The sequence below is a fragment of the Pelophylax lessonae genome (assembly GCF_965119305.1).
Source record: "Pelophylax lessonae genome assembly, chromosome: 11".
NCBI classification, from domain to species: Eukaryota; Metazoa; Chordata; class Amphibia; order Anura; family Ranidae; genus Pelophylax; species Pelophylax lessonae.
In genome coordinates, this window is record NC_138778.1 from 47,783,707 (window position 1) to 47,844,654 (window position 60,948).

The window sequence follows — 60,948 nt, forward strand, 5'->3', positions numbered from 1 at the left end:
AAGTGACGGCGGGGCCGGCGCAGTGCATCGTGGGACCGAAGAGGGCGGAGAAGAGGATCGCGCTGGCTTCAAGCTGCCCACACCTGAGATGGCAGCGCTGGAGAAGACATTTTCAAGGTAAGTATTTCTTCTTGCAGGTAAGTGCAACCCGGGACAGATCAGAGGCTATCCATTGTGGAATATACTAGCCCTGACTGTCCCGGGTTTTTTTTTTTTAGGTGGAACTCCGCTTTAAGGAGGAAAAGCTTCCGGTCCAGAAGTGGGTAAGCAACCTGGGCTTCCATAACACCTCAGCAGTGCCACAGGCTGATCGCCTCCATGCCATGCTGCATTAATGCAGTAATTCATGTGAAAGGAGTCCTGACCAAATATTGAATGCATACTATACTGTACATGGACAGACTTTTCAGTAAGCCAAGATTTCTGTATTAAAAATCCTTTTTATCGGTCTTATGTAAAATTCTATTTTTCTGAGATACTGAATTTGGGGTTTTCACTATCTGTAAGCCATAATCATCAGAATTAAAATAAAGAAATGGTTGAAATAAATCCCCCTGTGTGTAACACATCTATATAAGTTATGAGTTTCACTTCTTAAATTGAATTCCTGAAATAAATGAAGTTTTTGGTGATATTCTGATTGTATGAGATGCCCCTGTATGACTTTGTGGTCTCAGCCACGTTTCAGCAGCCATTGTGATGAATATTGGCCAGCCGGTGTCTGCACAGCTGCCAGCCTGGGTGCCCTGACCCAGCTCCATGGCACACATATGTCACTCCCCATTCAATCCTCCCTGCCCTGTGTGCACTCTCCTAAACGGAGTTTGTTTCCTGTCAGTAAATAGTCTCCACCCACCGCCCACGCAATTTTTCCAATCCCCGTCCTTGTTTTGCTCTTCTCCGTCCTCCCATTGGCTCAGATCGTCGCCACTCAAAGCGCCCCTTTCCCGCCCTCCTCGTTCGAACGTTCGCTCAGCCAATGGCTCGCATCTCGTATCGCCGTCAACCAATGGCGAACCGCCGGTGACGCGAGCCCCAGGTTTCGCGGCAAAAAAGGAATTGGCGCGTAAATGGGCGAGCGCTGGGGGATCCGGGGATCAGCTGGAGAGGGGAAAACAATAGCGATCCCGGGGTAGAAGTTCGGTCACCGGGCAGATCTTCCGTGACACAGACGGCGGGAGGGATTCCCACGTTGATTTTTGTATCCGGGAATCTTCCAGGAGCCTCATGGAATCTGGCCTAAAGTTGCTGTAACTTTTCTCAACAAATCCGGCTTGTGTCCATTTTAGCCAGCCGTCAGCGCACCCCCTCTGCAGGCTGACTCTGACTCTTAGCACTTACAGGTCTCAGAAGACTGGCATTTTATTGGACTGCCTCTGTACCTGGCATGCATGTTTATTGAGGGTCTCATGCCACCGGATCTGCAGCCCTGAAGGAATTTTCTATTCAATCATTGCAACTTTATTTCAAAGAGACATTTTAATTTTTGTGCATGCTTCTTATTCCTATTATTGCAAACTATTTTCTGCAGAGCAGTGCTTCCTTTTCATCAACAAGCAGCTGCAGCTTTAATTTTTTTTTTCTGTACCCCCTTATTTTTTTTGTTGTTGCAGATTTGCATTTTTTTTTCACGCATGCCGCATCAGTTTTAGACGTATGCCGCACCCCCATCGCATTGCACTTGAACCAGGACTGATTCACCTTTAGAACTCCCATCACAATTTGGGTGCAGCTTTGTTTTTGTTTCTGCAGCATTGCATTGTTTTTGGATTGATGTTGCATTGTTTTTGGATTTGGATGCATTCACCACCTTTGCATCATTTCAGATTTATACTGCAACCTTTTGGATTCTTGTGGCATCATCGCATTGCTGTGAATTAAAGCTTCATCCCATTTGGATTGGCCCTGCACCGTTGCATGGTTTTAAATTGATGCTGCAACGTTTTTGGAAGGACACTGTATAGTTGCGTTGTTTTGGATTGCTGCTGCACCTTTGCATCACTTCGGATGGACGTTGCATTCTTTTTGGATTGACGTTGCACAAGTGCATGTTTTTTTGAATTTATATTGCACCCCTGCAGTGTTTTTAGATTGCTGCTGCACTGGTTTTTGGATGGACGTTGCACCGTTGCATTTTTTTTTGATTTGGTGCTGCACCATTGCATTGTTTCAGATCTATGCTTCATTCTTTAGGATTGACACTTCACCATTGCATTGTTTTGAATAGGTGCTGCACCATTGCATTGTTTCAGATCTATGCTGCATCCTTTAGGATTGACACTTCACCATTGCATTGCATTATTTTGAATGGGTGCTGCACCATTGCATTGTTTCAGACCTATGCTGCATCCTTAAGGATTGATACTTCACCATTGCATTATTTTGAATGGGTGCTGCACCATTGCATTGTTTCAGATCTATGCTGCATCCTTTAGTATTGATACTTCACCATTGCATTGTTTTGAATAGGTGCTGCACCATTGCATGGTCTCTGATCTATGTTGCATCCTAATGGATTGACACTTCCCCATTGCATTGTTTTGAATAGGTGCTGCACCATTGAATTGTCTCAGATCTATGCTGCATCCTTTAGGATTGACACTTCACCATTGCATTGTTTTGAACGGGTGCTGCACCATTGCATTGTCTCAGATCTATGCTGCATCCTAATGGATTGACACTTCACCATTGCATTGTTTTGAACTAGTGCTGCACCATTGCATTGTCTCAGATCTATGCTGCATCCTAATGGATTGACCCTTCACCATTGCATTGTTTTGAATAGGTGCTGCACCATTGCATGGTCTCAGATCTATGCTGCATCCTAATGGATTGACGCTTCACCAGTGCATTTTTTTGCACCTCATCAGTTTTTCAGATTAACACTGCATAATTTTCTGGATGGACCATGCACAGTTGCTTTGTTTATCTATGCTGCATCCTTTTGGATTGACGCTGCACCATTTTTGGACCTATGCTGCACAATTGCACTGTTCTGGATTGATGCGCTATTTGTGGACTTACGCTGCATTGACCTGGATTGGTGCGGTCTGTTTTGGGATGTATGCTGCACATCGCTTTTGATTGACTCCCTGCACTCTTTTTTTGGACATCTGCCCCATTGCATTGTTTTGCCATCCTTTGCCTTGTATCCTTACCAAGACTGATGTACATTTAAAGGTCCCTTGCCCTCTGGAATATTTCAGCACTGGCTTGCACACACAGGACTGGATCCTATAGCTGATTTTATTGCTTGTTGTGCTGACAAAGTTTTACAGCATTGTGCACATTGTTTTGCACAGCATTGTCTCTACCAGACTAACGAGCAAACTTTTTAACGAGTGTACAGCCCCTTTCCTGCTCTCTGAGGTCGACTCTACTGACTTTTTAATGAATAGCTGAGCTCGTTTATTGGATCAGGTTTGAGTCCCAGTGTTTTTAAAGGGTTCCAAAGCTGTTTTTCTTTATTGCCTCCCCAAGTGTTCCTCCAACTTCCCCCCCCCCCCTTTTTTCTTTTCTTTTTTTTTTTTTTTACAATTGGCCCCCAGTTGCCTAAAACTTTGCTTTACCCAGCAAGTTCCAGTTTGGGATTCCAATGTAGGCTAAATTGATTTTCTAGTATTAGTGAGAACATGGCACCTGGATGAACTGCAAGGTTGAGGGAGTAACCCCTCTGATCATGTCCCAGGACTTTGGGGTGTCCTATGGCTGCTTGGAAGGTGAGCTAGGGACCGTCTGGGAAGCTGGCACCATTCATGTGGGTGAACAACAGATTGTCATCATATCCACTCCAGATGTTCCTGTAGACGGACCTTCGAACCCTGGCCTCAGTGAGGCTGAGTTGATGCTTTTTACTACACCCCAAGGGCCTAGCGCAGGATGTGCCGGACAGAAACCGACCCTTGGACGACCACCGGTAAAGTTATGGTTGCATATGCCTATAGAAGTAATGGCTGAACAAAATGGGCTGTTTACAATTGCACTTTTGAAGTAGATTTGAATTCTTCCACTGGGTTCACACTATTTGCAGAGTCGCTCGCAGCAGGGGGTCCAGGGGGACCCTATTCACCGTTTCAGGTGTTGGCTGAATTCGAACCTAAAACGGACCAGAAGACGCACAGGAATCTACTGCAAAATCACTTTGCAGCCGTCCCAGAGTTGTGTGAATCGGCTCCCTTGAGAGCCGGTTGCAGTCTTCTGACATGCGAATTGGATGCGAGAAACCCATATCCATTAAGCACCAGTGTGAACCCAGCCCTAAAGTAGAACTGCAAAACATTGTTCTTTCATTTTGGATCGAGTAAGGCTCCAGTCACACTTGTACGACTTGAAATGTTATCTTTGGCCATCAAAGTCGCATAAGGCGTTCCACATGTTTTCCAATGATACCCATTCATATATGTGCGACTTAAAGTTGCAGCAACTTCTCAAATTAGTTCATACACTACTTTGGACTGACTTTCATGCAACTCGAGCATCATAGACTTGATTGTTAACTCTCAAAAGGTGCAAAAAAAGTCATAACTGAATGCTATACAATGCAACAGTTGTCCATTATCTCTGGTTAAAACCAAAGACTTATCTACGTTGCACCCATCCAAAGACAGCGCAACTTTGGAGTCGTATAAGTGTGAATGGAGCCTTAGGGAGGGTTAAATCCCATTGGTTTATTTTTTGTCATCTGTGCTCTGCTGGGGAGATTCCTTCACTTCCTGTCCCTTAGCCAAAATGGGAAGTGAGTGGAAATCACTGCAAAATAAGGGAATTACTTGGGACCCCCCCCCCCCCCCCAGGCCATGAGAACTAGTGTCCTCATTGGAAGATTTCCCCTTTTATTACTTTTCTTGGGACAGCCCAAAATATGAGATTTCTTTGTTTCAATGCTAATGGTGAACAGGACAAATTAGAGAGGGTGAATCTCGCTAATGGGGGACAGGCAGCGATAAAAACTGACGATGTTCTAAGCGTCTTTTAAAAATCACTTGAGGTGTAACTAAACGATCACCTTGTAAAACAACCCATTCAGTTTAAAATAGAAATAAAAGGCAAAACATTTTGGTGTAGATATAAATAAAAAAAAAAAAAAAAAAAAAAAAAAAAAGAAATTACTTTTTTGTGATCACATTCCCTCTGTTCTCAGCTGCATAAGAGCTTGGGGGAAAGGGCAGCAGCACACTGAGCTTCCCAGTGAATAGCTGTGCTGCGGAGGGGTGTCAGGACAAGTCTGATCATTGGAGGAGAGCACACTGAGTTCCCAGCATAGCTAGAGAACTCACCACACTGTGCTCGCCTGCTTAGTGTGGTAAGTGTATTTATTTTTTTAATAGTTAGGAATAGACTCTGTCAGGAGCACCAGGAAGCAATACAAAGAGAATAGGATACTTTCTCATACAAGTTCATGGTACAGCAGATGCATATCAGGAATATGAAGTTGTTGGGGTAACAAACGCTTTAAGGGTTGGTTCACGCTGCTGCAACTGGGCCGGGTGACTTAATGAAGTCTCAAGCGGCAATGAACAAAAGTCAAGGCAAGTTGTGATGAAATTGTCTCAAAGTAGTGCAGGAACCTTTTTCTAAGTCGCTGCGAATTGAATCGCACCAATAGAATGGTTCCAATGCGGTCAATGAGGTGCGACTTGTCATGCAGCTTTGAACTCTCAAGTTGCGGCAGTGGGAAACGAGCCTTAAAGTGGAATTCCAGGTATGAATATTTTTACATAGTTAGATTGGTTCAGCTTGGACCAGTGTATCTAAGTATATATCTTACCTGGCAATGCCGATGCCCCTGGAAATCCCTGAAGTAGACACAGTCCTACTCCAGTATTCTCCACTTTCCGGGTCCCACACTGAGCAGGCAGCCCCCCACGTCTATTCAGAGAACAAATTACATTCATTCAGAAAATTCGAAGCTCTCTGAATGGAGCTAATGACCTGTGTTCATAATGCAGCAGGGCAGCCTCTCAGCACAGGTTCCCGGAAGCAAGTAGAGAATACGGGAGTAGCAGGGGCAACTTCAGTGATTCTAGTTTCAAGGGGCATTGGGCAGGAGGTTATATAGTATAATACTCGAGTATAAGCTGAGTTTTTCTCTGTGTGTGTGTGTTGTGTGTTTTTTTTTTTTTTTTTTTTTTTTGCTGAAAAAACCCCCTTGGCTTATACTCAAGTCACGGTCTCACTTTTTTAAAAATGGCGCCAACACCTCATCGCGTATGCGCAGTCTGCTCGGCATCAGCCCAACGTCACCGCATATGCGCGGTGACGTGTTGGCGTCGGGCGACGCCATTTTTAAATGTAAGGCACCTCATTGACAGGTAAGTGAGACTCCTCTGCAGCCCCTGCCTTTCCTCATGCAGTGCTGCGGGCATGGTACAGGAGAATGACCATGCCCGCAGCACTGCATCTCCTGTGCCATGCCCGCAGCCCCTGTTTTGTGTCTCGTGGTGATCCAGTATCTGCTGCATTTCCCACCCTAGGCTTTCGAGTCAGTAGGTTTTCCCACTTTTTTGTGGTAAAATTAGGTGCCTTGGCTTGCATTCGGGTCGGCTTGTACTACTCGAGTATATACGGTATGTGCTATGACCCACGATGGATTGGTGTGCCACTCCGGCACATTTTTTTACCATCTGTGGGTAATGTAGATAGCTCTGTATCCGCTGCTACGGGAGTCCGGACGAGGAAATGGAGCTCTTCCCAGCTTCTGTGGTCACCAGAGCAAAGAATCCATGGTGCCGCACATCCACAGGGTTTCGTGATGATGAGCGAGACCACCTACTGCAAAGCCGTGCCACCAAAGCGTTTTGCTCCACGGGGAGCGAAATGTGTTGGAGGCATGGCCTTGCAGGAGCCCAGGCTAAAGGTTTTCTCGCTCACCATCCCAAAACCCTGTGGATGTGCAGCACCAGGGATTTTATCCTTCTTCTTTCCTATAGTGTGTGTGTGATTTTTTATATATATATATATATATATATATATATATATATATATATATATATATATATATATATATCTCATTACATTGGTTCAAGCCGTGTACAAATGTAACAATGTAGAGAGATCCATTCCTGGGATTCATCTTTTTAACTGTAAGACATGGTTAATCTGTTGAAGAGACCCTGCCAGCCCCCCCTCCAATAAAAGGGTGTTCTATTCTCCACTGACACCTCATTTGTTGTCCCTTCCCTCCATTCCAGTGCTGCAACCAATATCATACTTTCACTTTCAGACTTTTTTTCACAACACTTATTAGCTGCAACCAATGTCCAACTCCTCAGCATTCCAGACTTCTGGGAGTGTTGGAGGGGTTTGTCTCTGACCTAGTGCTGTGGTTCCAACCTTTGCATCAATATAGGACTTCACAGTGACGTAGGGTTCGAAGGATGGATCCACAGCACGCAGTGGGAGGGAGGTACGGGGATCTGACACTCCCAGTGTTGTGTTGAGTATTTAAGGGTTCTGACGGAGATACTGGCTGCCAGAGCGCTTTCTGTATTATCTCATCTATTGCAGAGACTGCCGTTTTGGATTTTTTTTTTTTATTTGGAGCAGACAGGTATTCCTTTTAAAGGCTAAATTCACACCAGTGCAGTCAGTTCCTGTGCCTTGCAGTGCAGAAAAAAAAGTAGAACATGTTGCATTTTGTTCTGCACAGAACTGTATTGGAACATGACCATGCATTGCAACAAAACCAGGAAACTTTGAAAGTGGAAAAAATGTGCATGCAGCAACGCATCCAGACTGCATTTCTGTAGTGTGAACCAGTCATTGGAGATTAAAAACGTTTTAGTCTGTCTTGACATGTAAAAGCTTTTTGTGATTGGTTGTTATCTACTTTAAATTGTATGTATAACATGCATACACACGCTACATTTTTTTTATAGGGTAGGCAAGTGTTAACAGATTTAGCGGGGGTTTTATTTTGCTGTCTGTGCACCATTGAGGTAATTTCCCATCACTTCCTGTCCCTGGGATGCAACAGGAAGTTTGAAGAAAGTGTAATTAATACAGTAAAACCATGTCACCCCCCCCCAAAAAAAAAAAACTGGTTTCAAAAGCATCAGCTGGAGGTAGACTGCATTATGCAAAAATGATCCTGTCCACAGAACGCAACCATTTCTACTGAATAGGAACGTCCTGCATCTAAGCCTGGTACACACTATTTGTTTTTTTCTTTTCTATTCAACCCAGCGGCTTGAAGGGAAAAAAAACTGTCAGCTCTGATCGGAGCCGCTGTACTCGCCATGAGAAGTTAGTACAGTGATCTCTTTCCCCCGCTGTGCTGTTGTGTTCTGACAGGGGGACGCCCCCCCCACACCCGCTAGAACAGTGGTTCTCAACTCCGGTCCTCGGGACCCACTAACAGGCCAGATTTTAAGTATTACCTTGGGGGATGCAGACTAGAATACTGCAATCACTGAGAAGCAAATGAGATCACCTGTGATGTAATTTAGTTATCTTGCAAACCTGGCCTGTTGGTGGGTCCCGAGGCCTGGATTTGAGAACCACTGCGCTAGAACACTGCGATCAGCGAACTCAGCCGTTAGCTGAGAGCGCTGATCAGGAGTCAGTCAGCTGCTGGTTTTCCAGCATGCATGTCTGAAAGACTTCTTTTGGACAGACCGGCATACACACGGGCCAAATGTCGGCAGCTGTTTTTTATTTATTTATTTTTTTTTTTTTGAATCAGCAAATTTCTTCTGACATTCAGCCCATGTATACCCGGCTTTATGCTGTGTGAATGGAGCCATCTCTTTGCTGGCAATTGTATCCGCTGCTCCTGCAGCTGTCTGAATACACAAAGTTATTGCATTTGATTATGTTAACATAACATTTGACACCGTTACCCTTTTCTTCCCTTTTTCTTTCTTTCTTTCTTCCCTTTTTTTTTTTTTTTTTTCTTTCTTCCCTTCTTCCCTTTTTTTTTTTTCCTTTTTTCTTTTTCTTCCCCTTTTTTTTTTTTTTCTTTTCTTCCCTTCTTACACGGGATGTCACTATTGTAGGGTCCGTTCCGTATGTCCTTTTTTTTTTTCCTCCCATCTGTTTTGCGGATGAAAAACTGACAATGTATGTCTATGAGCTAGCAGATGTTAAGCGGATGAAATCTGCTGACATCCGTTTTTGCGTCCGTCACGGTTTTTTAAACTGAAGAAAAATAGGGTTCTCTTCCGTCTTAAAAAACGGAACTGAACGGAATGAACACAAAACTAATGTCAGCGGATTGTCATCCGCTAACGTCCACTAGCCCATAGACATACATTATGTCCATTTTTTCATCTGCAAACTGATGGGAGGAAAAACGGACATACGGACGACCGCCCGTGTGAAAGGACCCTAAATGTGCACACTCTCTGCTCCCCCAGCCTTCTATATTTTTGATGGTTGTTCTTTCGCACAGGTGATTCTTAATTCTACACCTTCAGCCCTGATTCACATTGTAAAACCGCATGTGATTTTGCATAGGAATCGCACCGCATTCCTGTGAAAATCACATGCAATTCTGTGCACCTCATCCCCACAAAGAAAGTGCAGCCACTTTTTTTTTTTTTGGCCACACTAGAATAGGATTGCAAGGGTGTTCATATCCATTCAATTCAAATGCACTGTGTTTTGCAACCTGCTTTTTGGGGTGTTTGTTAACATAACATTTGACACCTGCAGCCATTTGCATGAACACTGTGAGATTGCTATGCGGTGCAGGAAATGCCCAGGAATCGCTGCGTATCCAGCATTGCATCGGTTTGAACTGGGGCTCAATGAAGAATGTGTTGCCTGGTAAAGTTGAAGTGACCCATCATGTTTTAAAAATTACTTTTAAGTACTTTTCTAGAGGCTATTTTCCCTCCATTCCATTGTTGCAGCTTTGGCCAGACTTTTCCGCTTTTTGAAATGCAGGCGTTATGAGGTGAGGAAGCGCCATAACGCCTCGCTGCCGGTCAAATCCCCTCTGAAAAGCCCTGTACGTGGAAGGAGAGCCTGAGATGGGTACAGCGGGGATTTCTGCAGATCCTGACCTGGAGTGAAAGGTGCACGGCTCCTTGGGTTTGCACCATGCAGTTAGGCCCCTTTTCACACAACGGTCCGTTCAGTTCATCAGTTCAGTCACGTCAAAATGTATCAGTTTTTTACATCCTCTACCAATACAAAAACGGATGAAAAACGGACCATTTGTCCATTTACATCCGTTTTTCGTCTGATCCGTTTTTTTGGACGGATGAAAAATGGGGCATTCATCCAAAATACGGACATTGACGAAAGCTGATGAACGGATGTTAACGGATGATCATCCGTTGTCGTTTTGTTTTTACATAGAGATGCATTGATGTCCATTTTTCATCTGTCATAGATGACAAACGGACCGTATGTGTGAAAGGGGCCTTACGGACACAGGAAGAACTTGGTCAGATAGCAGAGTGACTGGAGAGCGTCGGGACATCTAGGCAACGTTCCACCACCAGACCCAAGCCTCCCTGTGTACCAATTGGTTCCTCAGACTCCCTCCTTCCAGTTCTTGCCGCTTTCCACACCGACCTCTCTTAGCGTTCCTCTCTAAACCTGTAAGCTGACCGGCTTAGACAGACATGGTGGCATCAAGGACAGGGATGGGGCCCTGAGGCCCCAACCTGCCCGAGATAATGCCATTGCTTTTCAGAGGGGCAACAAGGGCTGTTGCTTGTTTGAACAAGCCTTTAAAGCAGTAGTAAAGTTGTGATTAAAAAAAAAAAAAAAAAAAAAATGGGCCCCCTGCAGGTTTGTCATAATGTACTAGTACGGCATACTTGTACATTATGGCAAACTCGTCTATAATCTGTGCTGTCCAGCGCTGGGCTTTCACGGGTTCCCCTGGTCCCCGGCGCTTCCATCCCGGGTTTCCTTCCATGTTTCTTATCTTCGGCCGCTTGAATGGCTGGGCTGAGGTGACGTCATGTTGCCACGACACACAGAGCGGGCTGTAAATGCGGTCTGAGCTGCGCATGTGCAGCTCAGATCACATTACCGGCTAACAGGCAGGGGGAACATTTGTGACAGAAGAGGTATCTAGGGTCTCTCCTGATATTAAAACCCTGCCTGTCAGCGGTTTTTGTGATTTTGTTACTTTACTACCACTTTAATTGTTGTGCTTTTTCAGAAGAAAGAGATTCTCTTTAAAGGGACATTTCTGTACAAGCTCTGAGAAATATTTCAAAGCAACAGTGTTTCTGCAGAGAGCATCCCCTGACCCTCTTATACTGCCTTTCCTGTGCTTCCTTGCACCTGCTGCAGTGGCGAGAGAATACCTAGTACTTCCGGGTATGGAGGAACCATGTGGCCTGCCCCTTTTTGACAGTACAAGGCATAGCCGCCAGTCGCTAGACCTTAGCACTGTCCCATCACTGCTCCCCTGAGTCACCAAAACCTGATTTCAGCACCTACTGCAGAGAACAAAGGAGTTGTGAGGGGACCGAGGTAAGAAGAGTGTGGGGGTTTTGGATGCCCTTTTCAGAGGCACGATCACTTTGACTACAGTAATATCTCATGAGAATCCAAAAAAACTCTACAAAAAAAGTTTTTTATGCTTCTAGATGCTGAAGTTCAAAAAACGATAATTGCCGGTTCACACTAGCGAGATGCGGGATTCCAGTGCCGGTTCCTGCATCGCATAGGACTCGCAGGCAGTTCACACTGCCTTATGAAACCGCTGCAGGTGTCAATAGAACGTCAATGACCCCCCCCCCATATTGGTTCGCATATTGCAGTGCAAACTGTTAAATGGTGCAGGAATCGTATACAGTGTGGACCAAAAAAGGTTTTTGCACCATTTTAGTCCAAATGCAATGCAAATTCAGCCATACAATCTGTATGACTGAATTGGCATCGCACAGGCATCACATGTGATCCGCCCAGCAATGCGAATCAGATGCGATGTCTGGCATTGCTCAAGTGTGAACCGGAACTGATAGCCTAATGTAGTGTGCATGGACACAGGATAACTCTAGCATTTTTTCCTGCTCCTAGAAACTAAATAGTGTACATGCAGCCTGAAAGTATTAATGTCTAAACCAGTACCCTGAAAAATGTATCTCCTTTATCTGTAATTACTACTAAACTATCATTGAACTTCCTAGTATGTTAGGGAGCCTGGTCTCTCCTGTGCCTCCAGCCTCATATTGATGCATTGTCAGATCTATGCAGCTGCTGCCTCTGACTGCTATTCTCTGGGGATTTGGTGATGTCACTATTTCGCTGTTCTCCATACTGGAAGCTCTGAAATAAGAAAGCAAAGCCCTGCGTCTCCCAAGATGGCCTCCTCCACGCTGACACAAAGTGCAGAACAATGCATGGTACAGCAGTAAAGGGGAAAAGATCAGCTGCATGGAGACCACTTTTCCTTTGAGTGGGATGCCCCAGAGTTTGTAGATTGCCAAAAGAAATGCAGTTTGCTTTTAGCCCAGCTTCACACTGAATGTGGGTTTGAAATCGTGCGAGTTCAGCTGAACTCGCATGATTTCAAACCAGCATTGAATTCTGACTTCGGAGGTGATTTAAGAGACATCAGTGTGGGTTCAGGCACCATACTAACAATCTGAAAATCGGCAGATCGCTCGTCGGACTAAATTTTACTTCCAATTTTCGTATGGTGTGTACAGGCCTTTAGGCCCCTTTCACACAGGCGGACCGTTCAGATCCGCCTGTCAAAGTTTTTTTTTTTTTTTTTTTTTTTTTGGCGGATCTGAACGGTCACCCCCATGCATCTCTATGGGGCATTGGATGTCAGTGGAGACATGTCCTCTGACATCCGATCCATCAAAACTGGATGGAAACCCTATTTTCCATCCTTCCAGCGGATCGGATGAGAACGGACAGACGGGCGTTCCCATCCGATTTCACCATAGAGATGCATGGGGAACTGACAGTTGTGTCTCCACACACAGGACGGAGAACAGCTGTCATCCTCCTGATCGGCGGATCGATCCCCCCGCTGAGATAAAATGAGTCCGTTCCACTCTTAAACAGTGCAAATTTCTTTGGTTGCAGGAAAAATTCTCACGATTCCCCCATCAACACAGACCGTGCCGACAGGGGAATCCGCAACTGTCTTCACCCGGCGGAGGCGGGCAGGGGAAGCTGTTCTCACCGGGAGAAGAAAGTGATTATCGCTAGCGGCTATAGCAGCCACTTTTGGTAATCAAGTGCAAAATCTGGCAGTCCAGGGGTGTGTGTGTGGCTTTTTTGGGGAGCAGACCTTTTGGATTTTACGTCCAAGTCTGCTTACAAGTCAGTGTGGCTGTAACCTTGGTATGCACTGTAGTAAACTGTTGGCTATTGTGGTTTACTTTTAATTTTATTAATGGGCTCCGTTTTTTTTTTTTTTTTTTTTTTTTTTTTTTTTTTTATTGCAGTGGTAAAGCTAGACTGCAAGTTTATAGCAGTTCTGTTCTTATCTATCCACTCCAGCAAGTTCTTTTAATAACCTAAAGGACCCTTTTCTCTTTTGACAGTCAGTGCGACTCCCATTTTATGGAGGCGGACACCATGGGCGGCGGGCCTTATTTGTCAGTAGTTCTTGTTTATGAGAGTAAAGGAAGAATTTTTGTTTCCTATAGCAATCGGTTAGATTCTGTGCCAGAAAAGGCCATTTTTAATAGCAAGCAAGTCTTCTGATTTCCAGCGTTTGGTTTTGGTCTGCGTAGCGAGCACTTCTAATGGTTAAAGGGATGCATTGCTGATCTTCCAGCATGTTACATCAGCCTGATCCAGCCTTTGTTATCCAGATCAGACGTCAATCATCTCATGTCTATGGGTACCTTGGCACAGAGTTTTTCATGTTTGCAGCTTTAGGGCTCATTCTCATGGGTGCAGAGAGTCATACAACATTAAAAAAAAAAAATAAAAAAATTCTCTACATGCGGGATTGACAGGTGTTATGTTTTTTTTAACATGCCTGTTCAAACCAATGACAGGCTGCGGCTTTACACTGATAACCGCACATCCAAGCATTTGCTTGTGTATGGGATAGATGAGTGGCAGTGGAGGCAAATGGTCTGTGCCCAGTGCCCATTCCTATTCCTCATTGGTTTGTTGGATGTATGAAGTAGGGCTGCAACTAACGATTATTTTCATAATCGATCAGTTATCAGATCATAACCTTAAAGTGTGGTAAAGTTTTTAAAAATTTAAAGGCAATTTATTCTTTAAGAGTAACTCCACTTTTGTGGGGAAAAAAAAAAAAAACATCAGCAAATAAAGAAACAATATAGCGTATACAATTGTGACACAAATCCTATTGTGATTGAATGTTATTAGAGCTGCACGATCGTTAAAAAAAAAAAAAAAATCTTGCTCTCGATTCACCCCCCCCCCCCCCCCCCTCACAATTTTAAAACGGAATTTCCTACAGAGCTGTTCTCTGCTCACTCACAGCTGTCGGGCTGCATTCACATGTCAGCGTATGGATCACAGGCAGAATCGCCGCGATTCCGCCCACCTTCCGGAGATCATTGCAAATCGCGGGGCGCCTGTGCGTTGCCCGTGATTTGCAATAGCACCCCAAACGCTGAGCGATGTTGCCGCGATTTCCGCCTGCCGAATCGCGGTAACATCGCGCAAAAAAAAAAATCGCGGGACGTATTACGCCCAAAAAAGTATAAGAGCTTCTTTGGAGCGTATTGCGTCCAGCAATTTTTTTTTTTTTGCGCCATGTTACCGCGATTCGGCAGGCGGAAATCGCGGCAACATCGCTCAGCGTTTGGGGTGCTATTGCAAATCACGGGCAACGCATATGCGTCCCGCGATTTGCAATGATTTCCGGATCGTGGGCGGAATCGCGGCGATTCTGCCCGCGATCCATACACTGACATGTGAATGCAGCCTCAAAGAAAGAGCCTCCAGCAAATGTTTGTCAACATTGTTATGGCTGTGAGATAACTAGAAGGCCTCATGTACACTACAACTTGTAAACGGACGTTTAGACCCCGTTCACACTGGGGCGACGCTACTTCCCGGGGCGACCTGTGAAGTCGTGGTGCGCTGCTCGCACCGCGACCTCGGAGCAGCCGGCACGGACTTCATATCATTGAAGTCTATGCAGGTCGCTCCAGGTTGCCCCAAAGAAGCTCCGGACCCTTTTTCTAAGTCGGAGCGACTTGTGTCGCTCCTATTGGAACGGGTCCACAGCTTCTCTATGGAAGGCGACCTGTGCCTGACAGGTCGCCCCAGTGTGAACGGGCTCTTAGGAGCAGGTGGGCATTTTTTTTTTTTTTTTTTTTTTTTTTCAGAAGCCCCTGAACCCTCCTCTGTTATCTTATCTGTCCCATGTACATTGAGTCGTTTACAGTCATTTAGAGGCAGTTGAGTTTATTATTAGTTTATTATAAGCAATTATTTGCATTCAGGATGTTCAGAACGTGTGTTTACTGGCGTTTTCAAACGCAAAACTCAACCGAACGCGGTCACCCAGCGTTTAGCGATTTGCGTTTTTACTGTTTAAAGGGGAATGATTTTTTGACCTCTAAAAATGGATCTGAGCGCAAACCCCTGCTAAATGCCGCTAAATGCGGCATGCAAACGCGACCCAACGGACGTTTTAAACGTCCTTTTATATAGCTGTTAAATTCAAGTGTTCGAAGGACTTTCCGCCTAAACACAATACAATGTATCGTCTAGTTCTTTTATTTAGATCAAAGGCATCAACTTCCATCTGTAAGCGAGGTCCGTTTTAACCTCTTAAGCCTTTTTCTGACACTTGTTGCTTACAAGTTAAAATCAGTATTTTTTGCTTGGAATTTACTTTGCAATATTTTATGTCACTGTATTTGTGCAGCAGTCTTTCAAACACAATTTTTTGGGAAAAATACACTTCAATTAATTAAAAAAAAAAAAAAACTAAACCGTAAAGTTAGCCCTTTTTTTTTTTTTTTTTTTTTTTTTTTTTTTTTTTTTTTTTTTGTATAATATGAAAGATGTTACGCCGAGAATCGTGATCTTTATTCTAAGCAAAAAAAATGATTCTCATTTTTATCCAGAATAGTGAAGCATTAAATCATGGGTGTCCAACCTTTTGGCTTCTCGGGGCCACAATAAGTGTAGAGAAACTTTCTCGGGCCGCATGTAAAATATATACTATAGTTAAGGTATATGAGTAATATGAGTAAGGTATATGAGTAATAAAACGCCGCCACGCCCCCAATTTTAGGAGGAAAATTTTAGGAAAAAAGCTTAAATTGGAAATAGCCTTGAATTGAACTTTTTTTTATCCAATGCGGCCTCCCCAGCGCAGTGTCCAGCAATGCGGCCTCGCCTGCACCATTGCACAGAGCAGGGGCAGGCCAGGCTGAGGAGAAGAGAGGACGAGCGGCCGCTGTCATCTGACATCCCGGCACCTATGATAATATGTCGCACGTCCCGGCATTGGGCCACTTTGCTGTCTATCATAGGAGGCGGAACTTCCTTTGACAGCGACCGCTTGTCCTTCCTTCTGCCTGGTTTGCCCCCTCTCTGCCTCTCAGCACTGCCTGGCCTATATATATATATATATATATATATATATATATATATATATATATATATATATATATATATATATATATATATATATATATGCGTATAACACGCACTGCTGTTTTGCCCTCCATTTTTTAGGAGGCAAAAGTACGTGTTATACTCTTAAATACGGGGGTTTTTTTGGGGGGTTTATGGAATGCATTCAAGTAAACTGTTGGATTTTAGAACCACCTTAAGTGAAAAAGTGGTTATTTTCACTACTGCTACCTCTATACAGAATGGCACTGCTTAGTGTTATACTTCTACTATAAACTGATCAGTGCATTTCATTCATCAGTGATGCAGATCAGTGCTTTGCTCTCGATTTGTTAGACCACTGCAATCAGTGTGTGTGTCACATAATACATATGCGGTACAGTACAGCATGTGGAAATAGCCACGCAGGTCATGGTAACTGTGGGCACAGTGTATGAAAGCTGCTTAGTGTTGCAACCTTTTGTTTTCATAATCGGAAACCTCACTGCAATAGGCATAAATGAAGTTGTCAGATACTTAAAGGAAACCTGTACTGCCAGATATATGTAGCCTTCCATTGCTGATATTCTTTTGAAAATTATAGTTGCCTGGCTGTCCACATATTTTGAGACCCTGATCGGCTCTTTCTCAGTCAGAGGGCATTCATAAATTCTCATCTGCATAATTGTTTGGAAAATAAAGAGAATTATTGGAGATGTATATAATTTTTTTTTTTTTCTGCCAAATCCTATTTACCTAGGTAGATGCAGCATCTGCCCCCGCTGGCACGAACACTGTGAACCAAGCGATCGTTTGGTTCTCACAGTTCCATGAGCAGAGAGCTGGTGACTGTTAGTCATTGGCTCTCTGCCCGTCCCCCCCCCCCCCCCCATGCCCTCTGGAGTGCTGGGCTGTGGAGGGTGCGGGAGTGGCCGGCTCAGGCTCTGTGATTCGCTGATCTGGGTGCCGGTCCAGTCATGTGGATGGATCTCGACCATATGGTCGCCATCCTTCCCAAGTCTGAACCGACTGTCTGTTCTGCACTCCTGTAACTCGTTTTTATCTAACTGCACTCTTGTGATCCACAGATGAATTACAGCTAAATGAGCTGTGGCTGTACTTTAAAGTTTTTTATTATGCTAGCTGTCTAGCAACTAATATTTTAAAAATTAGTTCATTATTAGCAGCCAACATATATTTCTTTCATTGCATTTTTCCTTAAAGCACTTGTCTGCTTTCTAATAAAACAAAGGACAACATGCAGTAACCCAAACTGACCAATCCAAATTCACCTTTTGCCCTGATCAGTTATTCTGGGGATGTACAGTAGGCACCCTGCCAGACAGCACACTCGCCTTCTGGGACTTCTTTAGGCTGTATTGTAATTTAACGTGAGATTTAAAAAACAGTTTCTTTAAGTTATGGGACTTCAAAGGTGCCAAAAATTGTACCAAAATAAGCTCTGTTAAAATACAACTTTCTCTTGCGTCCTCCGACAGTCGCCGCCTCCTCTAAGTCATCACTGTTGGGTATTGTCTTCCTATCCGTAGGAATAGCTAGGCATATAGACTTAGTCCAAAGACAAAAGGCATTAGCATATACACACCCATGGGGGCTGTCCCATCTGGTCAATACCCCCCCTGCATCACCACTCCCAACTCAGTTTTAATCTGCCTAGCATCAGGAATAGTCAGGCTTACCTTGTGCTGGGGCTTCAGTCTCAGCCTTCCTAATCTTTTATTTGATTTTCTTTGAAAATGTCAGTTTTTTCTTTGACTTTACTAGCTGTTTATTTTGTCAGCTTCTAGTGTTAGTCTTCTCTTCGGAAAGACGGATTCCCTCTTTGTCCTTCCTGAGGGATCTCGGAAGGGCATGGCTGCGTCCGCAGCAACTATTGCCAAATGGATCAGACAGACCATTGAGCAGGCTTACGCCTTGAAGGAACGGGTTCTGCCCTTCCCTGTTAAGGCGCACTCTACCAGGTCTTTGAGTGCTTCCTGGGCCTATTGGCATCGGGCCTCGGTGGCTCAGGTGTGCAAGGCGGTGACTTGGTCGTCGGTGCACACTTTTTCCAAATTCTACAAAGTAGACGTTCTGGCATCAGCTGATGCTTCTTTTGGCCGCATAGTTCTCAGTGCGGCAGTGCCATGATGGACCCTTGAATTTTTCTCTGGGTCCCTGGCTGTTGGCATTTGCTTTCCTGGGATGTTGCTCCTGTTGAGCATTGTTTTTATGTTGCCCAGTTGGTTCTCTTACGGTGCATGTAAGATTCCTTTCTCTGATGTGGGTACTGCGTTGCCTTTTCTACGGTTGCGTCTCCCACCCCTCATGTCTATACTGCTTTGGGACACCCCAACAGTGATGACTTAGAGGAGGCGGCGACTGTCGGAGGACGTAAGAGAAAACTGAATTTTTGTAAAATCTTACCTATAAAATTCCTTTCTCTGAGTCCTCCGACAGTCGCCGCCCCCGCCCCTCTTTTGGGGTTCTTATTACCTACTGCTATGCTACCAAACTGAGTTGGGAGTGGTGATGCAGGGGGGGTATTGACCAGATGGGACAGCCCCCATGGGTGTGTATATGCTAATGCCTTTTGTCTTTGGACTAAGTCTATATGCCTAGCTATTCCTACGGATAGGAAGACAATACCCAACAGTGATGACTTAGAGGAGGCGGCGACTGTCGGAGGACTCGGAGAAAGGAATTTTACAGGTAAGATTTTGCAAAAATTCAGTTTCTCTTACGTTCATTGACGGACACAGCTCCTGTCATTCTTGACCATTGCGTTATACTGCCTACAGGCATAGGACACTAGGCAGAAAAAGCTTCTGGCTACACCCATGGGGGTGTACTTCCTTTTTCTGCTTTAGTCACTCCCTGCCTAGTCAGGAGTAAGGACCTAGTTCCTTGCTGGGATCTTTGGTCCTGGCAATGTTTTTTCCTCCTGGATTTTTCCTGAGAGATCTACTACTACCACCGGGAACAGGACGATCGACTGTGTTGGGGGGGGGGGGGGTTTGTAGCTGGTGGGGGCTCCTGCCAGGGCTTCACGTCCTGCTAGCATCTGTCCTTGAGGCCTAGTCTACCAATTCTGGGTCCCTGTATACTTTGTGGTGCTGCCATTTTGTTGTAGACTTGTATTCCATATTCCTATACATGGTGGCCATGTTTGTGTAGTTCTGCAGCCATTTTCTTGTGGTTTGCCATTGCAAATAGCGGCAGCCATGATAGTGGAGCCCTGTGGGTAGCAATTTTAGCGGTGGGAGCCCCTCCTTATACCCTGGTGTTGACTCCTGAATCATTTTAGCTTTCTGATTGCTGCACGTGTAGTGCAGATTCTCCTGGTGGTTACAGGCGCCTGTGACAGGTGGTGAGTCTGGTGGGGTCCTCTTCCTCTCTGCTGAGGATCGCTTTGTGCCTTGTGCCAGCGCGTGGTGGTTGTCCCTTAGCAGTGTCTTAAACTTTTTTGTGGGGTCCCCCTAGTGACTCATGTAGTCTTTGGAGCACATTTCCCCACCTGCCCACCTGATCCCCTCTCTGAGGCTGCGGGTCTCAACCAACCATTTATGCCCTCACGGCAGTCCTGGAGTCCCTTGTGTCCCAGGTGGAAGGGGCTTGCGGGAGACGGGCTAGCAAAAAGTGCCCCCTGCCTCATCTGTCTCATCAGAGCCTTAATCTGATTTGGCTGCTGTGGACTTTGGTCACCCTTCTGGGTCTGCGACCATGGGCTTGTAATCCTCTGATATGATGATTCCTCCACGTCTGCAACCGCGCATGAGAAGGTGCTGGTGGATGCACTGATTGTATCTGTGCATGAGAGTCTGAAGATGGAAGTTGCAGCTGAAGTTTCGACAGAGGCTCAGGTACCCTTTTGGCACTCACAAGCCACCCAGAGCGGCAAAGGGGTTTCCTTTCCCTGCTTATTTTGACAGAATTGTCGCTAATTAGTTGGGATGACCGAAGCGTCCCCATGGGGTTCCTAAGTGCTTTACCAGGCGTTACTAAGTGCTTTACTCCCCTACGAGGAGTCCCTTCTTAAGAAGTGGACTGTCCCACCAGTGGTGGACCCTCCGGTTTCCAGATTAAAAGGGGCAACCATTATTCCAGTTAGTCCCTGGCCTTTAGGGACCTGGCTTACTGGAAGGCGGAGGCTGTGGCCCGCTCTATGTACACCTTAGCTGTTTCGAGAATGATGACGGTGAAGAGCATTTCCCTGGTGTCGCAAACTCTGACCTAGTGGGCTAAGCTCCTATGCCGTGACCTGGAGGGAGAACAGCTCCCCCCCCCCACCTCTCCATTTTGGTGGTGGTCCTTCGGCATGTCTTTTGGCTCAAATGCTGGTCTGCGGACAAGACTTCTAAAAAGGAGATCGCCTGTTTTTGGATCGGGGGTGGTGGGGACGTCTTCACTGGTTTCCGGACTCGGGGACTTCCTTTTATACACGACAAGTGGAAGTGGGTCCACCAAGTAATTTGGTCCGGCTACAAGATCGAGTTTCGCTCTTGTCCACCCGGCAAGGTTTTTTTCCTTCGAACATGCGCCTGTCTCCAGACTGGTTACAGGGTCTGTTTGGGGTGGTACAAGGTGATTGTCCCGGTTCTGACTTCAAAATGTTATCAGGGTTTTTACTGAAACCTGTTCAGTCCCCAGGATGGAAGGCAAAGCACATCCAATCCTGTACCTCAAAGAGCTAAACTGCTTTGTGTGGGTACGGCTATTCAGAATGGAGTCCATTCGAACGGTGGTGGCATCCCTGCATCAGGGGGGGGGGATTTCCTTGCCTCTTTAGTTATCAAGGATCTCTATCTTCCTAATCCCCAGCGTTTTCTCCCCTTTGCTCTGGGAGTGGAGCATTATCAGTTTGTGGTGTTGCCCTTTTGGTCTCCCCTCCGCTCCTCGGGTCTTCACAAAAGTGGTGGCTCTGGTGCTAGCCTTGCTACACCAACAGGGGGATCGCGGTACTAGGCTACTTGGGACGATCTCCTCCTGCGAGCGCAGTCTCCCTCTGCTCTGGTGGAGAACCAGGAGTTCGACTGGACTCTGAATTTTCAGACGTCTACCCTGGTTCCATCCACAAAGCTGAACTATTTGGGCCTGACTTTGGACTCGGCCATAGCCAGAGTGCTCCTTCCTCTGGACAAACTCCAGAAATTGCAGACTGCAATTTGCCTCCTGCTGTCCAACAAATGTTCATCCCTCCAAACTGTCATGCGGGTGCTGGGCCCAATGGTATCTAACTTCGAGGCAGTTCCGTTTGCACAGTTCCATAGGTCTCTGCAAAGAGAGATTCTGACCAAGTGGGACAAGACTCTGCAGTCTCTGGACAATTAGATCCGGCTGAGTTGGGGAACGAAGGAATCCCTGATATGGTGGCTTCGCTCTCCGACTATTCGGCTGGGAAAATCCTTCCTCCCCTTGTATTGGACAGTGGTCACAATGAATGCCAGCCTGTTTGACTGGGGAGACGTCCTCGACAAGCATTCTGCTCAGGGGATCTAGACGCTAGAAGAGTCCAAACTACGGATCAGTGTCCTGGAACTCTGAGCAATCGGACTGTGTCTGGATCATTGGACGGATCGTTTTCAGGGATGTACAGTGCACATTCAATCGGACAATGCCATGGCTGTGGCTTATGTCAATCCTCAAGGGGGCACAAGTGCTCTGGCGGCTCTGGAGGTAGCCAGCATTCTACGGTCGGCAGAAAGGTTCGTTTCAGCCTCCTCTGCCGTACACCTTCCCGGGGTGACAAATTGGTAGGCGGATTACCTCAATCTGCAGACGTTGGACCACAGGGAGTGGTGCCTTCATCCGGAGGTGTTTAATCAGACGTGTCTCCGATGGCGCACCCCCGAGATGGATCTGTTGGCGTCTCAACTAACAGAAAGGTGCAGAGGTTTGTGCCTCAGTCAAGGGATCCACTGGCAGATGCCACAGACGCGCTGGTGGCCAAGTGGGGTCAGTATCGTCTGATCTACGTCTTCCCTCCTCTCAATCTTCGGCCCAGACTCCTGTGCAGGATGAAGGCAGAAGGGATTCCGGTAATCTTAGTGGCCCTGGACTGGCCTCGCCGGGCTTGGTACGCGGATCTGGTGCAGCTGGTCACCGACGCTCTTTGGACGCTCTTTAGACGTTCTTTGGAAGCTTCCTCTCGGAGAATCTGCTGTCCCAAGGAGCGATCTTCCATCCTGGCTTTGACGGATTGGCTGTTGAACGCCAGGAGCTAAAGGGATAGTTTGTCTGAGTCTGTGATTCCTATGTTAAAAGCTAGGAAATCTACTTCAAGGAAGATCTAACATCGTATGTGGAGGACATACTTGCACCACGCAATTTCTTTTGGGGTTCATCCTCACTCCTGCTCGGATCTTAACCTTCCTTGAGCAGAAATTGGCCTTGAGTACCATCAAGGGCCAAGTATTGGCCTTGGCGGTCTTTTTCTAACGACCTTTGCCACACACTCCCTGTTACATACTTTTCTTCAGGGTGTCTGACATTTGGTTCCTCCAGTGTGGGCTCCGTTGCCGCCTTCAGATCTTAATTTGGTGTTTTCAGCTCTACAGAAGCCTCCCTTTGAAAATATTCGGGAGATTCCCCTGCTTATGCTGTCCCAGAAGGTGGCCTTTTTGGTGGCTATCACCTCTGCGTGAACTGGAACTGGCTGCGTTATCCTGCCATTCACCTTATCTGGTGTTTCACAAGGATAAGGTGGTGTTTCGCCCCTGTACGTTATTCCTTCCTAAAGTGTTCTGACTTTCATTTGAATGAAGACATTTGTGTTGCCTTCCCTGTGTCCCAGGCCTAAACATCTGAAGGGAATTGCCTTGCATGCCTTGGATGTGATCCAGGCAATTAGGGTGTACCTGGCAGCTACGGAGTGCTCATGGATGTACATCGCAAAGTGTTGTCCGCTTCCTCTGCAACCATTTCTAGATGGATCAAACAGATGGTGTTTCAGGCCTATTCCATCAGGCGTAAGGTTCCTCCTTTCCCTGCCAAGGCATATTCTACTCGAGCGCTTAGTTCCTCCTGGGCCTTCTGTCATCAAGTGTCAGTGACTCAGGTTTGCAAGGCGGCCGCCTGGTGTCAGTGCACACTTTTACAAAGTTTTATAAAGTGGATGTGTTGGCATCTGCGGATGTTTCCTTTGGCCGCAAGATTTTTCAGGCTGCTGTTTAAGAGGACCTAATCCTCTTTGAGGGTGTTTTTATGCTGGTATAGCCGAGTAGCAACCACACCCCTCATCACAAGCTACCCAATTCAGACTTGTATTGCAGAGGAGGGGTGGGGCATGTCAGACCAGCTCTGTTATCGAGTGCACTAGATTTGATTTGACTCTGGGGTATGTTAAAATGTATTTACATTAAACTGTCCTGCACAACTGCAATGTTTGGAATTTAAAGCACTCATTTGCGCATAGTGCAGAGGCTGGCGGTTTTCCCCACAAATGCAAGTCACTGCTAGGACACATAGAAGACAAACGTTTTCTAGGGGCCTTGTTTACACAGCAACAGAGTCCAGCGGTGCAGTGAGCTGTGGTAAAATGCAAACAAAGAAGGGTTGATGTACTTAAACTGGAGGGAGCAAAACCTGGTGCAGCTCTGCAGAGAAATCGGCTTCCAGGTTTTTAGGTTTTTTTTTTTTTTTTTTTGTTTTTTTTTTTTTGGTCAAAGCTTAAGCTGAAGTTAGAAGATAATTGCACTGCTGCACCAGATTTTGCACTCCTTTTAGTAAAGCAACTCCCTAATACCCTGTACACATGATCCGAAAATTGGACAACAGATCAACTTTTTTCGCAAGAAGAAACCTGGAGAGGTTATTAAAGTTACAAAAATTTACGTAGGACAGAATAAAAATTTGGAAGTCATGTATCTGTGTTGTATTTTCGGATGTCAACTGTACTGATGAACCACTTGCCGTCTGCCACTGTCAAATGACAGCGGAGCAGTGTGGCTCTCATTCTGGGATGTGACTGCACCCCAGAACAGCCACTCACGCTCCCGTTGGGGCCTGTTTCCGTGCGGTGTTCCTAGGACATGGCGTGACCCAGATCTTGGTAAAGAGCCAATCACAGCCAATCTTGTATAAATGCAGAAGTGCCGTTTGTTGGCGCTCCTTGCCTCACACTGTCAGTGTGTGTGGCGAGGAGAGTCAATCAGCGGCTTCTCCTCGAAGGGGTGACCATGACAGTTAATCAGAGCACTGATCATCACTGCCCCGATTACATTAAAGCCCCAGCAGTACAAATCAGTGCCTGCTCGTCTTTGCTGCCCACCAGTGCCGCCTCATCAGTGCACATCAGTGAAGGTGAAAAGTTACTTATTTATAACATTTACTGACCGAAACTAAAACTTATTTTTACAAAAAAAAACCCAGCAGTGGTTAAATACCAACAAAAGAAAGCTCTATTTGTGTGGGGGAAAAAAAAATTATAAAAATGTATTTGGGTACAGCATTGCATGACCTTGTAATTTGTCATTCAAAATATTACAGCACTGAAAGCTGAAAATTGGCCTAGGCAGGAAGGGGGTGAAAGTGCCCAGTAGGCAAGTAGTTAAACAAAACTTGTACGATCTAGTGTACGAGGAAAATGTTTGTTCTTGCACCATTGGATAATATCAGATGAACTGTCAAGATCAGCTATCGAAAGCTGTGTACTAACGTACAAATTATCGTATGATTGCGTCAAAAGCGGTATTTTTCTTAAGATTTTCGGATCGTGTGTATGGGCGATATTGGCCCTTTCACACGGTTTGTGGACCGTTGTCTGCTCAGCGGGGATTGATCCGCTGATCCCCTCTGAGCAGGCAGATGACAGCTCCGTCTCCGCACTGTGTGCTGAGAGGGTGGTGTCAGTGCCCCGCTGCTCTCTATGGGGGGAATCGGAATAAGAGCGGACAGCCTGTCTGCTCTCATCCGATCCTCTGGAGGGATGGAAAATAGGGTTTCCATCTGTCCGGATTTCATGGACAGGATTGGATGGGGGTGTCAGCAGCCATGTCTCCGCTGACATCCGCTGCACCATAGGGATGCATGGAGGATCCGATCAGATCCGCTTAAAAAAACTGACAGACGGATTTGATCGGATCGTTCGTGTGAAAGGAGCCTAAGGGGTTTTTAAAGTGCTTTTTTGTTTTTTTTTTAAAAAAAAAAGCGCCTGAAAAGCTTAAGAAAAATGCTTACTTTTTAAAATCAAATGTTTTCACACTGGGGTGGTACGCTTTCCTTGCGGTGAGAAAAATCCTGCTTGTAGCATATTTGGAGCACGTTTGGGTAGGTAAAAAATCGCATCAAAAACGTTCCTCTCCATTGAAATGAATGGGAAGCGCCTCAAATTAAGCATTTTTGGTGCAGTTTTTGAGTCTCGCATGTCCCTTTTTTAAAAACCACATCAAAAACGCTGCTAAAGTGCTCCATTAACACACAGGCTTTTTCCTGGCAGTTTTGAAGCAAACCAGTGGGAAAGTGTCCTTCCTCTCTTACCACAGTACATGTCACCAAACAGCAGCCCAACGCACTACTGTGCAGAGACGCAAATGGTATGTCACTTTGTGCACTTCAAATAAAGTTAAAAAAGAAAGTTTGATGCGGTTTCTGCTTACTGCAGCTAAAATGAAAAGCTGCCCACATGCTAAAATGGAACAGTTAGCGAGCGGGCACTATAAACGGCCACAAATTATAAAATATTTGGAAAATAATTTCTCTAAGCAAGCTTTCCCTTTCCATGAGGGATTTGGGCTCATTCAGTAAGGTGGATCCAAATGGCGGTAAGTCAGTTTTGTTTACAGAAGTCAGATTAGTGGGTTAGTGCAGTTTACGTGGTACGGTTATCCTAGCTGCTTGGGTTCCCCTTGGTCAGTAAGGGTTGGTTCACACTTATGTAATGCGGAAAACGCAGCGAATCCTGTGTGTTTCTCGCATCCGGCGTCCATGCGATCTGCGGCGGTTTCTTATGTTAACGGCAACCGAAATAGATTGTGATACGCAGTGCAATTGCCAGAATTGCATCACATCGGTGTGAACACCCATGCGGTTCAGGTGCGGGGGGGGGGGGGATTTGGTCTTGCACCATTTTGGTGCGGATGCAATGCCATTTACGGCATTAAAAAAAAAAAAAAAAAAAAAAAACTGGCTGAAATCACACCTCGCAGACATTGTTTGTGATCTGCAGTGGAAGGTGGTGCGAATTACATGTAATGTCTGCAATCGCACCAGTGTGAATCTAGCCGAATGGCCTGTACACGCGATCTGAAAATCAAACAAAAACTACTGCTTTCGAAGCGATAGTACCATAATCTGATTGTTGGTACACAGCTTACTTACTTTTGGTCCCTTAAAGTGGGAGGCACATATACAAACTGTTGTAATTCCTACACCTTTCACTTGATTTGGATGTAAATACCATCAAATTAAAGCTGAAAGTCTGCAGTTAAAGCACATCTTGTTTGCTTCATTTCAAATCCATTGTGGTGGTGTATAGAACCCAAAAGATTCGAATTGTCGATGTCCCAATATTTATCGACCTGACTGTATATTCACTGTGGCTAACTTGGCACTTAGGCCAGTATTTACTATTGCCCTGGTGTTGCAAACTCTGACTGAGTGGGCTAAATTTTTACGCCAGGACCTGGAAGGGGGACAGCTCCCCCCTGCGTTTTGCGATCAATTGGTCCAGGGGCTACAGTTTGTCTGTGATGCCTCTTTGGCTGTGGCTCCTTTTGATTTTCAGAATGTGTCAGCAGTGGTCCATTATCTGGCTGAAATGCTGCTCTGTGGATAAGACTTCTAAGAAGGCCTTTTCTGATCTCCCATTTGTGGTGGATCACCTGTTTGGAGCTTCCTTGGATGACATTAAGGGCCTCACAGGGGGGGGGGGAAAGAGTACTCTTCTTCCAAAGGCAAGGAGCCCCGCCGTAGACGGGGCCATTCTTCTCGGCTCATAAGAGGCCTTTTCGTCCCTCAGAGTCTCAAGACAAGGGATCTAAGCCTTTCAGAGCATCCACTGGAGGTTCCAGGAGGACATGGTCTGTCAAGTCACGAGCGGGTTCTTCCAGACCTGCGAACAAGGCCTTCCTCTGCATGAAGGGGCGCCCTTACCCGTATCTGGGGTGGGGGGGGACGTCTTCGCTGGTTTCAGGGTATGTGGACCTCCCTGGTAAAGGACAAGTGGGTCCACAGTCATTCAGTCCAGCTACAAGATCGAGTTTCGGTCTTCTCCTCCGGAAAGATTCTTCCCTTCCAGCCTGCCCTTGTCCCCAGATCGCTTACGGGGTCTCTTTGGGGCGGTGCAAGACGTGTTACTCCAAGGGTTGATTGTTCCGGTTACGACTTTGGAAAGTTTTTAGGGGTTTTACTCAAACCGGTTTACAGTTCCCAGGAAGGAAGGCAAGGTACGTCCCAATTCTGGACCTCAAGTCGCTAAACTTCTTTGTGTGTGTGTACAAAGTTCCGAATGGAGTCCATTCGCACGGTAGTGGCGAGCCTACATCGGGGGATTTTCTCTCCTTCTATCGACATCAAGGACGCCTACCTTCATATTCCAATATGTGCCAGTCGCCAGTGCTTCCTGCCGTGGGCGAGGAGCATTATCAGTTTGTGGCGTTACCCTTTGGTCTCGCCTCTGCTCCTCGGGTCTTCATGAAGGTCTTTGGCCCCCGGTACTAGCATTGTCGCAGTATTGGGGTGGTGTGTATAGAGCCAAAAAGACTAGAATTGTGCCAAAAAGACTAGAATTGTATCGATATCCAATATTTATGGACCTGACTGTGTGTAATAAATATATATATCTCTATCTCCATTTTCGATATGCAGCTAGAGAGATTTTTGGATCGTGTGTATGGGCCATATGGCTATAAAGTAGTGAAATTGTCTGTATTTGCAACAGGTTTTGTCTTGCGGTGTCATTGATCACCACCTGGCAGAAGCCTTTCCTCCTGTGCATTTGGCTACTTCTGATCTGGGGTGTCCGGTTACTTTTCATGGGTGATTTTATTAAACAGCTGCACTAGACTGATTTCTTCTCCGCTTCTGTGTACAAGTCTCCTGACTGCGGAGTTTTTCCATTGCTCTGTAATGCGATGCATTCCCCTCTGGCAGTAATATGTGAGAAGGGCTGAGCCATGGACAGAAGCGAGGGAATGAGCGGGATAGGGTGAGGAAGGCTCCCACCTACGCATCTTGCTGGGAAAAACCAGTCTGAGCGGTTGCGAGAAAATGGATAGCGTTGCCACAGTTCTTGTTTAACCACTTGCCGACTGCCAGCTGTACATATTCTCCGGCAGGTCTGCTCTGTCCCACGAAACGACGTAACTACGTCGTTTTGCGGGACTGCTAGTGGGGGCATGCGCGCCCATGCCCATTGGCTACAGGGAGCCAATCAGCGGGTCCAGCGGCCGGGATTGCAGCCGGGCACCCGCGATCGCTCCCCTTGGAGACAGAACATCGGTCTGCCGTTATAAACATGGTAGACCGCTGTTCTGTCAGTTATGAACAGAGATCCTGTGTTCATGCAGCAAGCCCCCCCCCCCCCAGGGAAAGCACCCCCAGGGACACAAATGTAACCCTTTGATCGCCCCTGGTGTAAACCCCTTCCCTGCCAGTGTCGTTAGTACAGTAACAGTGCATATTTTTAGCACTGATTACTGTATTAATGTCGCTGGTCACCCCCTCCCCGAAAGTGTCAGATGTCGGGTGTCCTATCTGTCTGCCTCAATGTTGCAGTCCCGCTAAAAGTCGCTCATCACTGCCATTACAAGTAAAAAAAAATTAAATTATAAAAAATGACATAAATATTTCCCCTAGTTTGTAGACGCAATAACTTTTGTGCAAACCAATTCAATTAACACTTATTGGGATTTTTTTTTTTTTTTTTTTTTTTTTTTACCAAAAATATGTAGCAGAATACAAATTGGCCTAAAATTATGAGAAAATGTGATTTTTTTTTTTTTTTTTTTTTTTTTTTTTTTTTTTTGGGAATGTTTAATAGCAAAAAGTAAAAAATATTGTGTGGGGTGTTTTGATCTTAAAAAAAAAAAAAAAAAAGCTCCATTTGTGGGAAAAGGACCTCAATTTGATTTGGGTACAGCGTCGCACAACCGCGCAATTGTCAGTTAAAGTAACGCAGTGCTGTATCTCAAAAAATGGGAAAACATTCTGGTCCGGAAGTGGTTAAAGAGAGCAGGGCCTTGAAAATCCAACCTTCACCAGCTCCAGTCTGGGTTTGTCTGTTTTTGAAGATGTTTTTCAGTTAAAGAGAACCAGTCGTCATTTTATTCGAATGCGAGGGCTGTTTAAATTTCTTGTGATTGGGGGGGGGGGGAGAATTAAAGGGACAATATAAAAGTAAAATAAGGGGGGGAAAAGAAAGCGCCCCATCTTTCTATGCTCTCATACAGAAACGGACGCATATGTAGGTCGCACACGCATATGCAAACAGTGTTTGCACCACACATGTAAGGTATCACCGCAAACGTTCAAGCGAGAGCAATAAGAGCCGGTTTACATTAGCGCGACTTGTCAGCCTGACAAGTCGCGCTCCCTCGCGGTCCATTGACCGCTACAGGACCCGTTCTAATAGGAGCGACACAAGTAGTAAGGAGTCGTGTTGCCTCAGTGTGAACCGGCTCTAATTCTAGCACTAGACCTCCACCGTAACTCTCGATGGGTAACCTGTAAGGCTCCGTTCACATGTCAGCGTATGGATCGCGGGCAGAACCGCCGCGGTTCCGCCCGCGATCCGGAGATTATTGCAAATCGCGGGACGCCTGTGCGTTGCCCATTGATTTGCAATAGCCCCCCAAAACGCTGAGCGATGTTGCCACGATTTCCGCCTGCCGAATCGCGGTAACATCGCGCAAAAAAAATTGCGGGACGCAATACGCTCCAAAGAAGCTCTTGTACTTTTTTGGGCGTAATGCGTCCCACGACTTTTTTTTTTGCGCGATGTTACCGCGATTCGGCAGGCGGAAATCGCGGCAACATCGCTCAGCGTTTGGGGGGCTATTGCAAATCAATGGGCAACGCACAGGCGTCCCGCGATTTGCAATAATCTCCGGATCGCGGGCGGAACCGCGGCGGTTCTGCCCGCGATCCATACGCTGACATGTGAACGGAGCCTAAAGACGTTAAAAGGGCGCCTATGGAGATTTTTTAAAGTGATTAACCGCTTGCCGACCGCCGCAAGTAAATTTACTGCGGCGGTCAGCCCCTCACAGGCAGAGTGACGTTAATTAACGTCACTAGCCTGGGAGGGTCTGGGGAGTGAGCGTGCGCCGGCGCGCTCCCGCGCTGCCACGGACCCCCCCCCCTGATGTCCGCCGGTCACTCGGCGATCGTCGGGGGAGAGGGAGAAAGTCAGGCGGCTTGTGTAAACAAGCTGCCTGTCATTCTCCCCTGTGTAAAAACACTGATCATACGGTTCTAGTATGTAGAACCGTTGATCAGTGTCCTTACACCTCAAGTCACAGCCAATCACAGTAAGAATCACGCCTCTAGGGACACACACAGCCCCTCCCTCTCAAATAAAGTTAACCCCTTCACTACCAGTGTATTTTTACAGTAACAGTGCATATTTATAGCACTGATTACTGTAGAAATGTCACTGGTAACCCCAAAAGTGTCAAAAATGTCAGTCAAGGGTCCGATCTGTCTGCCGCAATGTCGCAGTCCCGCAAAAAAAATCGCAGATCGCAGCCATTACGCGTTAAAAAAAAAACAACAAAAATGACAATCTTTCACTTTGTTAGTAAACGCGATAACTTTTGCACAAACCAATAAAAATACGCTTTTTTTTTTTTTTTTTTTACCAAACCTATGTAGCATAAAACAAATTGGCCGAAAATGTTAAAAAATTTAGATTTTTACATTTTTTTTTTTTTTTGGGGGAATTTCATTTAAAAAAAAATGTGAAAAATGTTATTTTTGCAAAATTTACGCTCTTTTTTTTGTTTATAGCGCAAAAAGTAAAAATCGCACAGGTGATCAAATACCACCAAAAGAAAGCTCTGTTTGTGGGAAAAAAAGGACGTCAAATTTGTTTAGGTACAGCATCGCACGACCGCGCAATTGTCCGTTAGTCACGCTGTGCCGAATCGCAAAATACCCCCTGGTCGTTTAGCAGCCAAATCCTCCGGGGCTTAAGTGGTTAAGTCTTGTTTATATTTCAATAAAAAATAACAAACATGTTATACTTGTCTGCTCTGTGCAGTTGGTTTTGCACAGAGCAGCCCGGATCCTCTTCTTGGGTCCCTCTTCGGCTCTCCCTTTTGAGTGCCCTCCACAGCAATCAGCTTGCTATGGGGGCACCCAAGCCGAGTCACAGCTCTGTGTATCCATTCAGACACGGAGCTGCCGTTCGGTTCTGGCCTTTTTTTTTCCGCCTCATTGGCTGACTGACTTTGATTGGCGGGAGCCAATTGTGTCGCTGCTGTCTTAGCCAATGAGGAGGGGAGTCCCGGATGGCTGAGACATCGCTGGATCGAGAGGGGTCTCGGGTAAGCATTAGAGCCCATTCACACTAGAGCGACTTGTCAGCCTGACAAGTCGCGGTCCATTGACTGCTACAGGACCCGTTCTAATAGGGGTGACACAAGTCGCTCCGACTTAGAAAAAGGGTCCTGTACTACTTCGGGGCGACTTGGCATAGACATTCATTATATAAAGTCCGTGCAAGTCGCGCCAAAGTCGCGGTGCACGGGATTTCACAAGTCGCCCCCGAAGTAGTACAGAGTCGTGCCGCTCCAGTGTGAATGGGCTCTAAAGGGGGCTGCTGCACAGAGAAGGTTTTTTTAACTGAATGCGTAGAGTGCTTTATAAACCTTCGGTCTTTACAACCCTTTTAAACAGTGACATGTTGGGTCTCTATTCACTCGGCGAAGCATTCTTTCACTTTACAAAAAATGGGGTTTGTTTATTGGTTACATCTTTAATGTATTTTTTCCCCCTAAAAATTTTGAAAAAACACTGCGCAAATACTGTTACGTAAAAAATTGCAACGATTGCCATTTTATTCCCTAGGGCCTCTGCTAAAAAAAAAAAAAAAAAAAAAAAAAATTTTCTAGCAAAAAATTCTGATTTAAACTTGTAAAAGTGCCAGAAAAGCCTGGTTAGCAAGTTAAGGTGATATCTGCACATTTCAGATACTCGCCCATCCAGCGGATCCAGTGACGTCATGCTGAGATCCTCTTTTATGCCCGGCCACAGCTCTGTCCCGTGTCGCCATGCTCTGTCATTGAGAGGCCCACTGGCTCTTCTGGTTCAGCGGATGGGCCTCTTGATGATGTACCGATAGGCCTGTCCCCTCTTACTTTATGCGTGGAAGGCTATGCCTCCTGGGATATGTGATGTGCATATCCCGAGAGGCACAGCGGTCATTGTGCACATCATTCATCTAACTGGAATCTCCATTTGAGCAATAAAATCAACTTCTGAAACCATCCTTGTGTAACGTATGGTATGCAGATCATATTGTTTTTGCGTCTAGTGATTATTTTTGTTCTTGCCTTCTCAGGTGAAACGGAAGTTAGATTTGGAAGCTGCACACAGATCTTTTCCGGAGGGACCTCCGACACCTCGTGGGAAGACGAGACATCTTGGAAGAGGTTTGAGAACATTAACCACTTCAGTTTCGGAAGATTTATTCCCCCCCCCCCTTTGCCAAGGCCATGTTTTTTAACACGGCACTGTATTATTTTCTCTAGCGCTCATCGACAGACGTAGTCCTCGGTGATACACCACCTTCGGGTTATGTTACCTCCGCAGGAGCAGGACTAGACAGGAAATTAAAAAGCTCTGGCCACACCCTAGGGGCAGTCCCAGAGGGTATATCCTCTCTCTCTCTGCCTCAGCAAATCAGTTATTTTCTGTCTAGTTAGGAGTAAGGACCTAGACACCTTGCTGGGATCTTAGGTCCTGGCAAGAATTTTTTCTTAAAGGATTTTTTTTTAGACAGCTTTTTTCTCCAGTGTTCCTGTGAGATCTTCAAGCAAGAAAGCTGAACTGGGCGACGGGCTGGATGTTGAGATCCGGTGGTCACCCCAGTTCAGCCTACGAGCGCGTGCAGGCCATAGCTCCGCGCTGGGTCGGCCGCGACAAAGTCCCATTAAAGGACTGTCCACGCGAGTTAAATGTCTCGCCGAAACGCCAAAGACCATGAGTCACGGCGTCCCTATCGGTCGACAGCCCTCCCGCCCCGGTGGAGAGGGGTACTGTCAGGAGTTGGTGCCCGCCTGGTTCCGGTATGGTGAGTAGTATGTTCCCCCTTTCCCCCTGACGGGTGTTGTGGTGAACGCGGGCCCCTCTCTGTATGGTAAGATAGAGTCCCTTTCTATCCTACAACATGACACAGATCCTCCTATTTTGAGTGTGATTTTATGTGTGCAAAAAAGCCAGGAGGCTTGGTTTGGGAGCTAACAATCTAATTGTATACATGTCTTAAAGATGTAATCTGTGGCATTCTGGGAATCTTATGGGTTAAGAATATGCTACCTACCAGTCAGAAGCCACGGACATGTAGACTGCCTTCCTAATCAGATCTCCAGCTATTAGCAGGCCTCCCGAACGGCCATGCGGTCCGCCAGGGCCGGTACCGCCAACCACGCCATATCCCCATGCAGTGAGAGTGTTGTGTGCCCTGCAGCACACCGCTATTCAGTACGGGCCGCCGCCATTTTTTTTGCTGGATCGCACGAGCCGCCATTTTGGCGGAGCCTCGTGTCTCCAGCATGGGGGCGGCCATGTTTGAGGTGATCCAAACACCTCGTGGAGCTTGGGGGAGGCGCCGGAAGGCGTACAGAGGGGCGGAGCCGCCTCCTTTCTTCCTGGGCAGCCAGCCAAAAGACTTCCTGTTTGTTAAGACAGCGCTGTAACCTGTTGCAGTTAAACTCTGAGCATCAAGTGGTGAGCCTGGGGGTCTATCTCTCTCTCTCTCTCTCGATCGATAGGGATCCCTAGCAGGTAACACTAAGGGGCTTTTGTGGCGCTGGGGGTCGAAAAAAAAAAAAAAAAAAAAAGTTTTATTTTTGAATTATATTATCCAGGAAGTAACTGGAGTTATCATGGACCCTGCCACACATATTCCCCCACCTGTTTCCCTCGAGGGGGCCACGGGACCCGCCGGTGCACAGAGTATAGAGTCATTTACAGCAATTTTGGAGTCTATGGTGGCTCGGGTGGAGGCGGCCTGTCAGGGACGGGGGTCAAGGAAGCGACCCCCGCCTACCCCTATACCATCTGACACCTCTGACTCAGATTCAGAGGTGGTCACGGCAGTTGCAGGTTCCTCTGCAAGGGCTGTTATCCCAGGTAAAGCCCCCTCAGACAGTGAGGAGGACGCTTCTTCTCCTGCTATTATTCAGGAAGAAGCATTGGTGGACGCACTAGTTGTGGCAGTGCAGGAAACCTTAAAACTTGAGGCTTTACCGGCAGAGGCAACTGAAACAGAGATTCCTTTTGGTACTAATAAGCCCATCAAGACGAAGGCTTTTCCTGTACCTAAATGTTTCGGTAATCAGATTAAAGGAGAATGGGAGCATTCTAAGCGTATTGCTAGACGCTATCCGTTTGAGGAATCCATCATTAAGAAATGGACGGTACCACCAGTCGTGGATCCGCCTATTGCCAGGCTGAATAAAGCCACGGTTATTCCAGTGGAGGACACTTCGTCCTTTAAGGATCCGGTGGATCGAAAGATGGAAGCAGAGTCCCGCACCATCTTCTCTCTGATAGGGTCAGCATTTAGACCAGTAATTGTTATTGGTCTAGTTTCCCAGACACTTACGGAATGGGCGAAAATGGTACGCCAAGATCTTAGGGGAAAAGATATTCCCCAGGAGACATCTGATTTGATGGAACAGATTATACAAGGGCTACAGTTTATCTGTGACGCAGCCTTGGACACTACTCCCTTATTAGGGCATGCATCTAAGACAGCGGTGATCCTCAGACGTGTGCTGTGGTTAAAATGCTGGTCAGCTGACCTAGGTTCCAAGAAGACCTTGACAAATCTCCCCTTTCAGGGGAATCGTCTATTTGGGGCCAACCTAGATGAAATCATTAAGGATGCCACTGGGGGCAAGAGCACTTTTTTGCCACAGGCTGCTAAAGCTAAGGGACCTCGCAACAAGCGAGGACCTTTCTTTACCGCCCATAAAGGGCGCCTGGCTGGTACTAGCGGGAAAGGCAAGACTCCTCCAGGAGGGTTCAAGAAGGGCTGGTCGGACAAGCAAAGGACCAACCCAGCCAAACCCGAAGCAAAGGAGTACACAGCCTGAAGGTGCGCCCCCACCCGGTTTCAGGGTGGGGGGACGTTTTCACCGGTATTCAGGACTTTAGATCGAGCATCAACCACTACTACCGGTGCGATTCTTCCCTTCCAACATTTAAGTACTACAGGAAGCGGTAATTACCGTTCCCTGAATAGATCTTTTCCTTTACCTTTTCCTAAGATTAGTCCCGATACCTCACAGGAATCGGATCTGGTTGACCAGATAGGCCAAGTAGCCTCTAGTCGGGTGACTTCGGTCCCTGAGGTTCAACCAGAAAAGATCACCTTTCCTGATAACTATCAGGTATCTGATAAATGTGTGGGAACAGAAAACGACCAGACTTTCTCGGATGGTCGGGGCCAGATACCTCTAGGGACGCCTGGTTCAGATCCAGTCAGCGCCAGTGGTCCTAGAAATTCTAGGCTGGCCTCCTCTAGCCGGCCTGGCCGACTTGGACATGTTAGTCGTAGACGTTCCGTGGGAACTTCGTCTCAGGGAGTGTCTGTGGTCTCAAGGACCAAATTACCATCATGCTTTACAGTCGCTGGGTTTAATGGCCTGGCCATTGAGACCCAAGTACTGAAGGACAGAGGTTTGTCAGCTTCAGTCATTCCTACCCTTATTAAGGCAAGGAAAGCGACTTCCAGCAAAGTCTATTATCACACATGGAAGACTTATATTGCGTGGTGCGAATCTTTAGGATTTCCTCCACGTACCTATTCGGTAACTCGAATATTGGCCTTTTTGCAACAAGGGGTTGAGCAGAAGCTAGCCTTGAGCACCATCAAGGGTCAAGTTTCAGCATTAGCAATCTTCTTTCAGAAGCCTTTAGCTACCAAATCCTTGGTGCGGAATTTCATCCAGGGGGTGCGGCACCTGGCTCCTCCAGTCCGCGCGCCCTTACCGCCCTGGGATCTTAATTTGGTTTTGTCGGTTCTACAGAAACCTCCCTTTGAAAACATCAGGGAGATTCCCTTGCTTACTTTATCCCAGAAGGTGGCCTTCTTGGTGGCTATTACTTCTGCTCGCAGGGTGTCAGAACTGGCTGCATTATCATGCCAGTCACCATACCTAGTGATTCATAGGGATAAGGTAGTACTTCATCCTAAGCCATCTTTTCTTCCCAAGGTGGTTTCAGATTTTCATCTGAATGAAGATATTGTACTACCTTCCTTGTGTCCTCAGCCTAAGCATCATCGGGAACATGCGTTGCATTCCTTAGATGTGGTTCGGGCAATCAGGGTATACCTGAAAGCTACGGAATCATTCCGTAAGACGGATTCACTTTTTGTGATCACGGATGGCCCCAGAAAGGGTTTGCCTGCATCTGCCGCGACCATTGCCAAATGGATTAGACAAACGGTGGTACAGGCTTATTCTATTAAGGGTCAGAGTCCTCCGTTCCCTGTTAGGGCGCACTCCACTCGAGCGCTCAGTACTTCCTGGGCCTTTCGCCATCAGGCGTCAGTGGTCCAGGTATGTAAGGCGGCCACCTGGTCGTCGGTACATACCTTTACAAAATTCTATAAAATTGATGTGACGGCATCGGCGGATGCCTCATTTGGCCGCAAGGTTTTGCAGGCCGCAATTTGAGGAGACCGGTGGTCTACCTCGAGGGTTTTTTTCTGTTTGAAAATTTTTTTGTTGAGTCTCATCATTTAAGGATGAGCATTGTAAACTTCTAGTTGGCACCGGTTGGGCCTTCTAGATTGGGATTTGATTTCCATTTTCCCACCCCTCAGTTGTGATACTGCGCTGGGACGTCCCGAAGGTGGTGTATCACCGAGGACTATGTCTGTCGATGAGCGCTAGAGAAAAATGGATTTTTGTAAAATCTTACCGTAAAATCCTTTTCTCTTAGCTCATCGACAGACGTAGTCCCCGCCCCTCTGTTTTGGAGTTGGGTTGGGTTAAATTCTCTAAGCACTGCTTTTTCACATAACTGATTTGCTGAGGCAGAGAGAGAGAGGATATACCCTCTGGGACTGCCCCTAGGGTGTGGCCAGAGCTTTTTAATTTCCTGTCTAGTCCTGCTCCTGCGGAGGTAACATAACCCGAAGGTGGTGTATCACCGAGGACTACGTCTGTCGATGAGCTAAGAGAAAAGGATTTTACGGTAAGATTTTACAAAAATCCATTTTTAACTGACAATCGATGGATGTGCAACGCTGTACCCAAATAACATTTGACATTTGGTATTTGATCACCTCTGCGTTATAAACAAAAGGCTGACAATTTTTTAAGAAAAATATTACTTTCTGCTCTAAAACATGTAAAAAAAAAATCAACTTTGTTTTCAACAAATTTGAGCCAATTTGTATTCTGCTACCTTTTTTTGGTAAAAATAAAATCCCAATAAGCGTATATTGATTGGTTTGTTCAAAAGCTATAGCTTCTACAAACTATTGGATATAATAGATGGAATTTTTTTTTTTTTTTTACTGGTATTAGGGGTGATTAGCAACTTATAGTAGGAATACGATATTGCACCGGACAAGTCGGACACTAATTTACACTTTTTTGAGGATCAGTGCTAAAAATATGCACGGTCACTCTACTGATTGGCAGGGAAGGGGTTAACATCAGGATTGATCAAAGGGTTAACTGTGTTGCCTGACTACTGTTCATAGGATCCATGCCTTCTGTACTGACAGAACAGCAATCTCCCTGGTCTACATAGGGAGATCGTCAGCTTACATTGCTGACCTTGTGAAAATGGTTGCCTTTAGTCCGGTTACCCCCCAACAAACATGCAGCCAGTGAAGTCAGAACTTCTGTCTACGTGCTTGTTTTGGGTCTGAGATAAAGTATTCGGTCAGCAGCAGGCTATGGGCTACTAAGCAAAGGTTTGGCTTAAGGGTTTGTTCACTCAGGTGTAAAGTGAATGTAAACGATCAACTTGTGAAACAGTTTAAAATCGAAATGAAATGCAAAACATTTGTGTATAGATGTAAAAAAAAAAAAATAAAAAAATAATAATAATTTAGGAGAAGCAGCACGCTGTCCCTAGCAGTGTTAAACATATTTTTTTTTTTTTTTGTGTTGGTCCACCTCTTCTCTAATGGAGTCCCTAGAGCACATTTTCCCACCTGATCCCCTCTGAGGCTGCCGGTTCCCAGCAATCTCTGACTGCACTGACAGCGGTCCTGGAGTCCTTAGTGTCCAAGGTGGATTTGGTCCTGGGAAAATAGGCTAGCAAAAAGCATCCCCTGCCTTCACCTGCTTCATCTGTCTCCTCCAGATCCTAAATCTGATTTGGCTGCCATAAATGAGTGTTACCCTTCTGGGTCTGCGTCCATGCACTCTACGTGCTCAGATAGTGAGGATTATTTAATTTTAATCCCAAAAAAAAAAAATTCCACCGCCATGCAATATTGTGTAATGTTCAAAGAAATCCTACAATCCAGTGACTTCAGTGACCACCATCTCTGGCTGGAATATCCGCTCACCTCCAAGCAATGACCCCACTACAGAGTCCCAATCGCCTGTGCATATGTCTCTCTGGGTCCCACTGGGATATTCTTCCTTAAGATGTTCCTGAACCAGACTGGACTACTCCAGGTATATGAATCATTCATATTTGGCCAAAAGATAGAGAAATCATAGTGCTCTCTGCTTTAAACGATTTATTAAAACTAAACACAGGGATAAAAAAATACTCTCATAGAAATGTGGTACATGAGCATATCATCAGCTCTCCCAGCTGATACTAAAACAAGAAAAACGTCCCGAATAGTGGCTCCCTTCACCTGTACGCGTTAAGCTCCTAACTGAGCTTCTTCATCAAGTGTCACTTGGCCCGACGTCAGGCATTCATAGAAGTACGTGGGGGCCATACAAACCACTGAGTACCATTTTTGAGTTGCTGCAATGAAATTTCAGCAAAATGGACTAGCCTGCTGCATCATTTTTTTTACTTTGGTTTTCGGGGTGTCTTTTGAATGAAGCCCTCTGTAGGGTGATCATTTGCATGAAATTATGTGGCATCCTTTCCTTCCTAACACATTACTCAGTCCAGATCAGTATAGAAATCAAGCATGATATTTTTCTACATTGAGATCTGATGTGTTTTCAAAGCGTTCCTTTAATTTTTTTGGAGCAGTGTACAAGTACATAATACAGCCGGCACATATCAAGAAATATGAAGTGTTGGGGTAACAAACACTTTAAGCATACGCCCCATGTGAGGCCTGTGTTTTCTTGTTCAAAAGTTGTATTAATAGAATAAACTTGAGTAGTAAATCCTTCTAAAACATGGAGTAATATAGAGGAACACGCAGTACAATGTTCATCTGGTGTGCATATATTATGGGTCCAGGAATGTAACAAAGTACCTAGAACCAGTTCACCTTATAAATTGCAATGTAAACCAATTAAAAACACAATATACTGATTATCTGGCCCTCCCATACATGATCAAAAGGTCAATAAGCCATATAGTAAATTAATTGCCAATATATAGGGGCCAGGGGGTGAAGAGCACTAAATGCTCTTTGTGAGTCAAGAGGACAGGGTGAATGCCCGATCACACTATGGGGTTGATTTACTAAAACTGGAGAATGCAAAATCTGGTGGAGCTGTGCATGGTGACCAATCCGCTTCCAGATTTTTTTTTTTTCTTTGTCAAAGCAAGCATAAATTAAAAGCTGATTGGCTGCCATGCACATCTGCACCAGATTAAGCGCACTCCAGTTTTAGTAAATCGATCCCATGTTTTGTAATGATCTAATCTGCATAATAGGAGGAATAAAGGATGGAAATGTCAAGGTGAAATGGAGAAAAAGGTGTAGAAGGTGAAATGGAGAAAAGGTGTAGAAGGAAATAAGAGGGGTGGAGGGGACTAGGTTAGGGAGTGGGGGTGGGGGGGGGCGAGAGCAGCCTGGAGTGCCAGCCAGAGGTAAGTGTCGCTGACAGGTCATATTGCCGTGAAGGAAGAACACCATAATAGCTCATGACAGGAAAAGGGTATCGTCAGATTTTTGGGGGGGCGCTGCTTTTAAAATCAATACTGGTTTACAGTTCTTTTGAGAGAAGTATTGCTTCTGATGTGCATCTTTCTAAACCTAGTTTCCTATTTCACCTTTGTGCAGGAGTGAGATCCCCTGGAGAGAGGTCTCGTTATGAGACATCCCTGAATTTGACAACAAAAAGATTCTTGGAGCTCCTTAGCAAGTCGGCTGATGGTGTGGTGGATTTAAACTGGGCTGCTCAAGTGCTGAATGTCCAAAAAAGGAGGATCTATGATATCACCAATGTCCTTGAAGGGATCAATTTGATTACCAAAAAATCCAAGAACCACATTCAGTGGCTGTAAGTGATTGAACTGGTCATCCTGTAACCTTTTTGATTGTTGGTGATTTCTAATGTAATAAATCTTAGAATCATCCAACTAAATGTGATGCTTTAGTTAGAGATTGGTGGGCTCCGTCGGCGTCTTGGATACTCCAATAGCAAAATCTTCTTGCTATAATTCCAAACTCTATGTCAAGCTGGAAGGCTTCACTGCTGGTTTCCCTTACAAGGAATGGCGCCGGCAGCACCTGAAAGCCGATTGAAAGTTCGGCTGGAGTGCCGACATCGCGGGATGCTAAGTGTCCTAATATTAAAAGTCAGCAGCTACAGTATCTGTAGCTGCTAACTTTAAATTTTTTCGTGGGAGGGGGCCGGAGCTCCGCTTTAACTCTTTCCCTCATCTGAACACAGAAATATCAGTTTTGGGTGGACCGATCTTTAAAAGCTATTTATGTACAAGATTCAGTTTCTTACAAGCTAGGAGTCAGTGAAGGTGAACCTTGGCACCCCAGATGTTTTGGAACTACATTTCCCATGATGCTCAACTACAATGCAGAGTGCATGAGCATCATGGGAAATGTAGTTCCAAAACATCTGGGGTGCCAAGGTTTGCCATCACTGAGCTAGGTGCACCCATAACTGATATTTCAGCACTGTGTAGTTGCAGTAGGAGTGAATTGCTTATGGATGTCTTTGTATTTTGGCAGTGGGAATACCCTGCTGTGGTTTCATTCTCTGCCTCTTGGAAGGCAAATTTGCCTTTCTGGCTTATCTTTATAATGACCACAGGATTAAGGTCTCTGGCATTGTCTTGCAGCCAGATACAGTAAGTTGGCTGTTGATCAAACCAGGGGACATCTGCCAAAAGCATTGCAAGTTTTTATTACAATTGTTAGTGTATGTAAAGCCAACCCCCCCCCCCCCCTTCTCTATTGGTCCTGTTAAACCATTGCTTCATTACAGAAAGTAATAGGAAATACAGATTGTTTGAGTTGACACATGAACAAAAGTAGAAAGGAAGTAAAGAAAAAAATCTTCCTGATGGATCATGGGGGGGGGGGGACTTGTGGTTCTTAACCATTACCCATGCTATCCTACCCATGCTAAAACTTCAAAACTTTTTTTTTTTTGTTGTATTTTTGCTTTTCATGCATGTTAAGGCCCCTTTCACACCAGCAGACTGATCAGGTCCGCCTGAAAAAATTTTCAGGCGGACCCGATCAGGCCACCCTATTCTCTATGCAGTGGCGATGTCTGCTGGCATTCGATTCAGTCCGCTAAAAACACTGATTGGAATGCGTTCCCTGACTGGCGGATAGGAAGATAGTCAGTCAGATGGAAAGGACAAGCGGTCTTTTTCCATCCGACTGCCCCATAGAGAACAACGGCTGTGGAGCAGACACAGACTTGTCATCTACGGGGATCAGCATACAGATTCCTCGCTGAGCAGGTGAATCTGCTTGACGGGAGTCCGCTCCGTCTGAAAGGGGCCTTAAAAGTAACTTGCCAGGATGAAAGTCTATGTTGTCATATCATCTTTTAAAGGTACAACCTGAGAGGCTACCATTCCCATCCCTTGGTTTTGGGTTACTGTACCAAAACTAATGAAGTTGGATACCAAATCTTATGCAAAACATTGTTTTGGGTCAGTGACTTGGCACCAGTTCATACCCTTTATGGTTAAGGCGCGGCTAATATGCGTCCATTGTGGTTCACTGGTGTAAACTGGGCCTAAATTGTAAAGCGAGGATAATAGACCTTTTGCATCCTGTGAGGGCTATTCATACGTGGCATCTTCAATGTGCATTCCCTTCAATATTTCCTGATTTAAATGGTGAAATCTAGACTTGTTTACTGCTGTGCACCCCTCATTTTATGGTTACCTTCCATTATCAGTTAATCTTATATTGTTAATGCTCTTTTTTTTTTTTTTCTTGTAGAGGTAACAGGTCTGTGGTAGAATCCAGCAGCAGGTACCAGACATTGGAAAAAGAGTGCCAGGACCTTTTGGCCAAGGAACAACACTTGGATAACCTTATTCACATGTGCACCACCCAAATGAAAATGCTTACCGAGGAGTCCGAGAGCGAACAATATCCTTTCTGCGATCTGTACCTTGGTCATAAGAAGTCGCCATTTTCAAACTTTGTAGACCTCTGTTTTGGGCAAAGTAAAAAAAAAAAAAAAAAAAAAAAAAATAGGCAAAGAAATGTAAATTTTAGGGCTGCAACTAACGATTATTTTCATAAATGATTAGTTGGCCGATTTTTTTGTTTCGATTCATCGGATAACCTAAAAGAAAGTGAGGTGTATAATTTAGTTTATTATGTTAAGTTTAAAAAACAAAAAAAGGCAATTTATTCTTAAGGGCCGGTTCACACTTCTGCGAGTGCGCCGATCGCATGTAATTCGGAGCGCACTCCTTCATTACATGCGATCGGAGGTGCAGATGCGAATTCAGCCATACACTTTGTATGGCTGAATTCGCATTGTATCCGCACCAAACACGCACATGACCCTTTTTTCCAGCCGCATCCGGATCGGATCGCACAGTGGTTCACACTTGTGCGATCCGATCCTGTGCGAACTGTCAGATCGCACTGCGATATGCGATTAAACTGGGGGTGTCGTTAAGATTTCATTGACACCCCCTGCGTATCGCATATGGCAGTGTGAACTGCCAGGGGTGCGTTTGCGATGCGGGAACAGGCTGCAAATTTGCAGCCTTCCCGCATCGCACAAGTGTGAACTGGGACTAAATATCTATATGCAGTGGTAAACCTAAATAACCAACTATATGGTTAGGGAGCAAAATCTCTAATCCATTCTGAGACTAACAGACACAAGAGATATACTGTATATACTATCGGAGGTTGAATCTGGTAAATATCAAAAGACTCGGATCAAATTTTTTATTGCCGATTTTTAGACAGAAGTGTAATCTATTATGTATGACCAGAAAATGTTAGAACTCCGCGCTTATGGTCTTATTTGGATGTAGATGTATAAATAAATCAATCAATAAATATATAGTAAAAAGTTTAGGCTGCAGCCACCCTAAATTATAGTCCAAAGGGCTATATGATGAATATGAAAAAGAGGTAGGGTGATGGCGCTGCCTAGTATTTAATGTATTAACACTAGGCAGTGCCATCACCCTACCTCTTTTTCATATTATGTATGACTGACTCTCTTGTCATAGGCAGGTGGCGTGATAAAAAGCTTCCTGCGCCTGCTGAAACCTATGCTGGCCATACATAAACAATGTTTTCCTTCAAAAAAAAATTCATTTTAAGAATAAGGAAGTTCGTTTTTTCTAATCATTAGTGGGGTCAAATCGACGTTTGTTTTCTACCACAGTCACCGTAAAATTTGAAGGGGCAAAATAGAAAACTTCTTGGTCAAAGGAACTTTCAGGCAGTCTATGTGGTTTTCGTTCAGAAATTACATTAATTTTAAAACTTAATGTTAAAAGCAAGTCCTTTTCAAATGACATCCTTTCATTCAGCGGATGTACAAAGATTTTTTGTATGAATATTCTCACCTGAAAATCTATACATGAATGGGCAGCATAAGGCTCAGGTTAACACCCTTGCAGTTTGCTTTTGATTCGTTTCTGCAGTGCTTTTTGCTGTGCGTTTTGCACCCGTGATTTTGCTGCGATTTGCATTATACATTTTTTTATGCTTTTTTTTTTTTTTTTTTTTTTTTTTTTTTTTTTTGGCTAATTTGTTGTTGGGCAGAATACAAAAAGGCAAATTGTGGCAAAAACGCACTACATGCTTTTCTGCAGCATCTCCATTGAAAATCTATCGAACCAAAAAAGCAACGTTTTGCATTGAAAAAAGTCCTTGACCCATTGCAAATTTGCAGCGGCAAAAAAAAGCAAAGCTGGGAACGTGTCCCATAGGAAACCGTGTTAAATGAACTGTAGTACGTGTCTTTAAAAAGCACCAAAAAATGCATGGGTGTGAACCAGACCTAGGCCGTTTAGTAGCAACCGCATGCTTTTTTTGTATCGCCTTTCATAATGCTGATCTTCACTGCACACTTTGGGCTCTTTCACACGGTCCGCCTCCGTAGGCGGATCCGTGCTGCTCAGCGGGGATCGGTCCGCGATCCCCGCTGAGCCGGCGGATGACCGCTCCGTCTCCGCTTGCAGTGCGGAGAGGGAGGTGTCACAGCCCCCGCTGCTCTCTATGGGGGATCGGATGAGAGCGGACCGCCTGTCCGCTCTCATCCGATACCTGAACGGATGGAAAAATAGGGTTTCCATCCGTACAGATTTCACGGACAGGATCGGATACGGGTGTCAGCGGAGGTGTCTCCGCTGACATCCGCTGCCCCATAGAGCTGCATGGAGGATCCGATCAGATCCGGCTAAAAAAACTGACAGGCGGATCTGATCGGACCGCCCGTGTGAAAGAGCCCTTTCTTTAAAGTGATTGTTGTTTTAAAAAAAAAAATGTTATACTTGCCTACTCTGTGTAATGGTCTTGCACAGAGCAGCAGCCCTGATTCCCCTCTTTTGGGGTCCCCCACCGACACTTCTTGCTTCTCCTGCTTTCAGAGTGCCCTTTATAGCAAGGTAAAAAAAAAAAAACTTCTGCCTTTAGAACCACTCACTTCCTACACAGGACTACATGTCCCATGAGGCATTGCTCCTCACACTTACACAAGTTCTCAGGTACTTACTGGCATGTATGGATGATGTACTGAGCTGTATGTGTACTGCACTGTCTTCTGACATCTATGGACGGTGTACTGAGCTGTATGTGTGCTTCATTGTATTTCCTGATATGTAAACAAAAAAGGATTTCTATATGCAGGCCTACTAATCAGCTGACCGATTAATCGATTATGAAAATAGTTGAGAACTATTTTCATAATCGATTAGTTGTCGATTAATCTCTTCGTTGTTTCAGCACTAGTAAATTTACATTTCGCTTTTTTTTTTTTTTTTTTCCTTTATTTTTCCAGTATGTTTGTAGTGGACAGACAAAAGTACTTGAACACCATGAGCTGTGAACCATCTCGGCACCATAGGTTTCAGATCCTGACCTTTTTTGCCTACCCGTCAGCCTTGGGCTTGAATGTATGTCTGTTTAGTTGCACATGGAAGTAAAAAAAAAAAAAAAAAAAAAAACACATTTTCTACTGATCTGGATCTAGATGCACTGTTCTCTCTGTGGAGTGGATTATCTGGGTCTGCCTGGATTCAGCTCTAGCCAGAGTGTTCCTTCCAGACAAACTCCAGACGCTGCATGCTGCGATTATCTATTGCTGTCCAGCAGGTGGTCCTCCCTCCCGACTTGGGTGCGGGTGCTAGGCCTGATGGTGTCTACCTTGGAGGCGGTTCCGTTTTTGCACAGTTCCATAATCCAAAGGGAGAGCACTTCGGTAGGGCAAGTCTTTTCTTCCCTTGTGTTGGACAGTGGTTGCGACTGATACCAGTATGTCCGGGTGGGGAGGTGTCCTGGGACTGAACTCCATTTAGGGTTGTTGGATGCTTGAGGAATCCAGACTACCAACCAATGTCTTGGAACTTCGGGCGATCAGGCGCTGCCTAGATCACTTGATGGTTGGGCTCCGGGGTCTCCCAGTACCAATCCAGTCAGACAGTGCCACAGCAGTGGCCTATGTCAATCACCAGGGAGGAACAAAAAGTGTGTTGGCTGCTCTGGAAGTAGCCAGCATTCTCCGGTGGGCAGAATGCTTTTGTTTCGGCCCTTTCCACCATACACATTCCAGGAGTGGAAAATTGGCAGGTGGACTATATCATCTGGACGTGTTTCATCTGATATGTCTGCGGTGGAGCAGCCCCCGAGGTGGATCTGTTGGCGTTCCGCTTCAACAGAACAGTACCGAGGTTTGTGGCAAGGTCAAGGGATCCTCTAGCGGACGCCACAGATGCTCTGGTGGCTCCGTGGGGCCAGTTTTGACTGAACTACGCTTTTCCTCCTCTCAAGCTTCTTCCGCGGCCCCTGCGCAGGATCAAGGCCGAACGGATTCCAGTCATTCTGGTGGCCCTGGACTGGCCTCGTCTATCTTAGTGCTGATGCGATTGGTCCCCGACATCCCTTGGAGGCTGCCTCTCATTGAGGACCTGCTGTCCCAACATACTTTATAATCGCTGGCTTAGACAGCCTGGCTGTTGAAAGCCAGGAGCTGGAGGATAGGGATTTGCCTGGGTTAGTGATTTCGACACTGCTGAAGTTTACCTCCTAGAAAAATTTACCATCATACGTCAAACATTCGGCTGATCGGTGTTCACTCTTATTTTTTCAGTGGCTCAGATTTTCACCATTAACGCGGTGTTTAGCAGAAAATAGACTTGAGTACTATCAAGGGCGAGGGGTCTGCCTTGACGGTCTTCTTTCAGCGACCCTTGGCCATGCATTCTTTGGTGTGTACTTTCATTCAAGGGGTTCGACACCTGACTTCGCCGATGCTGTTTCCTCTACCGCCATTGGATTTGAACTTGGTGCTCTGTTATCCAGAAGCCTCTGTAACGGAACTGCGACCCCCCCCCCCCCCCCCACAATGTGCTTCTGTGCTTCCATCAGAATACTGCTTCCTTAAGTCTTGAACATCGATATCAGATATTCTAGCTTCCCCCATGCAAAACTAGCCGAGAATAGCTTGTATAAGATCTGAAACGTTTTAGTGAACAAACTCCCACACCGAATATATATCCCACTAGGTCAGGTGCCTGATTACATTATTATTATACAGGATTTTTATAGCGCAGACGGTTTTCACAGCGCTTTACAATATGAGGGAAGACAATACAGTTGCAAAACAATTCAATACAGGAGGATTTAGAGGGCCCTGCCCGTTAGAGCTTACAATCTAGAAGATTACATTACAATTTGCAGATGAAATTGTGTACAGAAATATAATTAAAATATCTAAGGAACAACCAACAAACAGTATTCTACTTTCCCACTAGCAACTAATAGGTGACAGTGATTGAATTAACTTGAGCTAATTGAGTAGCAGACTTGCCGTCATCGAGCTCGTGAAGTACAATACACAAGTGTAAACACATCCCCACAGTAGACCATAGGTGAGTTAATCAGCACAATCAATGTGTGGAAGACAGGTGGTTTGAGCTGATGACATTAGCATGTTCCATGAGTCTGACTGTGCGGTGCATTCCCCTTTTGGCAATAGGCAGCTAGGCCTTTAACATGGGTCCTAGGCCTAGAGTCCCAGAGTCTGTGTGTCTTGGGGAGATGTGGACTTAAATCCAAAGTAACATTACTCCAAGGGTCCCCCTAGCATACACGCCACAAAGTGTTCCCTCACAAGCCAGGGCCCATAGTCAGAATGCAAGAGGCTAGCATGCAGTCCCCTCCACACTTTTCCTTTTTCGGAAGGAGACTAACACAGGAGGAGACCCCAGACTGACTTAGAAGTTAGTCTGTAGTTCCAGTCCCCCAATGCCCGTACCCACACAGTACCCCAAACAAATTGTCCTGAACAGAGCATTACTAACCCCGCCAACCTCTGCCTCTCTCGTAGAACATACCCGCCATTGGGGAGAAGACTGGGCTCACTTTGTCATGCTGTTGGGGATCAGGGATGCTGGGAAGTCAGCTCAGGAGTATACAGGTGGAGACTGTAGTCCCATCCACTTTCTCAGGAAAGCCATTCTTTGTTTGTTGAGGGCAGAGGCCAGCAGCACTCTGTTCTTTGCCAGCTGTTCTGCTGGGTTGGTGTCATTCTTGGGTGGCGGCTGCTCCATCTTCCTTACTCTCATCTGGCTGTTGGGACAACCTTTCTCTGGTACCATCTCCAAGGTGCACACATCCTGGCTGGGGAGGGAAGACAGTTTCCTCTTCTGTGACTGTTAGGGCGGGAGGACGACAACCTCCTCTCCCTTCTCCCCCTGGATCCTGATCTGCTACTAGGGAGTGACCACCTCCTTCTTGCCCTGGGCCTCTGGAAATGCCACCGGTGTGGGTGCAGGTGAGCAAAGCACACTGTTACTGTGCTACATTGCCCACTCTTCTCTTCAGCCAGGATTTCTGGACTGTCAGCTGGTACATCTGGATATTCCCAGAAAAAGGGAGCCCAGCCCTGGCGCTGAGCAGAGTCTAGCAGTCGTCTGTAGGCGATCTCTAGCTCCCATTGCTGAAAGGCCAGAAACTCCAAATCTTCCAGCGCCCAGAACACTTCCGAGACATTCAGGATCTTTTCTCTGTAATCCATAATTTTCTCTAACCGCCACTCCAGATTGCTCTGTACAACAGTCCCAGGCCGCCATAGCCAAAGCTTTCTGTTGGTCTGTCATCCGCTATCCATGGGCATGCTTGGGATACATGCCACTGGAGGGCTCTATAGCTCTCTTCAAAACGCATCTCTGCCCAGACCAGCCGGCTTAACTCAGTTGTCAACTCTTTGTGTGGTTTATCTCCCAAAAACAGCACCCGCAATCCATACAGCGACCAGTAATTTTCCTGGATGGAGGGGAGGATTTTTCCCTGGTATCGCTGTTTGGGCGATTCGGGTGTATCTGGCAGCCACGGAGTCTTTTCGGAGGTCAGACTCGCTGTGATCATGGACGGGCCATGGAAAGAGCTGTCCGCCTATTCTGCGACCATTTCCAGATGGATCAGACAGACAGTGGCTCAGGCCTATTTTATCAAGGGTCAGGTTCCTCCTTTCTCTGTAACGGCGCACTCTACTCGGGCGCTTGGTGCTTCTTGGGCCTTGCGCCAACAGGCATCAGTGGCGCAGGTTTGCAAGGCAGTCACTTGGTCATCGGTGCACACTTTAATTACATTCTACAAAGTGGATGTTTTGGCATCTGCGGATGTTTCCTTTGTCTGCAAGGTTTTGCAGGCTGCGTCTTTGGGGGGGGGGGGGGGGGGGTGTATTGTTCAGGTTGGGCTCCAGTTTTTGTTGCACTCCTGTTACCTGGTTGTCTTCCTGTGTTTTTGTCTTGGGATTTTTTTTTGTTGTCCCACCCCTGCACTGCTTGGGGACGTCCCTATGGATCTGAATATCGAGCGCTGTGTACGTCGAACGAAGGAGAAAATAGGATTTTTGTACTTACTATAAAATCCATTTCTCTGATCTTTGATGGGCACAGCACCCACCCCTCTGGGGTTTTGATAATTCTGACACTTATCAAACTGAAGGCCTATAGCAGAGAGGGGGGTGTATTCCAGCTAGCAATGCCCAAGTAGCCAAGTCTTCTTTTTTTTCTGCCTAGTGTCCTACTCCTGTAGGGGCGATATAACCCTATGGGTCTGAATATGGAGCACTGTGTCCGTCCATGAACTCAGAGAAATGGATTTTACGGTAAGTATAAAAATCCTGTTTTTAATTTTGTCAAAACAGTAATAGAAGGAAAATCTTGTTCCAATGACAGCTATCTAAGACTGGGTTTCCCCTCACGTCCTGTATAATTCCCTCATATGTGTTGTGTGTACAGTACAGGAAGCAAAAGGTAATCTCCCCAGTGAGAACATTGCAAACAATAAAATTAATAGTATAATGCTGCCTCACTTCACCCCTTCCTTTTCCCCCAGATAACAAGGTTTAATATCTTATTTAGTGTAGGGGGGCTTGTGAAGTAGAGGAATGCTTGCATTACCTCCTCTGGCAGCTGACTATCTTCCACTCCTGGTATGTGGACATAGCTTAACCAGTTAAGAGCTGGAAGGGTTTACCCCCTTAATGACCAGGCCATTTTTTGCGATACGTCACTGTTCCTTTAACTGACAATTGTGCAATCGTTTGACTGTACCAGAATAAAATTGATTTCTTTTTTTCCCCACAAATGGAGCTTTCTTTTGGTGGTAGTTGATCACCTCTGATTATTTTTTTTTTCCATAAACAAGAAAAGCAACAATTCTGGGAAAAAAATCTATTTTTACTTTAAAAAAAAAAAAATTAAAACAAAATTTTTCATCATTTTAGGCCAATATGTATTCTACATATTTCTGGTAAAATCCCAATTGGTGTATATTGATTTGTGTGCGCAAAAGCTATCGCGTCTACAAACTAGGGAAAAGATTTGTCATTTTTATTTATTTATTTTTTTTACCAGTAATGGCGGTGATCAGGGATTTTTAGCAGGATTGCAACAGACAGTTCGGACAGCTGACAGACACTTTTGGGGGGACCAGTGACATTACTACAGTAATCGGTGCTAAAAATATGCATGATTACTGTACTAATGACATTGGTAGGGAAGGGGTTAACACCAGGGGCGATTAAAGGGTTAAATATGTGCCTAGGGGGGTGCTTTCTAACTGTGTTGGGGATGGGCTCACTGGATGAACACAGACTAGACCTGTGTTCCTAAATAGGAGGAACACAGGATCCCTGTGTTCATCACTGATAGAACAGCCCTTCTGTCTCCATTGGGGAGCGATTGTGGGTGTCTGGCAGACATCGTGTTCGCTGGACCCGCTGATTGGCTCCCCCTCAAGCCAGTCGGTGTGTGCGTGCACCCACACAATTGCTACACTAATCAACGTACGTCGGCAAGTGGTTAAGAGATGTATGGTTTTTTTTTTTTTTTTTTTTTTTTTTTTTTTTTAAGCCATACTTATCTAGGTGGATGCAGCATCGGTCCTGCACCCGCTCAACGGCTGAGAACCGAGCGATCAAACACCACTGATATCTTGGTTCTCAGAGCTCTCTGAGCAGAGAGCTGGTGACTGTCAGTCACTCTGTCTGCTCTTTGCCCCTCCAGCGATGGCTGGGCTGTGGTGGGAGCAGCCGGCTCAGGCTCTCAGCGGCTTGCTGAGAGTCGGGTGCCAGTCCAGGCATGTAGGAGGACCCAACTCCATTGTTGCGCTCTTGCCTGATTCTGGACTGGCTCTGTGACTTCAGCCCGCTGTCTGCTGAAAACAGGTCATAGAAGTGCTGAACGAGCTGCACTCCTGTGATCCCACAGGAGAAGTACAGCCAAACGAGCTTTGGCTGTACTTCTCCTTTTTAAGGGCCCAGTGTTGCCAAATGCAATGGGATGCTATTTTGACTGGATTTCAACTGCATAGACGGTCCAAAATCTAGGGTATCCTAGTTCAAACTATTGTAGTCCAGTGCAGTGAAAACAAAAGTACAGCAAGCTGCATTTTTTTCTGAACTACAAATGCGCGTAAATGCACCACAACACAGTGCAGTGCATAGAAGATGCAACCTCAAAGGAAATGCAAGCCTAGGAAGAATGCACGTAGAAACATGCATTTAAATTCATGACACCGCGCATGCAAAAACATGCAGTAACATGCAACAATGCAGGACAGCTTTTTACAAGGGTATCTATTCCGATAAAAACACTGTTTTGGACACGTTCAGACTACTCTATCCATACTTAATGTGTAAGTTCACCTTTTTTGCAAAAAATGGAAAAGGTGAGCTAACTACACAAGTTAAATGGTCATGTGCCCACGCTGACCTATTAGTCGCTGTGATCCATTCCGTAATGCCTAGGAAAAAAAAATTGTGTGTATGAGACCCGAGTTATCCGGAGCCATGACCTTCACTTATTTGATCCTTTTTGGTCTGTTAAATATACTATTAAAAACATTTTGTTTTATCTGTTCAATAATAGTGAGCTGAAGTTATTTGCTTCTGACTGTTCTGTAGCCCAGAGATAAATCACGAATTGAACACCTCCCCTGTTTTGTAGACCTTCATGTCCTAGGGTAGCAATGCTGCCCCTCCATAGACCTCATACAGACATACATTGAGTGTTGTAAGCCTAGGAAAGGAAGGGTCACTGGCAGGACCACCAGGTGAGAATGAAGGGGGCTAAAAAAGAAATTGTACATATGTATGGACACCATACAACTTAACCTACTAAGGAAGATGGTTTAATGGTTTGAAATGTTTGCTGCGGTGTTAGATACCAGGTCACCTACGTTTTGCCTTTTCTGGTAAAGACCTGCTTGCACTTTGTAACAGATACAGTAGTTCCCTCTGCTTCAGGAATTTTTACAGCCTGAACAGAGTTATAGTGCCACCTATCTGCCAGAATATTAATCCACCTTTCCCCTAGTAGAAAATCTCAAGATTGAATGTGAAAGCTCGTCCTCCTGCACCCTGATGGTAGAGTTTCTGTCCAGGGGCTTTCACTTTCTATTAGGGATCGACCGATTAACGGCACCACCGATTTATATCTGGGGCCGAGATGTTATCCCCACCCCGCCACCTTCTGCGGCTCGCCAGGGTCTCCCGTCCCACAGGGAGACCCAAGCATCCTACCTCCACAGCCACCGAAGACCCGATCAAAGCCGCATTCGGCTCTGATCGAGTCTCCATGTAACAAAACCCGAAAGTGATCTCATGACATCCCTTCCGGGTACTCGTCGCCAAATTAAAAAAAACTCACCGCATTCAAAACAGCCAAACTTGGCGTTTTGAATGCTTTTCAGTGCAGAGCAGGGGTTTGGGGTCTTTTAGACCCCCAGATCCCTCCACAAGAGTACCTGTAAAAAAATCCGAAAATATCGGCTGATATCTGATGACTAAATATCTGCATTAAAAAAACTATATCTGTCGATCACTGCTTTCTATCTTGTGAGATTTATTTACTTGTGCCCGCAAATGCTGATGACCTCTTTATTGTGCAATAGCCCATAGTAACCAGCTTAATTTTTTCTTTTCTTTGGTTTTTATGCTGTCAGAGCATTGGAGGGCGATTTTAAGGGGTTATGGGTTTTCTCCTCTTTGTCTTTAGCCTTTCAGATGCAGCTTACTCTGGGGTTTGTTTGTCACATATCCGTTTTACCCACAGTAAATCTGCTTGATAAGTAGTGTGTCAGATGTCTGTTAGCTGTATTTTTTCCTTGACCATCTCTACATTGGGATATGTCACCTGCCAGGACCTCCGCAGCATTGCAGACCCATCAGAACGGATGTTGATGGTCATCAAAGCCCCATCGGAGACTCATATGCAGGTTTCTGATCCAACAGAGGTAAGTAAGGATCGATGAAACAGCAGGAACTTTTTCATGAAAAATTGGGTAATAGTGCCTGAATTCAGAGTAGTGCTCAGGTTTTTTTAAGATCTCCTTTTTCAGATCTCTGCTGCAAGTTTTTATAGTGACATTTCTGTGGTTAAGTGAGCAGGAGATTTGTTATGGCTGAATTTCCAAACCGAACTCGAGACGCAAGTGTTGAACTGCAGCTGTAAGATTGTTGTTCCCACAGAGAGAGCAGCAGTCTTTAGCTTCAGAATGCTGGCAAGAGACAGGCTGAATTCATGACAGTGTTGCATTCGAACAGTCATGACAAATGAAAATCTATCATCATTCCCTGAAATGATGGGTGTAGTTCAGATTGTAAATGCACATCTTTTTGTAGTTAAAAAATAAGCATTTATTTTCTTAGGAGCCTGCAGAGCATTGCGCTTCCGATCAGCAGATCAATGGTGCAATCTCAGGCTCTTGCAGACTGTCAGCGTAAGCTGTCTAATCGTACCTCGTACTCATCACTCGTACTCAGTGACTGGAAGGATCAATGAAGTACCTAGAGCACTCATCAGCACCCTGTTCATTGAGCGTTCATTAAGAGTTCATAGTTGTAGTTCTCCTCTTATTCACAGAACACTGTGAATGTTTGCCAACCCAGCCGCAGGTTTTTTAAATTGTGACAGCGGGGAGAAGATCACAATAGGGACTCTGACCTGGACCAAGTGTGCTAACCAGGACTTTTGATATTCCTCAAACTTAATTTTAGCTGCATGCTTGTCCTAGGCCTGTGACTCTGGGGAAAGCCAGGAAATTAGCAATTTCAGAGTTTCCTTTCTTGTGCAGTGTAAATCTTTAACCCTCTGGTTATACTGCCACCTACAGGAGTATTGGATATTAAACTGTAGGCCAGCCCAGGTTAACCCCTCCCATTATCAGCATTCAGCATGCCATAGTTTTTTGCTAGTGTCCTAGGAAGGTGGATGTCTACTCTGCTTTGTTGACTCATTTTGACTCCTTTTTCTTTCTTCGATTCTATAATCCCCCCCCCCCCCCCCCCAATTTTAAAGGTTTTTCTCTACGTTGCTGTTGAAACTTAAGCACTTCAGTTGCATATTTCTGGCATGTCCTAAGCCTGGATTGTTGAGTGTGGTGCCCCACTAGAATGGACATGCAAGGCTTTTGCACTAGGTTCCTTGTATCTGATTTATTAATTGTGACCGTTGTCAAATCATGTTTGACTGGTCAGAATTCTTTAAGGCTGCATTCATGTCTGAGCATTCCATGAACATGCGAAAAACGGTTGATAATGGCACCTCAAACCCAGCAAGTGGACACGCAAAGCTCAGCATCCTAAAAGGTACAGACGCAAAATAGCATTTTTGTACTCCCTATAAAATCCCTTTATTTTTTGGAGTCTATTTAGGGGCTCTGGTTCCACCACTGTTTATGCTAATGCTGTTAAAAAAAAAACCTTGGCTAAAATCGAATTAATGAATGCTGGTAGTGAGAGGGATTATCCTGGGTTTACCTACAGATTTTTGTTCCTAAAAGTAATTTGCAGAAGCAGTTGTACTAAAGAGAGAATAACTTTTAGGTGTGTATAAGATATGAATGTTCTGATAGCCAAGGATGCCTTGGGCCACACACAAAGTATTCTGGAGGTCCTTTGGTGCCTCCCTCTTCCCCATCAGTACATGGCTCCATACACATCACTTAATGGCAGGTACTGTTTAGAAGTTGTTAGGGATTTAATCTAGAAGATGCTCCCCCTACAGTTTGTGTGTGGGGTGTGTTGTTTTTTTTTTATGTGTTCAGTTGCTTTTGTTCTTATGCCTTTCCTAAGTATTCCTCTTCCCTCCTTATAGGCTTTGCAGATATCTCTGAAAAGTACCCGAGGACCCATTGATGTTTTCCTCTGCCCAGATGACTCTTCTGGGGTCTGTAGCCCTGTTAAAAGCCCCACAAAATCTTCACATTCCATCCAATCGCCCAGCACCCACCGGTCCAACGAATCTCCAGCATTAATACCTGACCAGGACATGGGCCTAGGACTACTGACATGTGACCAAGGTAAGAGATGCAGATTTGAGAGAGATTCAAGACCTTTTACATGTACTTTTTTTTTTTTTTCCTATCTGCACTGCTCTTTCACCAAGCAACAGGCTTCCACAGCAGAGCTATCCCCGAGCTAGGTCCGGCTACCTGGGTCTGGGTACTGCGTGGACCTAGGAATGGAAGCTTATTCTCACCCAAATCTTCAAAAGCCTAAGGCTCTGTGAAGTTGACAGAACCTAAGCTTTTGAGAAAATATTTTTCTACAAATCTATGTAAAGCTTTTACAGTACACAACCCTAAATTCTGTCAGGCAGTGCCTTGCATACTGCCCCAGATGTGTGAGGAGGAGCACATAACATGCATATGACAGTCTATTAGCATCTCCCACCAGTTTTTAGTTGCTGCAGGGGGGAACTACAGGGCATCTGTTTGAGTAAATGCCCCCCCCCCCCACACACACCACTGTTCATTACCTACTTCCTCCTGCTGCCCTTTGTTCCCTTCCAGAAGTGCTGACGACTTCTTCTCCTTTTCCTCCTGCCAGCTGCTGCAGGGTACGGGGGGGATAGCTGAAGGATGGAAAGCAGGTCAGGTAGGCTGTACTGGGCTCAATGATTTCTAACAGCAGCCCTGGCTGTGGTGGTGAGGAGGGTGCAATCAGTAGCAGCGGAGGTGGTGGGATCAGTGGCAGTGGCGGTGATGAGGGGGGTAGGATCAGTGGCAGCGGTGGTGGAGAGGAGGGATCAGTGGTGGGGGGGGGGGGGGTGTTGACATCCTCCCCCCACCACCACCGCTGCCTCTTACTGAGGGCTGTGTGAGGGTCGGATCTGAGGGGCGGGAATCTCCCTGTTCACTGTTCGGTGTGTATATATAACTGGGCAGGGTTTAATTCTAATTGTGATTTGTTCAATCCTGTCCAGCAGCAGCACAGCTAGCTATCGGAACAGGCTGTGTATGAAGAGGGTTCTTTTTGAATAATGCTGTGATCTGTGAGGAGGGGCTTTGGAGGTTTGCACTCTTCTGTAGGTGTGACTGGGCGGTATTGAATGCTAATTAGCATGTATTCCATCCAACCCATAATCAGAGCTATGAAGGAAGTTGCATTATTTGCAGACTCTGAAAGACTACAGAGGGGTGTGTGCTAGGCTAGAGGTGAAGCAGGAAGTGGCTGGAAGGCTCTGTCTACATCCAGACTACACAGACTCACATCGTACAAAGCCTCAACCAAACCACAATATCAGAGGATCTGCAGGCATTAGAGCAACATGGTACAGAGATATGATCTATGCTGGGACTGATCATTCCATTCAGTTCTAGTGAAAAAGTTGGAGTTCATCTTTAAAACTTGGCAAGTAATAAAAATATATAGATTTGGTTTTAATACCGCTTTAGGCATTTTAAAGGAAAACTTGTTCATGCAGCTCTCCTAGGATCTGTGGTATCCAAGCATTAACAATAATTTCAAAAGCGTTTGGTCATAAATTCGGCTTCCTCCACATTTTATGCTGGCTTAACGACAAAATTATATTCCTCTATCTACACAAATGAGGTGAATGAAAGAATCTCTCTATCGAAATCCGTTGATCAACATCTGCGGCCTCTGCTGGACAAGTTTTCCAACTTTCTCGTTTGGAAGTCTAACAGGGACAGCTACACATGGATCCGCAGGAACTGGCTGAATTTTGATTCTTCTATGGTCAGTTATTGCATCTGCTGCAACAGGTTCCTCGATTTTAGGCGACGGTAGCAGTATGTCCTTTTTTTGAGGCGCTGTGTATCTGAGCACCAAGTGCTAACTGGGCAGGCTCAACTGTTTGTGACGAGTAAACTATGCACAAGATAGGGACACCCAGGAACAGGCCAATTAGGTTTGTCCTGCACTTTTCAGAAAGGTAGCAAACCCCTTTTAAAACAGGGAAAGGTTTGTGCAGCAAGTCCATAGCCAGACAAAACTTTTTATTTTTTTAGAACAATTAACTGAACTCAGTTCAGTACCAAGAGGTTCTCCCCCTCGTGGGTACCCCAAAAAGGAACAGAACATGTATGTTTTTAGCGTTCTTTCAGCACTTGGCCATTTCCCCCAACAGCAGGCTCCCACAGCCCCAACAGCAGGCTCCCACAGCAAAGAGGACAAAAGAGAGCCTTGAACATCAAATCATATACAAAAAAAACCTGCACAGAGCGGAGACTGATAACCAGGCCTAGCTAATGGGGTAAGATGTGGGCTTAGGTATGGAAGATTGTTTCCATGCAAAGCTCTACAAAGCCTCCAAGCTCCAGGATCCATGCCGGGACTTGAGGTGATGTGAAAACATGTTTCTATTCCTCATCTCTGTAATCAATCCTGGAGCCGCTTGTCATGTGTAGACTAGAAACCTAGGTGCCACATCCCTGCCAGTCAGTGCCTCACTATACAGTCGTGAAAATAAGTACATCACATGGAAATGGTTGACACTTTCAACATGGCAAGCATTAGATATTCATTTTTACAGTGGCTACAGATAAATATGGTATACTTGAATGAATGAAAGGATAAGTTCATCTTTTGGAAAATGTTACCCGTTCCACCCGTACTTGGGGTGGAATCTTTTCTCCCCTCGGAGCTCTGCTAGACAGATTGTAGTAGACTGCAAGAGGCTGGTACCAACTCAGTCCCCGTTCACACTGGTGCGACCTGTGAGGCAACCTGGTCGCCTCACAGGTCGCCATAGGTCGCCTTCCATAGGGAAGCTGCGGACCCGTTCTAATAGGAGCGACACAAGTCGCTCCGACTTAGAAAAAGGGTCCGGAGCTTCTTTGGGGCGACCCGGAGCGACCGTCATAGACTTCAATGTTATGAAGTCCGTGCCGGCCGCTCCGAGGTCGCGGCACGCTGCTCGCACCGCGACCTCGGAGGTTGCCTCGGGAAGTCGGATCGCCCCAGTGTGAACGGGGCCTCAAATTCAGGTAGCTGGAAATAAATACAATGGTGTGTTTATGATTATAGAGTTGCAATTCGTACCTTGTGTTTTTTTTTTTTTAAATATGCCTGGATTTTAGCGTTTTAAATTGACTCGCTTGTTTCATTTATGTTCCAGGTTTTTTAAGGACTTCCTCCTTTGTTATATTTAATAAAACTTGTATCCGACATCTCAAGTTTTATTTGCTTTATAATTTATTTATTTTTTCCCCCCTCTTTTAGGGTCCTTGCTGTCACCAGATACAGACCTTCCCTTGGGCTACACGGGAGAAGACCTCCATCTGTCCCCTTCTACCGCCTTACCAGACTTTCTTTCCGATGAGCTGATTAGTTTATCTCCTCCCTTGACCAATGAGTACCGCTTTGGCTTGGAGAATTATGAAGGCGTCGGTGAACTATTTGATTGTGATTTTGGCGACCTGACATCTCTTGATTTGTGAAGTGGCAGATGATTCTGTTTTGTTCGTACTCTTGAATCTCTGCAAGCTTTCGCCTCATCGCCTTATGCTCACTAGGCCGATGTGATGACTCTGGAATGTCTGCGCTTTTTCACTTAGTTGTATCAAGTGAACTTGCCAAAAAGTTGTTTATATATTTTATTTGATTTTTGTATCTGTGTGTGTGTGTATGTTGTAAATCAAGCTTAGTATTCAAAAAACACAAGGGTAGGACATTTTTATTGCTGTAGAAGTGGGGAAATCATTCAAGTCTATGGTAGTTTTCAGCATGAATCGGACCCACGTGCTTTTCAACATTTGCACTTAAATCATCAGACCCATTGCAGTCTGTGGATACCCCAGCTACCCAGTATACTGAAAATCTCAGACTTGGAATGGAAACCTTGAGAAGCTGGTTTTTAAAGCCGTTTTAAACTGGAACTCCAGCCAAAAACATTTTTTTCGTTTTGGAAAGTGCGATGGATGTAGATTCTTCTTCTTCTTCTTCTTCTTCTTCTTCTTCTTTTTTTTTTTTTTTTTTGTTTTGGTCCGTGGTCTTTTTATGTTCTGTTCCCATTGGGGAAATTTCATGTACCAATGATCTGTGTCTGCCCACTGCCAAATGTTCTTAGAATTCTCCAATCCATCCAAACCAAATTGGGCAAAAGAAGCTTTGGCTGGAGCCTCCATTGTAAATGCCAAGGAGGTAAATGTATCTGAAATGTAAACTTACCTTGTCACAATCCCATGTCAATTAAGCATCTCAAGTTAAAGTGTGCTAGATTTTGTTGAAAAATGTGCGCCCCGCTGTGCTTAAAACGGAGCTCCTGGAATTCGTCAAACAGGATTAAAGAGGTTTTACAGCACAGGGGGACAAAACCATTTTTTTTTTTTTTTTTTTTTTAAATTGGCTTCTTTTGTGAGTGTTTTGATGAGAGAGGTTTATCTTAATAGGCATGCACTGGTACAGGGTCTCTTTAAGGAGACACTGCTCCGTCTCTTGAAAGCTCCCCTTTCCATCCCCAACCTGCTTATGCTTGCCTTTTTTGTTTCTTTTTTTTTGGGACTACTCAGGAAATATTTGGCACTATGACTTCATTCCAAGATGCATTCTTGAGCCTGAATGGCCAATCACCGGGCATGTACATTCATATGAAGAGTTGCGCTCAACACAGAGTAAGCTCTGACATGAAGCTTACACAGGGTTAGGTTTTACGTTTCACATACATTGTGGCAGGGATACACAATGAAAGAGCAGATGTGTAGATCAGAGGTTGGGAGCTTTCAAGAGACTGAATGGGCAAGGGGACGGTCTCTTTAAATGCGTCCCCCAAAAAATGCCTCTTTAGCATTACACTTTCTAGGATTCTTTTTTTAACCTCTTGGTGGGTGTTCAAAGTTCAATAGATAAATAGCACTTGTAAAAAGTGTCACTGACATCCAAGTGTCATTGACTTTACTTATGTCAGTGTCCAATTAGCTAGATTTAAAGGTGAACACCTTCCAATGCTAAAAATTCA

At 45.5% G+C, this 60,948-nt stretch overlaps 1 protein-coding gene across 1 annotated transcript; it reads left to right on the plus strand.

Annotated features, from left to right (window-relative positions):
- Window positions 1-3,627: 3,627 nt before the first annotated feature.
- Window positions 3,628-59,532, plus strand: E2F1 (E2F transcription factor 1). The gene is made up of 7 exons (XM_082272606.1): window positions 3,628-3,916; window positions 32,990-33,080; window positions 40,835-41,054; window positions 42,977-43,129; window positions 53,866-53,980; window positions 55,843-56,047; window positions 59,214-59,532. Exons 1-7 carry the CDS (start codon window positions 3,644-3,646, stop codon window positions 59,429-59,431), a joined length of 1,275 nt encoding a protein of 424 aa, XP_082128732.1. The 5' UTR covers window positions 3,628-3,643; the 3' UTR covers window positions 59,432-59,532.
- Window positions 59,533-60,948: the final 1,416 nt, after the last annotated feature.

Excerpts from the sequence above, each read along its gene's own strand:
- E2F1 (XM_082272606.1), top strand. The coding sequence starts at position 3,644 with ATGAACTGCAAGGTTGAGGGAGTAACCCCTCTGATCATGTCCCAGGAC. Across the intron at positions 3,917-32,989 it reads CGACCCTTGGACGACCACCG|GTGAAACGGAAGTTAGATTT; the intron begins GTAAAGTTATGG and ends TTGCCTTCTCAG. Across the intron at positions 41,055-42,976 it reads AAGAACCACATTCAGTGGCT|AGGTAACAGGTCTGTGGTAG; the intron begins GTAAGTGATTGA and ends TTTTTCTTGTAG.